Source organism: Vanellus vanellus (assembly GCF_965231255.1).
Source record: "Vanellus vanellus genome assembly, chromosome: 1".
Classification (NCBI taxonomy): domain Eukaryota; kingdom Metazoa; phylum Chordata; class Aves; order Charadriiformes; family Charadriidae; genus Vanellus; species Vanellus vanellus.
Window position 1 is genome coordinate 74908820 of NC_138905.1, and position 60697 is coordinate 74969516.

Here is a 60697-nt window from a genome sequence, read left to right on the forward strand (position 1 = left end):
TTGTGCTCTGTTAGTTCTAAGGGTAAGGAAGACATCCAAAGAGGAAGGAGGATGTCAGGCGAGCCAGGCTGCCTAACGTCACCTGGAGTCTTGTCACAGGCTCCCCATTGCACCAGAACTTGTCTTTTCATTTGTACGCCTTCATGGAGTGAGTTTTGGCAAACCCCCTACATTTTGTGCCTCGCTTTACCCATACATGAACTGCAAAATGACAAACGCTACCCAACCCCCTGATCCAGGGAAACCCATAGCTTTTAGCATCCCTGTTGATTTAGAAGACTTTAATTTGTTCCTTTGATACGTACGCAGATATTTAGGTAGGTGAGGTACTTTGCGATGTCAATGGCACTACAGTATTTCTGTATGCTGCCCACAATAGGCGTGCAGCAGACCAGGAATATTGTCAACTTAGATAAATGAGTATCTCCATTCCTTTCCACGGGACTTTAACTGAAAACGAGATCCCTCTTCCTGACCTGAGCAAGGTGGGGTGAATCGCAATGGGGATTTCTGCCAGGGACATCTTTGGCCCACAATTTCACTACCCGTGTTCTACTCAGAAGTTACGATCTATTTTCAAAGCCTGTAAAAATGAAAGGCCTTCAACCTTTTGGAACATTTCTACCAGTTCCATCCAGACCAGCTTCATTTTCTGATGCCCAAAATGGAGGTGCACTGTAGAAAAGCTGACAGATAGACAGAAAAGGAGCATAATGCACAACTTTAGCGTGGCTCTCACCACACAAGCACCTCCCCAGAAGCCCAAGGGCTGCAGCTTTGCTGACATAAACATACCTGATGGTCAGGTTCACCACAATAGCACTTTCTTATATTTTTCTTAATATATGACATTTTTTCCATCAGTTTTTTTTTCTTGGTGCCTTCATCTTTCATTTGTTTACTGACATTCCTTCCATTCACAACCCTATTTCAGACTCCACTTCCCAGCCCTTCAATTTATTATCTCTTCTTTCTTCTTCTCCTCCACTCCAGCCACAGGCAACTTGGAAAAGTCATTCTTGGAGAAATCATTCTCTTATTGCCAAGCCACCCATTAGGGCAAAGGTCTGCAGCAAGCCAGGCTCCACATTCTTGGCCCACTCAGCTGGGTAGCGGTGTGGGTGTCTTCCCTTCTGCAGCGGTCTCCAAGACCAAGAACTGTGCAAAGACAAATTGCTTAGCTAAAAGTTAAAAAAAAAAAAAAAAAAAAAAAAAAGCCCTTTAAAATATATATTTTTCCACTTAGAAAGTGACAAGAGGAGTTCACTTTAATATATGGAGCAAGGATCCTACCATTGCAATTAAAACAGTTACTGCTTATTATTCACAGAGTGGACATTAAATGGATCTAGAATGCAAACTTACCTTGCAGAAAACTCAGATCTATGGAGAGGAGCTGAAATGGTTTCCAAATCAGAGCAAAATTTTGTGACTTCAAAATCAGCAGTGGATTAAAAATTGCCTCCGAGTTGATTTAAAACAACCAACATATTTCCAATAATTCATTTGGATAATGTTTATCCATCTCATTTGAGCTTCTCTTATGTTAAATGTGATGTGTTAGCTGGTATATTTAATATGAAGCATGTTAAAGATATTTTAATATAGAAAGAAAATGAAATGAAAACATGATAAAGTCAAAACAATTTTATCTTATATCAAAACAAAATGTTTTGATATTATTAAAATAAATCATGAAAGTAAAAATGAAATGTTTTGACTTTTTCCCGTTAGAAATATTTGTCAGAATTGACACATTCTTGCAAAACATTTGGATTTTGACAAACAGAATTCTTTTTTACAGAAGAATTGTTTCACTGAGCTCTAATTAAAAACTGGCTAACTCACAGATCTCAAAAAATAGTTGTCAGCAGTGAATTACTACTGCGCATCAGAGACATGGTGAAAGGGATCAGTTCGCGGCCCACTGCTATTTAATATTACCATCTGAGATCCTGAAATGAATATAAAAACACTTTTGACAAATTTTCAGGTAAGGAGGAGTTTGGCAGAGTGGCCAGGGCCATAGTAAGTGTGATGGGAATCACCTTGGGAGACCGGTGACTCAAACGTCCAACGTTTCCAAAATCTAGACCTCGCCCCCGCAAACAAAGATGCCGACTCTGCTGCCTGACGGCAACTCTGCCTTGGCAGGAAGGGATCGATGAGTTTTAATTGATGAATAACTAAGCAGCAAATGAAAGCAGGGGAGAAACAAGCAGGATACTGAGTAGGGAGCAATAGTGGAATATGGTGTCCCACTCCGGTTTCAGCAGCATAAAACTGCGTCATGGTTTAGGCCAAATGGGCTACTGGGGACCTGGGGGACCCCAGATGGGACCAACAGATGCTCCCCTCTATCCCTCTTCAAAGAGAGAGGCAGAGGAGGAAAAAGAGACGTATAAGTTTAGAAGGAACTAAACTACTTTAACGAAATATGAATAATAAGATAAAAAGAAATAATGAAAAATATATACAAAACCGTATCAAGCTCCTGAGGTGACAATCACGACACCGGCTGGCACTGGGGCAGTCCCAGGCTGGACTCAGTGATGGACAGGAACTGGATTCCGGATCTGCATTCAGGATCGCGATTAAAGGCAGACAGAGTCCTCCTCAGACGTCGGCCATTGAAGAAAGAGAGAGAGCTGACCCTTTGATCCCTCAGCTTTTATACTGAGCATGAGGCCGATGGGACGGAATACCCCGTTGGTCAGTTTTGGGTCACCTGTCCTGTCCGCTCCTCCCCGCAGGTGGGACCCCACTATGCTTTTCCGCTTCCGACCCTCCAACGGGGCAAATCCCAAAGTTGGTTGGCCTGGGGTGGTATAGCCATAAGCATAAGCAAGAGCCTCTCTGCGTACCATGCCTGGGCACCAGCTATAAACATCGGTCTTATCACTCTGAGAGAGGGAACACTGTCTGCACAATACACAGTTAATTTCAATAGTTAGAAGAGGCCCAGCTAAGAAGGGAAGTTCCTGAACAAAATTGGTCCTGTTTTACCTCAAACCAGGACAAACTGTAAGCACAGAAAAGTGCAATGAGGAAAGTATTTGTAAGCTGAGCCAGTGTGCTTCATTCCATTCTGCCTGTCAGAAAGCAGATGGGGGGGGAAAAATGAAGTTAAAAGGTGACTTTTTTTTAAGCAGAGAGTTATAAAAAGGAATTTAAGGCAGATAAATTCAGAGGAAAACATGAAGCAACTGTTTTTACTGGTGAGTCTGCCTGATCATGGGAACGCGGTACCTGTCAAAGCAGTGAACTCGCCGCTTCAGGCTCTCTTTAAATAAAGATTGGGTGGTTTACTGAAGGCACAAGTTATTTAGTTCAGCCTAGAATTAGGAGGGGAAAAAAATCATATGACCTGAATTACAGAAAAGATGAGAGTAAGTATTCTATTAATACCCACTATATTTAAAACCCATGTGAATTTACACATTAATTATTTGCACATGGTAGATAATCTGAAGATAGCCAGGAAGTTGTCAGTGAATCTTAAATTCATGATTTTCAGCATAATTTATCCTCAACATTGTCAATAGTTGAAGGTGGATATTTGGATGTGAAATACTGTCCTAGACATCATTTCACAAAAGTAGTTTAAACTTTCAAAATTTTGGTACCATCTCTAATGAGACTGGGGTTTTAACCTTCATTTTAGGTGGAGGAAGAAGAGAGCCGATGTAGAATCACTGCCGTGGCGGCAGGGAGACTCACACGGATGCAAGAGGGATAGCTGCTTTCCTTCACAATTCAAAGCTTCACTGGCGCCTCGCACATTGCCCAAGATCTCAGGAAATTTTCAGCACACAGAACACAATTATAGAAACATTTCAGCCTCAGCAAGCAGTTTTCTCAAGAAAAAAAGAATGTATTTGAAAAGATTGATCAATTTAATATCTGTGTTTAATTCCTGTTCATGCTACAAAACTCATTGTGTGAAGCTAGGTTTGTAATTTATATTTCTATTAGGTTCTTCTCTACTTATAAAATGGGAATATGACCTGCTTCTACCTTTATTTCTATTGTAAGGTCTTTGGGCAGTAGACTGTCTCTTTCCTTGTGTGTGTATATTTACACACAAAGTAAAAAGGAAAACAGCTTTGGGTGTCTGAGCTCATTTGTAACAGAGATAATGTTTGTTCTTCTACTGCTCTATTTAAAAAAAATATAGTCAACAGTTAGAAAGTGCAACTCAGAGATATTATCTGCCATCCAAGACTTGAATATTATATATTTAAATAAAATATTGAATTATTCGAAGGAATGGAATTATTTTATGCCATGTGTTTCTTTGCAGAACAATATGACAGTAAGATAACATTTTGCAATTTCAGATCATTTCCCGTGGCAAGGAAATTATATTTGCCAGCCAGCTGGGTTTTTTTTCTCCATTTAATGTACACGTGATAGGTACTGGTCAGGACTGATGTTTTAGTAGAACATTGTTCACAACTAAGTCAAATAACTGATACGATCATAGAAAATGATGTATCAGCTTCTGGTATTTTCAGCTCTCAAAATCTAATCATGCTTTTCAGTTTTCAAAGTCTTTGTTTTGCTTCTAGAGTAGGATGGCTTTCAATGAATTTATTTAATTACACGTTATCATAATACACATTATACAATATATGGAATGTAATGCATAGTAGCAGTTTAGCATACAGAAGATGTATTCTATTATATATATACATAGGTTTAATGATATTTAATGTATTTATAGCTATATTAAGTTTATACTGGTTGTATTAATTCTGTTATACAGAATTATATATAAAGAAAGGGATTTGCTTGTTTTAATTGACAATAGTTTGTATCTCTGACACAGGGGACTCCTGTCATTGTTTGTCAGTATCTAGGACAAATCTAGGACTTTGACAATCTAAACATGCAAAATACAGCAGGAAAAGAGAAATAGAGAAAACAAGATGGACCCAAACCAGGTTAGTTAGCAGAGCAAGGCATTAAACTGAAGCAGTTGCTCAGGCAGATAACACATTCCTGCTAGTGAACCCCACTGTTAATATGTATATTTGTTCACAGCCCAAAGGAAGTTTTGAAGCAGCAGTAATACCCTATTTGGTCCAGAGTTACGAAACATAACATAGCAACAATAACATTACTCGGTGGTAGAGTTTAAAATATCACTTATTCTTGCCACTCAAAGTAATTCTCCACCTGCAAGATCCTAACACAAGCACGTGCTTCTCAAGTTAAGCAGTCACAAATCCGGATACTGAATGACACTGCTTACAAAACCTTGGCACAAAGAAGCCATCTCAGTAGCCTCTATCTCACCAAGTCATGGATGCAACCCATATATTATTTCTTACAAGCTGAATTTCTCAACCATCTGCCCCTCCCAGATTTCTCTGTCCTTCGTTGCTGAGGATCGGGTTATACTAAGTAAGAAGTAATATTTACAGCTCTCTCACCACGCACACGTGTCCCCCTGGAGTAGGTATTAACCAGCAATTTATTAAAATCTCAGTCTTTCTGATTGGCAACACGTAAAGCCATCTGCAGCAGGTTTTGATAATCTTAGCCATAGCAAACAGGCTAGGAGGAATTCTGCGATGCTACCCTGCACACCTCAAGCCAAAACCAGCTAAACATTGAGAAAAAAAACCCTTTTATTCCCAATATTCCTATTTTCTTTCAGGTGGCCGATGAGGTTACTTTTTGCCTTTCTATTTCCTTCTCAAACTTTTGCATAGTCAGCTGGGCTGGGTAAAGGTTGGGTACAGATCTTCAGATTCACGTTAGCACAACATAAATAGCAGCAGCTGAGTTTTATTCAGAGTAGTTCTGGGACTAAATGTGCGCTCATACGGGAGAATTATCTCCTGCATGCATTTCTATTTTTTTCCTCTCAATTTTTTGGCCTGTAGAATCCTAAGTGGTTGAAATGAACCCTACTTCTAATGAATAAATACACTTCCAAAACATGAAGCTCAGAACTTGCAAGTAGACCTGGTTTTGGGACACAGCAGCAAGCTGCCCTGAACACTGCTGGATCTCCAACTAGACATTCAAATTAAAATATCCAAAATCACTAGTGCTTTTGATAATACATGCCAGAGAAAAAAATGAATTAACTATGACACCTTCATAAGGAGATCTCCATTTCTTTCTCAGCTGCAAACTGATTATTTGCAACAAACTTCTGATTTGTTCTTGCCATTCTATTCAGTATCTTCTCCTCCTCATCTTAATTCCATGTCCCCATTTTTTAGCCCTCCGCTGTCCCCATATCGGTACACCTTTTCATTAATCACTCTTTTTCCCATTCTATTTTCCCATAGTCCTTTCCTCATCTTTCTCCTCCATGGTGCTAGCTCCTCCTCCTCTCATCGGAGGCAGACTCTTCTTTCTGCAAATGAAAATCTCTTCTTTTACTCCTCCCCGTATATACCACCGCCTTAGACAACTCCTCCTTTTTAACCACAAACATTAGTATTCGCATAGGTTAAAATGAGGGTAAAACATTTTCTTGGTCTAGTGCATAAGTTACAGAAAATACTTTTTAGTTGTTGCGCAGTATTATTAGACACAATTTGATTAGCTTCGTTTGTTTTAACCTGCTTCTGAAATCTTGGTACTAATCAGCATCTGCAGCGAGAGACTACACTGTTTGGGCCAGGGATAGCTGCGAGTAGTCACACAACAGAGAAAAGCTTTTGTTTCTCTCTACCAGTCTGACACCTGCACGACAACTTAATTCACCCACGTTTGCACATTACTCAGCTTCACTTTTATACAGAGGAAGTATGAAGGAGCCGCAAGACAGTCTGGTGCGGATAAAACATCACCACTGCCTAGCTACCGGAATTGCTAAATCTGGACAAGCGCACTGGGACAGTCAGGAACCCAACGCTCCTCCTCTAGCTTTTAGACACATGCAGTTGCCCAATCCAAAGGAATAAAGACTAACCGGTAAATCACTGGTCATCATTTTTCCAAGCCTGAAAAGAAGTTTTCCCTTAAAACCTTAACTGATTTTTGTAACAGGAGCCCAGAAGAAGCCCAGCGAGTCTGTCTTAAGAGGCCAGATCAACGCTGTAGCTCGGAGCAAGCTCAGGTTTGGTAGGCAACGTCCATTTCAGTCCCCACCAGCTCTCACAGTTATTACCACAGCCCAGAGAAAAGCGGGGCAGCAGCTGCTCGCAAGCCGAAGCTGCAGACCAACATTCAGAGAGCATCTTAAGTGTTTAAAAGGGTCAAAGAAATGAGGATTTTCAGTCTCACTCCCTCCATGGTCTTTTCTTGTTGTCATTTTACTGATAAAATCTGGGGAAAATATGCTGCTGTTTTTATAGTGTGACACGATTGGCAAACCCCCACTTTCGAGAAGTGTAGGTTGTAGCACGCATGACTAACGATTAATGATGCTCATTAAAAAATGAAGTTCTGATGAAATTCATTAATGCTTGGCTTGAGTCTTGCTAACAGTTACGCAACATTAAGAGCAAGGCAATTACAGATCTTGGCTGCAACTCATTGAGAGATAAAAGAATACCCTTTTTCCTGTTTAACTCAATGTATGACATGCTGTACCACGAAAATATGCTGCCTTAAAGAAGCTTCTTTAACAAGACTCAGTCTGCAGCTCCATTGCCACCTGCGGGTAAGCGCTGGTGTCTGTCATCCCGCTCTGTTTCCCAGGGCACAGAGAGAGAAAGGTATCAGCAGAAATTAACGGCAATAAAAAGCCGTGCTTCTGACTTGCCCCAGTCAGTCATAAAGTTCTTTTAAGTAGACATCACCTTTGGCCTCTCGGGTGACAATTCCATGTATTGCTCCTTCCACACTTCTAAAAATTTAAAAAACAGACAAGCAGCTTTATTCTAAACAGCACGGCAAGAGGCCTGGATGAGGATGAACTCCGAGTTAATTGTAGGGAATATTAACAGGGAACGGGAAGGAATCAAATCGTGGTCAGCAGCTGAAGTCTGGAGCCACAAGGAAGGCTTCCAGAAGAGTGTGCAACAAGAGGTTTGTGCTCCTGTCTCAAAGCCAGTTCCTGATGAAAAAAATTATTTTGCTACTACACGTCAGCAATAAAGCACACTGTAGGGCTTTAAAAAAAAAAAAAAAAAAAAAAAAGCCAAAAGCCTTCTCTACCTGTTCAGTAGCACGCGCCGATTCTGAAAGGGGACCGTTGGCAGTGCACACCCATGGATGCACCTAAGAGATTCAGGTGTCCTCTCACACTGCTTGGCTCTGCAGTGCCAGTGGGAGTCAAACCTTCCATTTAATGTCTCTATTAACCTATATATATAAAACATATCAGCTTACTATTGTTTTTAAGGGTAAATGCGCTATTTTGAATTCACTCAGAGAAACTTTCTAGGAATGCACATCTCATATAGTTGACATTTAAATACATTACATATTGGAGTCCACTACACAGGCCATTGTTTTCCCTCCTAATTTATATCTGCACTTGGCTCTTTATCTTGAGGAAAATAAATAACATATTCAGGACCGTATTTTCTGGGGTGGCCTCAAAAAAACTCTTTGTTACTTCCCACAGGCAACTTCCAGCTCAGTAAGAGCTTGCTCCGCATTTTCTGGCCGAGCTGGGAATGAAGGACTTTTACCTGGGGAAGAAGAGAGAGGTATCACATTAAGACAGATTAGTTCATCAACACAGGAGATCTCCTTCTGACTGCAATTACGACAGTGAACAAAGACTAGCCTCAACTTCACCCTGCGGAAAGTTTCGAGGATTTGGGCAGTGGACGCCAGAGAAACACCAGCTCTTGGCTCTAAGCAGCAATTCGGTAGGGATGAGTAACCCCAGATACCCAGACACAGCCTGAGTATTTTCCATTCAACCGAAAAACAATTCTTCGACTCATCCGTTCTGTAGCAGTAGTACTTCAGCAGCAAAAAGCCCAATGGAAACAGGCCACACATTTCGGTCAACGAGAGGCAGCGATGCTTGGAGTGTTTGAGAGTCTCGGGCTGCATAAGTTGTGCATATGGAGCGTTACTCTGATCATTACACCATTACACCTCCAGAAAACAATCAAGAGTTAACAGGTGGAGGCCTTGCAAATTAAGAAGGAATTATTATATACAAAAACCTACCCGAGCAGAGACATAAGGGGCTCCAGTCTCCTACAATGCTGGGTCAATGCTTTTTCATAGCCCAAAGGTTACTCTACTTTTGCACTCAACAGAACTTTTGTTTAAGGTTTTCCTTCATTTGCTTGTTCTGTCCCCTACTACATATACACAAACTCCGATAAAGCCTTAATCAAGCCCACTACAATCAAGACCAACATTTTGTATCCAGTGTATGCAGGAAATGCCCATTTTTCAGTGACAAGAACGGCAGGTACATAACGGAGCGCAGACTTTGGCCCAAGGAATGTTTTCCTCAATAAATTCACTGCGGGCAGCTGCACAGGGTAACTCAGGCCCAAGCAAAATCTGTACTTTGATGAAATCATTCTCTTTAGGGTGCGCAACCAAGATGGAGGAAGCAGAGTTTTGTTGATGTACACCAAAACATCCCAGTTAATCCCCAAGCAAGTCTCTAACATTGTCCCACTAGCACTGGGTGCAGAGCCTTTCTTCAGCATCACGGATCGGCCTATAAAATGGGTCCCACATAATTAACATAGCCCTTATCGTGCATAAATTAAACTTCAGAGCAGCCCAAACTTTGCATGTTTCCTCCAGTTCCTCAATGGCAGTAATTCCTACTGACAGCCATGCTCCATCGAATTCCTGCCTCCCAGATGTGACATTTTAGTGGTGAAACACCAAGCCTCATAAATATGTAGACCTGTTAAGAGAGTTAACTTTGTGCAAGCCAAATACTGGCTCAAAGTATTTCTTTTCAGGTGGGTGGTTAATCCCAGAAAAAGGTATACATTTGAATGCAAGTCAGAAGCCTTTAAGAGCTCCGAAAGTATTCCATATCAAACCCGGGGAAAGCAAAATCATCACAATATATGCTAACGGTGCAGTTAGAAACAAAACTTTATTGTTGCAGTTTGAAGTTATTTACACAATATAAATCTCTTGGAAAGGTACATTACTTCATTTAATCAGTGGTAGAAGGCCTTGTAATAGCTTTAGTAACATTTAGTTCAAAAGAAATACAAATCACTCCAATGGATAAATGATGCATCTAAACTTCACAACATACAAGAAGGGTCATGGGGACTTTTGGGGGAATGACAGTGCCGGAAGATGACAAAGGCTTATTTGTAAAATTGAGCTTATTTTATTCACGGGACAAATGGACTCGTGTTTAAAAGAACACTAGAAAATACGCAATTAAAAAAAAGGACACAAAAGGGAATATATCCCTAATATGCTACAGCCCTGTTTCTGCAAGTATTTAAAGGATTTGAGATCACCGGATTAAGAAGCTTGAGACAGAATCAATGAATTTAACTTTAAGTCATATTTAAGAAAGATTGGATACATTCTCGGTGCTGAGACTATTCAAAGCACTTGTGTACAAAGCAGCATTATTAACTACCACAGACTGCATCCAAGATACAAAGCGTTAAAAAGGAACACTTCTACGGAAAAAAAAAAAAAAAAAAAAAAAAAAATCTTTCACAGACTGAAGACTCGACACCTACCATTTTTTGATAACTTAGGAATTACTACCACCAAAAGCTTCGAAACATACACCTTTTCCTGGTTTACGCTGCATTTTATGGCATTGTATACAACATTTTTCATGTTTCTCTTTCATGATCCCTTTCAACTTGTGTTTTGCATGGATCTCTATGTGGAAAAAAAACCCACTTAACATCAGAAAAAAAATAGTTGCAATACCAAAAAATAGGCTGGTGCAGTACCTGAAGTTATTTCAGCATTTATTTTCAAAGTCCATTAGATTTCAAGTAACACGTTTGCTTTCTAAATGTTCACACAACTTTTAATTTCCATCAAGTTTTCTCTGTCATCTCAATATAAGCATCAAATCAAACATATTTGGGAACTCCGTAAATTAGAGTTCCACACCATAGGGAACCTGAGACAGCAGCCCACTGATTCGAGAAGGCTACAGAAATACCCCAACACAAAATCTTGAATACAAAGTTTGGTAATCTGGTGAAGTCTGGCCACCTGTTCCAAGATCATAATGGGCCCACTCCAGTCAGTTTTCTGACATTTCACAATAATAAAACCACCCCTTTATTAAAGAATCTGGTGCAGAACACCACCTATACTATTAAATGCACAGAAAAGCCCAACACACACTTAAGTGTTGCAAATTAATCAACTGCCTAGGTTTTTTTTAATTATCTTTTGGATTTCTTCCCCCAAGTTGACTGGTTTCCTAATCACAGGAGCTTAATCACTATAGATCAGACCAATTGGAAAAGCCACTTAAAAAAAAAAAAAAAAAAAAAAAAAAAAGAAAAAGTAAACAATGCTTTCTCCAGTCTCACCACATCACCCAGGTGGAGCACCGCCATACAACTGGCATGTGCACACATTTTGCACACTTTTCCTTTCCACCCTAGAGGTCTGTAAGCCACAAAGTCTGGTTTCTTCTGACATGTCCCATCTGGATTCATGTGGCTTGTCACTGCCGAGACCTCCTTTCTTAAAAGTTGTGTGGTTGGCCAACAGTACACCTACCTTGCACCAGACCAAAAGGTCATGGCTTTTCACATCTTTTCCAACTACTGGAAACAATCAGCATGCAGCCCACAGTAATAAAAAGGGGGGGAAAGAATCAGCTGCAAGACAGCTCAATGTCAGTCTTGCATTACCTGAAGGTTTGATCACATGCTTTCTGTTCTTCTACTATAATTACAGCTTGCCTGGTGTGGAAGAGATGATGGGAGACAGCAGCTAATTCCAGTAGTTTAGTAATCTAGCACACCACAGAAGGCATCCAAGAACACAGTAAACAATACAAAAATATTAAACCAAATCAAGAGTAGACAGTCATCTCAAACACAGACAGATGTGGTTGGTCAACCTCCTCTGCAAACTACAGGAAAAACTACCCCAAGAAAGAGATTATATTCCACTGGGTTTTGTTTAGTCAGAAAGTTACTCAAATTTGTTTTAAGATTTCTTTTGGTAGGAGTAACAAAACAGTATTTTCTAAGCTTTTGTTAGTTACTAAAGGCTTTAAAAGAAATCTGAACTTCATTGGGGGGGGGGGACCAAAAAACTTTCCCCTTTACATATTGCTCATCCTTAAACCATGCAAGTAAATAAGCATACCCAATACCTCGCTACATTCAAAAGCTGAAGCTTGACTTTCCAAGTGAATTGTTTCCTTTTACTTGTATTTACTGAGCCCATCCCTCCTCTTGACTAATACTTCTTTGATAAACTCACTTCCCAGGACCCTGATAACTTAAAGTGTCAACATTGATAAGCATGTGTACCTGTCATTCAGTGCAGGTAAAGCTGACGGGATGTACGAAGTGTATCAAGATCAATCTGTCAGATGGACAATGAGATTTGCACACCAGTATTTTCCAGCAGTGTTATTAAACACAGCAGTGACAAGAACAAACTAACGGTCTGAAGGACACTACGGAGTTCAAAACAGACAGTGAAAGGCAACAGTAACGAAATATAGTTGGGCATTTGGGGAAAACTGCGCTTCATTATGTCCATGCTTCCAAGATTAAAGGCCTCTTCAGAAAGGGGATTTCTACACAAAAAAAAAAAAATGATGATAAGTCAGGTACTGACAAAATAAACCCCAATTTTCAGCAGAAGAGAAATAGTGATGATTAAGTATGGAAGGGAAGATTTTTATGTTATTATTTCCCCTAATGAAGGAGTGCTGTGGGCACAGGGAGGAGGAGGAGGAGGGAATGGCACACAGGGAAAATACCTCAGGTAAGTTTCAAATAGTCTAAAGGGGCTACCAATAGCTCTAGTGCTGGGGAAAATGACTGGCAGAACTATTTTAGTGATTTGGGCGTTTACTAAAAGCATTTACAAGTTAGCAACTAATCCTATTATCAGGCTATATCCACTAAAAACACTTAAGCTGAGGGGACTTGTACCACAACTAACTCAAGTGCTGTCACCACATGAGCGCACACTTTAAGAGTACTAAACATAAGCATGTTGAACTGAAGAAGTCACCAGCATTCGAGAACTTAAAGGAACTTCTTGGACGTTTAAGTAACCAATTTTAACAGCCTTCCCTATACCACAGGTACTAAATGTACCTCTGACACATAGTTTGCCCTCCTATTGGAACAGACTTTCTCTTCACCTTAGTACTGTATAAATTCCTTTATTCCCAGAATCATTCCCAAGAACAAGATGTCAAAAAAGCTAACGGGAAAAAAAGATGCCGGATGCCCAAGGCTATAAATGGATACCTTAACATAAAACTGTTAGCTCTGTTACATGTCAAGTTAACAAAAGAAGTCCGCACACAGAGTTAGATTTCTTCTTTACATCAAAATTTCTACAAAATAGGAGAGAATACAATGCAATACACAAGTCCATAAATGCAAGATACAGTACAATTCACACTAATTTACAAATGGTTATTTACACTGTTGTATATACATATACAGTCAGACCTGGTTAAACGCAAATTTGGTAAGTCTTTTTAAAATGCAAATCAAGAAGTGTAAATGAAGGAATTTAAAAATCACGTGAGAAAAGACTAGTTATCATTCAGAAATCTTTAATGCTCAGGTAACCTAAGAAATTAGGTATGGATTAGCCAGATCTGACCGCAGAAATGAGAAGAAAAAAATTCACACTATTCTGCTTTACAAAAGCAACCAGGCCACTATGGTCTATTGACTTGATGCTATTTATGCAAGAATGCCGTTACTAATAATCCTCTTTATATTTACAATATAGGTTTAACTACAGTAAGAATTATTAATTTTGGCATTCACGCCCTTAGCTTAACATAAAGGCAACAGAATATCTTCTTGGCAAGTCACAGTCAAAACTACTACAGGATGTTTCTAGAGCTCAGTCATTTTTTTGTCCTCCTTCAAATATCTTAAACATCGCTCCCAAAGAGACTGAGATAAATTAACTGAAACAAGTACATGTTCTCCAGTTCGGTGCTCTAGTACCTAATTTACATTCAGAATGTCCTGTATTCACAGTTTCAAGCTACTTTATGATCTGCAATACTATTGCAAACTACCGCTTCAAACTTAGCACATCTGTGGATACTGCTTAACAAGTAAGAATATCCGAGTGCTACTGGCTCAAACGGATGTGGAACAAGGCTCAAGGTAACTGGCATTTCATTTCAGGAAGTGTTTCACAGTATTTCCTCAGAACTTATCAGGAATTGTTTTAATCTGCACTTGTCTTGAAAGAAAGCTGATGCAAAGCAGCATTTAAGTGTGTAAAATGGATTTTGACATGCAAAATGAAAGCCTCTACCAGTACTGAAAACTCAACCACTGTAACCTGTGATAATCCTTGTGCTTCTTCGAAGTGGCTCAGGAAAAGCTTGCAGTATTTACTATCTACTTCAAAGTGCTTTTATGGGATTCAGCGGAGCTTCACTCCACAAGAATGAGATTGAGCTGCACTCATGAAGAGCTTTGGTTCTGCAGAAGCAAGCTTCCACTCCTACAGTTATTGCTACTTGAGCTATACAGACAAAAATACTACTGAAAAAAAGTGACGCTAACTCCAAACTTAAATAGTACTGGTACCTGAATAGGGAATGTGTTTTGCGAGCTGTTGGGAAAGTCAGGATTTGTCAAGTGTTGGATTTCCTAAGACCAAGTGAACTTCATAGCCATTTTCAAATATTTCACAAATACAAAGCAACACTGCCAGAAATAAAGCCACCACTTGAAGAAAATACTAATAAGAGTTCAAAAATTTTTATCAATCTTACTTCCAAGCAGATCTTGCTGAACTTAAAGGGACTATCAAGACAGCAGGGTATTATTCAACATACGTCAACAAAATCAACAGGGAGAAAGTACGGAAAATTAAAGTCTTCAGTGCTTTCATGAGCTCTAGCAACATCCTTGACAACTGCTACAAAGGAAAATATAAATGTCTATTTTAGCTATTTGTTTCTATTTAACTACCAAGAAAGTTTGTCCAGTATAGTAGCCTCCAGCTAACAAATGCTAAATGAAAATGGTTACCTAATTTCAAGTTACAAAAAATCCCAGTTCTCCCATTTGTATTAGGAATTTTAAGGTATTGAAGGAAGGAAATTAAAAAAAAAAGAAACACTCAGAAATTAAACAAGAGGAAAAAAATCCCAAACCTTGCTTTTGTAAAATAACAGAATGCCATTCAAAATGGTCTCTTAAGGTGAAATTTTTTCATTCACATCAATTTTCTTTGTCCTGAATCAATCCACGCTTTTGTAAAGCACATATGTATATATGTGTGTGTGTCTACATATACACATACACACACAACAGTGTGCCATAAAGCAATTTTGAATAAATATCTTTGCTGGAGTCTGTACAACAGACTCCCCATAATATTTACTCTTCAGGTAAGTTTGTGTTTGCATGTGTATATGCACACACACAGACTTTGTACATGTGGGCACTTATGTGACCAAAGTGCAAAGTTTTTCAGAGTATAATCAGAGTTGAGTACATGCCTGCCCAACTCCACACTGCATTTTTGGATTTTATTTTTCTGTTATGGGTTTCTTCCCCTCCTGCCCCCCTCACCCCTTTTCAGATTTAAAGCCTCTTTTCCACTCAGACTTACACATTGTTGTGTTAAGTAAACATTTTCTTTTCAATTCACATTTTGTAATATAATAGCCTTAACGAACAAGAAAAATGTGTGTGATGATCAAAGCCCCACTCTTTAAGTCACAGACTTTTCCATATTATCCTTCAAACTGGAGACTTTGAAACGTAATTTGCTGCAGCAGGAAAAAAAAAAAAAAAAAAAACCAAAACAAACCACACCACAAAACACACACAGACATACCAGAATCTGCAACTACAGGACCAAGCATTTAAGACTAGAATCCAAGGTTAGAAGATGACAAAGCAGAAAGATGTCAACAATACATAAACTGTAAACCTAAGTGTCTTGCTCCCCAGTGCAACAGGATCTCTGTTTACTAATCTTCAGTTCAATAGTCCAGTCTCCTAGATACTGCTGAAGCACAAATACAGAGACCAGAATAGTGTTCAAATTTAGAATGAAGATTCAAAAAGGAATATAGACTTGGAATAGTGGTCTTTTGCTTTAAAAGTACACTTAATAAACAAGCAGCTTTCCCACAGAAGTTAGAGATGGTACATTGTCCATCCAACACTATGATGGTACATGTCCTCAAAGAATCTGGTGTCCACAAAATTTTCACGTTTCTACAGGTTAACGCATCAAGAAGGAAAAATTACAACGTTATTTATCATTTCAGCAAGCTGGTTGATTCTTATACAAAATAAAAGTACCATCATATAGAAAGCTACTTTTTTATCTTTTTTTTTTTTTTTAAAAAAAAAAAAAAAGGGGACGGGGGAATAAAGATAATCCTAACCTTTTTCCCTAGTTACAGCACACTGGTGATCTCACGAGCCTTATCACTCATATTTTGCTTGTATACATCTAAAATATTTTCTGACCATGTTTTCTTTAATATAAGTTAATGCAACTTCAATAAAATAAGTTGTTAAACAAATCCTTTGGAACAACTTCACTGTCTGCACCCAACTTTTACAAAAACTGATGAAAGCAGCAATGGAATCATGTTAAACTTATAATAAATAATTCACATACAACGTATGTTAAATTACAAAGAAGGATTAAATTGCCATTTCTACAACTTTTTATAGATTTAGCAAGTTTCTAATCCATTTTATATCAACAGCAGTACGTATGCTCTTCATATTAAATTTAACATTGAAGGACTGTTTAGAGGCATTATTTATAAAGCAAGAACCACCAAGTGAGCATCACAGAACTTCAACAAATGTTTAGCTTTTTTCCAGTATCTGTTCTCAGAAAAGATTCCAGGGTTGTCTATCCACTTGGTAAGTTTCTTTCTCATCATTACTCAGGAAGAGTTAATGTCATGACCTCCAACTTCATTTTGAAATACTGGTTAAACCGAACAATTGCATACCTATTCAAAGGGAAAGAGAGAGATTTGAAGTTAAGAGCAGGTAACTCCTTACGTAAAGACAGCTATGCAAGGTAGAACCAGTCAAAAGTCTACCTGCACCAGTACCCTGTTTCCAACACTGACCGTTAGCAGCTGCCAAAGGAAGAAACTGAGAACAGAGCAACCGTATCATGGTACTTCCTCACCACCACTACTCCCAGCTTGCTACAGTTTGCAAAACAGATGCTGTTCCAGCATTATCAAAGGTGGTGTTCTCATGTTCAATAGCTCTTAACAGACTGTCCAACAACTGACAACTACAATTCCAAAGAAATCCGATCTTGACCATTGCAAAAAAGAAATTTTATTCAAAACTGACACATTTTTGGGTTTTACCACCTGTGCTGTACGTGGGCTTTTTGTGCCATCTAGCGGTTACTAACAAGTACTTCTAGTTGAGAAGAGTCAGATGAAGAAATTCACATTTGCCTCATTTACAAAATGACACAGTTAAACCTAGTAAACTGGCTTAGTCAGTGCAAAAAAATCTAAAGTAGGATCTTCTACCGAGCAAAATGATTCATTTTATCACTTCACCCAGTCTCCAATGAAGAGATTAATTCCTCTGCTTGTTGCCATGAAAGACCATTTAAAAATATGCCTAAGACACCTATCTGCCTGAAACACAACACTATTGACCAGCGTCTCAGGAAATACATTTTAACATTTCTTGGCATTAAGACGACTCTTTAAAAAAAGATTAGGAATTTCAAAGATCAACGCTCCATGGAATAAAAAGTAAACAAGCTCTTTTTACAAGAGCCCTGTTTCTTGACTCTTGCACAGCTGGAAATGTAGGTCTTGCGTCTGACAGGCAGTACACCACACTGACCAACTTGGCTTTTATGCCTTTGTCTCTCCAACAAAAAAAATCCAACTCAGTGGCCCAAAACATTTACTCCTCTAGTTATGTTCCTTGCCTTGTTATACCATGTGTTTTAGCCCTGGGGCACGTAAGAATTTAGAGAACTTTCAGCAACAAAAAGCAGACAGACGGATAGCTTTTTACTGTCTTTTTATCCCTTAAAAATTAAGAGTTTAGTATGATCACATAGTTCAGGTCTGTTACTCAGACCTCATAGCTCCTGATAGCTGGGATGTTGGACCAGATGGCCCACAGGTCCCTTCCAGCCTCAAGTATTCTACGAGTATATGTAGCAAACAAACTTACCCTAGAAAATCAAAGTCAATGGTGGAATATTTGGCTTGAATTAGAGCCCACAATCCCCAAAAGAAGTGGGAAGCCTGAAAGAAAAAAAAATATTAGCAAAAGATTATATAATAAAATCCAACATGTAAACATATTCTCACAGGTGAGACAAAGTTATCTACAAGAGAACTCTCAAAATCCAACCTTTTTGTAAAGTTATTTGATGTCTCTTTAGCAAAGAGACTGGTAAACAAGTATTATAGAATTAATTAATGGCTGAGGAGTAAATCCATTGGCCTCCTGGCTCTCCATGTGCTGTTTTCAAGAAAAATAACATTGCATTTATGAAACAAGACATGTATTAAGTAGACTGTTATACAACTATATACACCATGTTAAAAAATGCACAGAAATAGGACTATCTCATTTCCACTGTTACTAATTAAATCTACTACTCTAGATGCATTCAACTCTAGTGTAAATATGAAATTCCTTTTTAATCTCTGATTACAATCCTTAGGCCATTATAACTACAACTCACTTTCACTACTGACTTGGACAAAGAAGTATGATCTGTATGTAGCTATGTAAGGGAACCTCTGACACATGAGCATTTACACAAATTTCTCATCTGTTCCAAACTTACTTCCATTACAAGTCCAGATAAGTAGTCTGGAGACCTATGTTCAAGTTTCAGATTGAAACTATGGATGACATTATGATACAATTGTTAGTATATTTCAAATGAACAAATACATGAGGTTGATAGGATCCTTGTGGAAGACATTTCTGGACCACCCAGGTTACAAGCCATATACTTCAGACTTCTGTTTGGTAAATAACTGCTTTCAGTAATTACCTAAATGGCTTCCTGAAGCTTGCATGTAACGCTTTACCAGAAGCATAGAAGTCACATGCGTGCACACACTCCTGAAAAGAGCTTAAAATGAAAACTACTGTATGTACACGTGAATCTTTCTTGTACCTCTACTTTAGGCAACTTTGCCTGATAGCAAGCAGTTTGATGTTTTACACCAGCATCCATTAACTTTAGTCTGTATTTGCTCTTAACAAAGCTCCCCACATTAACCAACACAAGGGTGTTTGGCGGTATTTGTGCATCATGTGTGGTCTATAGGCAGGTCTTGAGCTGTTCTCTAAACAGAACTCTATCCTCTTAAACATTAGTATGACCATAGTTTAAAACTGACAAAACAATGCTATGTATTTAAATAACAGACCACCAGCCTATTTAATTGCAGATCTAACTTTCCTAAATGAATGGGACAGCTGAACTTAATGGTAACAGTTGATAATACAGACTTAAAAGAATAACAGCAAACAAGCTGGTATTTTCTAAAGGCTTGTTTAATAATCACCTTCCTAGAACATGAACTGCTTTTCCTCACTGCAACCATTAGTTTTTTGGCAGAAAACTGAAGGTATTACTGTAACAGAGGTGTGCTTGGATTATTCAGAAAGAGGACTGAAATAAGGCCAAACCAGCTTCTTAGCCTCAGTCCTCCTATGACTAGTTTGGCATGTTATTCTTCAGGAAAAAGCAAAATAAACTTATCTAGCTGTTGGGTAAGAGGCACTTTGACTGTAACATTTCCTGTTACATCCTCTAGGCAAAACAAGACCAGGGTTAGGTTCACATTATTTTTGTTACATTCTGTCACTGTCAAGTATCTTCTGAAATCACACAGAGATAAATCTGGAAGGCGGAGGAAGACATTAATCTTTAAACTGCTTCTCACAGTATACATAATTGGGGCATTCAAGGACTCAATGCCACATCTATTTGACTTCTTATTCTACCTCCATGAATTATGCTTGATGTGTTTTTTTTTCTCTGAAGGACAAGGCACCAAAGCCAGGTGGAATTTTCTGAAGGCAGATCAAAATTGAACAGGCTCCACCGTTTCAAAGGGGAAGAACAAGGGTGTGAAACTTTTAGATAAGCTCTAGCAAACTCAGGAACTTGAAGACCAATAAACAGCCAACAGAAATATTTGCTAAAAGCTCATCTCATTTTCTGAATGTTCACTGCCTCTTTCACTAGAAATATTCTACAGAGAATTTTTACCACACAACGTAAGAGAAAGTTTCCATAGAACAGGCTAAAGAAGTTTTTCTTCACATACCACAGCACTCAGAGCAAGACACTAGCAATTACATTTGTCCAGGGTAGCAGGCTTCTCTACAGCATTTAGTGTATTGCAATCAACAGTTTGTTATTTACCAGTGCAAACTGATTGACTTGAACATATAGAACTTCAACTTCTTTTTCACTGACTTCTGTGCCAAATCCTTTATATTCTTTGTAGGCCTCAAGGTAAGATCTCAGCCATTGTTCCTGTAATTTTCTGTTAGGATAAAGGCTGTAGTCTACCTCATTTACTCCTAGAAAAGAAAAAAAAAAAAATACCTATTAGAACCTTTAAGTGTCTAAAAAGAAACATTAGAATCACATCACTGGACTACTTCCCCCCTCCTTACCCCCTACACACAGACACAAATTGATGTGGACAAACATCAGTGTCTTACTTTGACCTGATTTTATCAGTCACATATTGGCAAGAATTTCTCACACACGAACCAGAGCATACAGGATAAATCTTTCTGCTCTGTTTAATACGTTTTCAGCCACATATATATTCTACTTGCATTCTGAAATTCAACAAGTTTGGCTTAGAGAGAAGCCTCAATAGAAAGCATTTCCATTATGAAACAAAAGCCCTCCCACATATATCAAATATTACACATTTTGTAGAAAAAGGGACTTGTATGCAACAATAGCCAAAGCTGAATCCAGAGATACATACATTTTCACCAACTAAGCTCATATTTCTGAGATCAGAAATTTATTAGAAGTCTGCCGATCTCCTCTATGGGGTATTGGTAGAATTAGAAGTTTTATCTCCATAACCACTCTTTTTTGTCCTGTTTTTCTTCCTATCCTGGAAGTGCTTAGTCACAGGCCATAGCGAGTCTGCCAGGAGTCCCAAACCTGGATCACAGTTCACTCCCACTAGCTATCATTCACAGAGGATTTGGGAATTCTCCTTAAATGTTATTTTATGCAAGATTATTTATGATAAGTCTTATTAGTTGCAATACCCTAGCAACTAAACTCTTTCCAGTGTCACATCCACTCAAATTTAGCTTTTTTTTTAAAAAAAAAAAAGGAAAAAAATTAGATTTTTATTGGATGGATAGAGAATAGCAGAGGTGAAGCACAACTGTTCTCCATAGGCCAAAACAAAAAAACAAACCAAACTTATTTGTGTGATTAGTCATCTTATTGTACTTAGCTCCTTAAAGATATAGTCAGACTCTCAGAAGTCCAAGATGAAAAATCAAAAACTCTCAAATATATTTTGTAAAGAATTTAACTTGCTGTCCCAGTTTCGCCTGGGATAAAGCTAACTTTCTTACTAGCAGCTGGTGCAGTGCTATGTTTTGGATTAAGGATGAAAATAATGTTGATAACACGCTAATATTTTTAGTTGCTGATAAGCAGTCACGGCCTTTTTCTGCTCCTCATACTGGCCTGACAGTGAGTAGACTGCAAGTGCAGAAGTTGGGAAGGGATACAGTTGGGACAGCTGACCCTAACTGACCAAAGAGATATTCCATACCATATGATGTCATGCTCAGCATATAAATCTGGGGGAAGGAAGAAGAGGGATAACTTTCGGAGATAGGGCAGTTTGCCTTCCCAGTAACCACAGTAACCATTATGCATGATGGGGCCCTACTTTCCTGGAGATGGCTGAACACCTGCATGTAGATGGGAGGTAGTGAATGAATTACTTGTTTTGCTTTGCTTGTGTGCATGGCTTTTTGGTTTACTTAAACTCTTTTTATCCCAATCTACAAGTCCTCCTTATTTTTTCCCAACTCCTCTCCCCATCTCCCTAGCGGGGGGGGGGGCAGGGGAAGCGAGCAAGCAGAGCTGCATGGTCCCAGTTGCCGGTTGGGGTTAAACCACAACACTCATTTTCCAAATACTTAAATTACCAAGTATATACTCCAAGTTTTTATAAGTTATCTAAATGTTAGTATTATTATTATCATCATCGTCTAAACAATCAGTTTATGAAACTATTAGTAGATTAAGGCTCCTAATTTCACCAAACTGCATTTTCCATCAATACAGCACACACTCAAGGTCATTTCTCTCTTATAGAGTAAATGGAATGGGCATTCACTGAAAAAAAATTGAACTATTAAATTTATCTACCAACACCTTTTTCCTACAATCCCACCTTTTTCCTACTACACAGTCTTAGTCTTTACTTCTCATTTTAGGACATGACTAAAGAGCAAGCACTTAGCACACACACAAAAAGCCATCAAAAATCCACATATACCTGCCATTTGGTACTGTGGAACCACAGAGCATATTTTCAATATATACCTATGCTTTAAAAGATACATTCACAGTATTTCATTACAGTGAGTCAAGTCTCTGCTGCGTCATTTCACAGAAGAATACTGTGAAAGATGCGAGTTCTGTATTTATCTAACTCTGCCAAAACTTAGGACACGATGCTCCCGTTTCTGGGTTAGCAGAGCTGCAAAGGAAGGGCATAACTGGCCTACTACACAAGACATTAACACATTTTTATACCATCAGATGAACAGCTATACACATTTACGTAAATATACAGACAGAGAAAAAGAGAATAGGCAAGAATGAGTTTTTATAAAACCACTTCACCTTTACCTCACAAATCCAATTTTTACCTGCAAATTCATTGAAGTGATTTCCAATGTCATAAGCCAGGTAGTTGTATCCAGAGTACTCATAGTCTATGAACTGCACATCACCTGTGTAAGACAAAACAGCAGCAACATCAGAGTCCATATCAAACAAAGTCATGGCCCTAATCCTTTGGTCTCCTTTGACGTTTGGGGTGAAAAAAACAAAACATAACCACACACCCATCTTACTTGTGCCCCGTTGCGTGCACTCAGACATTCCAGAGTAAGGCTGTGATTTTTATGATATGAGACTGCCTTGAATATACATTCAAGAAAGCTCTTAAACAATTACTTATAACTTACAGTTCTCCATTTTTAAACTCAACATAGCAGAATTTCAATTTTAACTTCTACCACACGAGGGCATCCCTTACCTTCAAAATAAGAAACGTAGTAGAGGATCCTTTATTTAAACTTTATGTAGAAATAGCAGATCAAGTTTTCCTCAACTTAAGAACAAACAGCCCCGTTTATTGTCACACAAATGTGCAACCACAGTGGGCTAACACATTGCAACACGCTGATATTCCCTGCTTCCTCCAACTGCACTTACAAAGCAAGACTCTTAATTGTTGCTTTTTATAGGTGGCTTAAACTAGTCTCAAGAAACCATCAGACAATCCCCAAGTCCTCAAAACTATGAAACTATGTAGTGTTATGTAAACAATGATTGATAAAGCAGCAAACAGCCTCAAATGCTTCCAAATTACATTTACCTATTACTGAAGCTGGGGCAAACGCTTCACTCAAGGTAATACAGCATTGAACCTGCTCAAGAATGTCTACGCTAGATCAAACAGTCAAGACATTAACAAGATGGATTAGGCAAAACTAGATTTCTTGTTAAGGGAAACCCACAAAAATACTAAAAATATCAGAAAATGAAACAATGGGTTAACTTAAGAGCTGTTTGCACTAGACATTAAAATCTAAACCCATACATTTCCTACTACTATGCTGAAACAGGTAATTTTCACAGTTGGATCCTTCTCTCTCTCTACACCCATTCTTTTGACAACTAGCTGCACATTTACTCAATAAACACATATTCCTTCTATTACAATGAACAAACTTCTTGGCATCGCTTACATCATCTTACAGATTCTAAAGCTAACTATCAGAACTCCAGGTCAAAAAAAAAAAAAAAGGAAAAAAAAACACCAAAACACAACAGTAAATCAAGAATGAAGTTATGTTTATGTATTTCCTCGACTAAGGATTTTAAGTGTCTAATGTACTGCATCAAGATTTATGGATAGATATTGCACATATCAAATACAACAGCTTTGCCAGATACATGTCCTGACCAAGTTATCACATAACAACTTTATTAGAAGCGTTCCTTGTACCTATGCAGTATTTCAAATGTGGTAAAGATGAACTAAAACATTAATGTTTTCCAGATGGATAAATCTTCTTGACTAAGCACTTAAAGGAAGTTAAACCCCACAACACAAACAAAATCACTTTGTCACAATCCTCCAAGTCAGAGTGTACTTTTACTTCCACAGAAAGAGAGGACTGCTTACCAAGGTTATGAGGTTAAACCTTTTAGGCTCTGACAAACCAACATGAAAATGGCCTGCAGAGTGGCAAGCTCCTCCCAGGAAAATCTTGTTGGCAACGGAAAATTGAGGTTCTCTAGAACTCTGAAGGGACAAGAAATTTTACAGCAGCTGCAACCAAGATCTTATAATATTGTCACAGATTCGCTTCTGCCACTGCTTGACTGGCACATTCATATACTTGTATATGCTTGCATTTCTCACTGGTTCTTTAGCACTACTTTTAAAAAGAAACACCTCTAAGTTACAAGCCAGTCAAAATGCACAGGCTGACCTGGTTAATATTCTGTTATGCAACTGATTTCCTGAACTTGCCCCCTACACACTCCCCACCTCCCCAAACATTTGATATTGCTTGTTTTCAGAGGGTTTTCCTTCCTCCCCCAGGTAATATACAAACATGGCAGGGAAAAGTCTACTTGCAAAATATCAACGTAAGAAATACTTTCAATTTCTTTCATGCGCAAATTTCATCTTGAATATACCTATATGCTATTAAGCATTTTAAAGTACAGCTAATATTTAAAAATTATTTCCAGATGAAAGTAATGTTATGTATAGTAAGAAACTGAATCTAACAAGATACAAATCAGGCTGTTACCCGGCACTCTCCTATGGTGAAATGCCTGTGAACAAGTGACGTGATAAACCTCCAGTCAGTGCACAAGTAGCACAGTGCATGCCACCACAAGGCAGCAACAATGGCATACCTTATCTGTAGCAGATGAAGAAAATTTGGCAAACTCACATTCAATAAGACAAAAAGTTTAAAGTGAAAAGGTCCTGCATTTTTACTGATGTCTTTCAGACATATGCCACTGTGGCACTCAACCTTAAGTCCAATTTTAGCAGGAAAGGCTCAAAATAAAGACGCACCATTCTTTCTGTGAAACTGAAAGAAAGCAAAAACCTTAAGTTTGCCAATTCATAAATGCATGTCTCGGCTACCTTGCTTTAGAAGCAGAAGAAACTTTTCATTGTTTGAATTTCCACAGCATCAGAAGTAACTTTTAAGATTTACTGCAGTTCATACAGGAAAGCCACTTCTAAAAGATACATCTAACACTAGTAATTAAGCAGCTAGGTTTTATTTTGAGGTTTTTAATAAGTACAGAGAATTTGTACATCCCACTGATTTCACTGGGAGCAGACACACCAACAGGAGACACTAGTGCATTTGTATCTTATTGAAGTGAGACATGATTTAAGACTGGGCTCTATCATCTCTCTGGAGAAGCTACTGTTATCAACAGGAGTAGAGACATAAAGGGCATTGAACTTTTCAAGTTGAAACACACGCCTTTCATCACAGGGTCTACTAGTGTAGACAACGTGCGATGTAATCTATGAAAACTACCCAAAGATACAAGAAGGAATACATGTTGTGTTCTGTAAACCAGAAATCCAATTTTTAAATAGATAAGTAGTAGTCAAGAGGACATCTATTAGATCTCCTCAGGGAACTGAAAAGCAGGAGGGTGGTGACACTTCTTTCTAGCTGCTCTTCACTTTTAATGGTTTAATAACGTAAGCACTCCCAACGTGCAAGCCCTAGCTGTAGTTACCACAGCAGAACGATGTATCCCGAGTTCCGTCCCATCCTGCTCATCAGGTGAGCCACTGAGGCCCTAGAAAACAGCTTCAGTAAAGACAATGATCTACGCTATGAACATACTTGAAAATTCACAAATGGGTCATATACCCAAAGAATAATTATAGCTATAAATATGCAATATACCTTTGCCAAAAAAAAAAAAAAAAAAAGGTTTTTACATCAAAACCAGAAGCCTTAAACATACCTCAGTCTTCAGAAGCACTGAGCACCCACAGACTCCTACCAAAGATCATAGAAAACATTGGGTAGGCAGAGGGAATAAACAGAACAAAACTAGCCATTTACCCACAAACTTAACTTCCTGGCAGGTGATTTTAATACATTCAAAAAGAGCACATACAGATATAGACAAAAGAATACTGATACTTGATCTTATTGAATAGCAAGTATTTGAATACTCTTAAAACATAAGGTATTTTTGGAAACTCCCAGGTCACATTGAAAAAAAAGAGACAACATCAAACAGAGTATCAGAACACAAAGTCTATAAATAAGCAGTACCAAGCATCAAGCATATTTTGACTATCTTGATGCCCAATTTGTAATTAAGAGCAACATGAAGCTCTGAGTTATATCCTTCAAAGAGCAGTTCACACTGATAATTATGTTATGTAAAGTAACACTTGCAAATTTTCATATCCTGAGTGACTACAAACGGACATTAACAAAACAGCAAGAGGCAGAGTTCTCTCAGCCACAGCATGAGCAAATTCAAATAAAGTGAGGGACACTCCATTAAATGAAGCTAACAGTCAACATGCTATTCCAGTCTTGTAAATAAAGTTGAAGGACATGAGTGAGATTGATTCTTCTTAAAAGCACTTATGTGGCACAACTATGATTTTTCTTTCAATTCTGAATATTTTACATTAATTTAATGCAGAGGACAAGTCTAAAGCAAAGCACTGGGAGAAGCCACAGCCATTCTAACTGCACTGGACAGGAGTCCCAGTATCTGTTTAAAGTCTGAAACTTAAAAATCACTTAGACACACCCATTCCGTGCCTAGTAAGTGTGCAAATTAAGTAGTCACAAACAAAACAAATACAGTGTTGCTAAAACCAGTAAGTGACCTATTTTGGTTGCGTCAGCTTCTGAAAAGCCAGATAAACACTACAAGCTTTGCTCAAACTTTACTGGGGAGAGAAAAAGAATCTTAGTTAATGTAGAAGACTGATTCTCTCTCTTTAGTCCCAGCTAGAGTGACCACGGTCTTTTTGATACATGGGAGCCTTTCTAGATGAAAGAGTAAATTTAGTAAGAGTACAGCATCAAAGCTGTTAACTACCCTCACACAGTTTGATGTCATTCCTAATGAAGTACATTTTTAAAGATTCTATTTTGTACTCTTGCAAAATTATTTGTATACCAATAAAAACTTTTGCTCTGCTAAACAGAATTACAGCAATACTTGTTTATTTAGTTAAAAGCTGAGCTTCCACTTCTAAAATCACATTCCTCATCTTAAGGATGTACTAATGGACAGATTGATTTTTCTTGCTTTGTAAAACTGCACTGTATGAAACACCTTTCAAAAATACAGATATTCTACAGATGGCATTGAGGTTTGGTTACCATGAAAATGGTAACTGTTGTACCCAGATTGCAAAAGTTTTACAACACAGTACACGTGAAACATTCAAATACAAGTTTAATAAATATATTTCATATTTCCAAGTCTTTCCCCGCCCCAGATATTTACAGCTAGCTTGAAAACAAACTGCTTTATGTACCTCCCTCCTCCCCACCCTGTTCCCAAACACTAAGCACTCACACACTCGTTATTGTAGGATTGCTCATAAGTGATGCACTGGTGGCATTGTTTTTTCCTCCATTCTGTTTACAAAAAGAAAAGCATATAGCATTTGTTTTAAAAGTAGGAACTTCAAGCGTATTGACCGTGAGTGAGCCTTTTAAAGGAATTCCTCTTTTTTTTTTTGCAGTATGGTTCTACTATGAAAAGTGACCATAAATTACTTTTACCTCAATGGGTTTGTTATGGAATGCTGAAACTCAAGGTAGTTTCAGCACTGAAAAAATCCACACAATAACAATAGATTCCTTTTTGGTACTACAGTATCACAACTCCAATGTGTGTAAGACTACAAGGTGACTTTTTTTGCGTACCTTCCATGCTCCCCCCCCCCCCCCAGTGTTTAAGCAGAACTATATAACCTACCATTGAAACTAAGTAAAACCACTGAAGTTTCAAACTGAATTCTTAGAATATAAAACTGCTGTTAATAGCATTATACAGGTATGTATACATACATATATATGTATGTATACCTACAGAACTAGAAGTACTAGCAATTCCCTTCAAAATGGTATTACTCAGAGGGAAACTTGTATACATACCGCCAACAAAATACTTTATTTTCTAAATTCAAATGCTTTCAGTGCCTATCTGATACAGAATTTGGTTAAACATAGACAGCCTGTTTTCATACTAGAACCAACTCCAGCATGTTTTTGTTAGTTTTTATTTAGAAATTAAGGCACATAAGCTTAAACGGTCAAAGACCAATGACAACTGACAGAGAATACTTCAGTTCCATTCACAGTCATTTACTTCACACACTTGTGGCTTACATACCAACAGTCTTGCAATCGAACTGTCACAAACAAATATGAAACTAGTAGAAGGAGCATGTCATCCTCACTTCAAAAGAAAATTTTGATCTGATAGATTTGTTGCACTTAGCTGAGCTTGGGTATTTCAAATGGGAGGAAAGTTGTGCACTTCTACTGCACCACAGCCATTTTAGTGTCGTAAGTTTGCCTTTTTTGTTTGTTTTAATATCCTCTTTAATTGATTGATTTAGTAACCGAACCTCAAACCACTAAAAATTCAGAAATAAAAGAAACTGTGGATTTATACAGAAGCTTTATAGATTTTAGTTAAGACACTCTTCAATAACATGAATTGAGTGAAATTTATTATAATAAAAACAAAAATGTAATTCACCTCTGTGAGGATGTGCACTGCCTACAAATATTTAAAGTATATATTTACAAAAGAAATCTTTAAGATGCCTATGTACCTCACACAGAAAATAAGCTGTCACAGAATGTAGTATTAAGTACCACTAAGATAGTTCGTTACAAAGGTGTCTTTCCCACAGTCACAAACCAGCCAATGCAGATGTTATAGGCGATAATGTCTTCAGGTTATTTTCTATGCTTATATGATTTTTCTAACTCCGAAAAGCTTTATATGACTAGAATAGAATGAACATAAACAATTACATACTTTGAAGCCTAGTCATACAGGCAAGGCTAGGGATTAACAAATTCATGAAAGTAAAGCAAGGAACACCAACATTCTTCCTCTGTACAGTAACATACAGATAAGAATTAGCTAATTAAGCAACTTAGTATTTGCACAGATATCACTACATTGGGTCTTAAAAGCTCAAATGGAGTTCACTCGTTAAAGTCAGTAAAATGACGTTACTGGCATAGCAAATGCAATTACAGGATAAACAAACTAAGCCACTACTTACTGTTCAGTTCAATACCTACCTCGTTTCTTGTTGTAAATAATATTCTTACACAACAGATCATTGTGACAGAGTACCACTGGTGATCCTAAATTTGACAGTCTTTCCTTCATCCAGGCCATCTCTTCCTGAAGAACTTGAGGACTTGGAATGTCACTTAAAAACCTTTTCAGGCATAAGAAGTTTGAGTGTTAATATTTAGTACTGTATGTTCCATACCAAGCATTTGTGATTAAATAACTTAAGGCATGGACAAGGGGGAATGGCTTTAAACTGGAAGAGGGCAGGTTTAGATTAAACATTAGGGAGAAATTTTTCACTCTGAGGGTGGTGAGGCACTGGAACAGGTTGCCCAGAGAAGTTGTTGAGGCCCCATCCCTGGAGGTGTTCAAGGCCAGGCTGGATGTGGCCTTGGGCAACCTGGTCTAGTGGGAGGTGTCCCTGCCTATGGCAGGGGGGCTGGAACTTGATGATCTTCAAGGTCCCTTCCAACCTAAACCATTCTATGATTTCCCTCTACATTCTAATTTCAAATAATTCAATTGATCTCCTCCCGAAATGGAGCACTTTTTCCCCTGGCACCACCACAGCAGTCAAATTAAGAGAATTATTTCCCTCTGTCCTCCCCAAAGAGAATTCTCTAAAGATTGCCTGCGCTGTAAAAATGACAGTAGTCCAAAAAAAATCAGGAGTAGAACTTGAAGACAACGTTGCATATTTTTAAAGGAATAGAGATTAAAAGTGTTATAGCATGAATTTCATTCAATTTTTGCTCACATTACTTCCTTCTATTCAGGTAGAATACTCAGTAAGTATTAAATGTACCTATACAGAGGAAATTAGGATTCATTTTTAGTTCTAGTCACACTAAAAATGCTTGAGTAGGCATTTTCTCTTTTAGAGAAATTAATTACTTAAATTTTCACAGTTTTCTTAAGAATGTTATGTTGCAGAAGAAAAAAAAAATTCAAACTACTTTGCTAGATCATTCCTTAATTACAAATGCAGCAAGAAGGGCAGTTGGCATCAGTGATTTCAAAGAAATTCCACGAAGAGTGTTTTTAAGATGGAATTTGCTTTTGATTATATTGTACAAACACTTCCAAATTACAGTTTTAGCTCAGAATTTTGATCCCCAATCCCTGAGACACGCTGTCTTCAACTCAAGCTTTACATTACAGCACAGAAATTTTATTTAGGTTAACATCAATGTAAAACATTGCTCCTAGTTTTGCCATTCCTCTCATCCCAATCTTCCACTGACTGACACTAGAATACCTCAGAAATATTTTCTTATTTTGTTAAGCTCCTAAGAAAAGACAGTTTCATTTACAAGTCCAAAGCTACACTGGGATGCTAAAAACAAAACGTAATTAAACCCTTAAACTCAGGTGAAACTCCATGATACTGCAAGTCTAGAATGACTGCAGATACCCTTTCCTCCTCTGGAAAAGACTTTGGGAGCTCATCCCACTGCCCAAAACAGGCTTTGATTAACTTCACTTTTATACCACCCAATTTTGGACAAATTTATAAACTGGACAAATACAGGACAGCTAAGAGGTGCAGGTTAGTACGAACAACAAGCAGTACTCCTGCAACCCCAGGAAATATGCTTTCAGCATTCACCCCAGAACACAGGTCTCAGTTTGGAGGACTAATGGATCTCTTAAAAGCTGTTTAGACACAACTACCTGAAGTAGTAATTCACTTGACCTTGGTTCTTTAAGAAGTAAAGAAAACTACCGTCATTTATTAAGTGACCAAACCAACCAAGAACTGTATATACATACAGACAATATACCAAATGAATTAAAAGTCTTTCCTTATCATATTTGACATTTATTCAGTATACAAGAGTATGACAAAACTCAAAATTTTACGAGATTCAATATTACGTGGTACCCAAACCTATCTTTTTAAACATTCTTCTACCCCTCAATCAGGAAGAAATCTGGGAAGCACATAATGAAATACCTACCTTTTATTTACTTCCTCATCCGTAAATTCTGTGGGTATGAGAGAGAAGTATTTCCCCATCTTCAGCCACAGGTTAGATTTAGGGATCCATCCATTGTGTGCATGAATAGTATGGATTTTAGCAAGCTGTCTGGCAATGAGTCTAAAAAACACAAAGTTTAAATTAATGTTATATTTGTAATAGATCTGACAGTCTTTTTCATATTTTTCCTAGCAACAAGAGAAGACGACAACAACAATATGTTTAACAGAAAAAGTGTAAAAAGATGCAGCAAGGAAATCCAAAGAGGGTTTAAACAAGAGCAACACACCTACAGGGTAGCATCTTTAAAGACTCAACTCAAAAGGTCATTGGCAGCACTACTTAGGGGCAGCTAGGCAGGACAGATTGAAGTTCAGTTACAGCATGGATATTTCACCTGTATTTACAGTCGACTCTTCAACTTGCTTATAAGAGTTGACTCAAATTAGCTGCCCTTGTTAAGCAAATACATTGCAGTACATACATGAAAAGCTAAAATCTTAAGACTTTAGCACCTTCTGATTGCTGTTAATAGTTTAAAAAAAAAAAGTCTCAATGGAAGACTGTCTTGAATCTATTCACAAGGAACCTATTGGAAACAAAGCTAGGAGTACTTGCTTTAATCAAGTCCAGTTCCCTTTAGCTCCACCATGTTAAATGATCTCCCTAATGGGAATGTTAAAGTGTTAAATACTCACAATAAGCAGACCTGTAACAAGTATATAGTCTTCCGGGGAGGCAACAAGGATCATTTGTTCAGCACTGAAATACCATGATAACTAATATAGAGGACAGTGAGCTGTCAAGAGTGTGAACATCAACTTAGTGCAGGCTTATAGAAATATTTCTTTTCTGCCTGCTCATAAACGAAGCTTGAGATCCTTTGGGCCTGACAGAACACCATAAACGCATCATAGAACTGGAATAATGAAATAGTAATAACAAAAAAAAAAAAAAGCTTACCTGAAAATATCTGGATTGCATACGTGCTCTGGATCCAGTGCTTCTCCCTGCATGAACTCGTAGCACAGGCCATTATTGAAAGTACAGTATAGTTGAGGTGCGCAGCCATGAGCCTGCAACACGCGGAAACTCTTCACTTCCTCATCTCGATCTACTAAGAGCTCGGTCTTATTTCCATAGATCCTAACTAGAACCACATCGTCTGTTATGTCACCCACATAGCAGCCAATTAGTTTATTGGTGATACCATCGGTGAATAGCTGAAAAGTAAAAATAATACATAAGGAACTCAGATCTGCAGCTGCCTTGTCAACGTGCAGGAAAAGAATGCAGGGTTATTTAGTTCACAAAACACAAATGTTTACCCGATTGAGCACTAACAAAAGAAATCTTCTAAGAGATAGGAAAATCGTGGAGAAAATTGCAAGTATTTTTCCCACTAACACATGAAAAGAGGAAAATGTGAAAACACGCTACAGTGAACTACAGAAATACTACACATAAAAGGAAGTAACTGAAAGCTTAATATAGTAAAATGAGTTTCCACATAACCACTCAAACTGATGGATTAAAATGGCTGAAAATCAAAGCCCCAACAAGGCAGCAATCCTAAATCAGTAAGAAAATAGTCATGAGTACAGGTAGCATGAAAACAAAAACAATTTTGATGCACTTCAGAATTTCAGTATTTGCTGTGCACAGCTAGTAAAAGATACTCCTGGAGTTCTAAGCTACCTTTAAAAAGCAAAATTCAGGTCAGAAACACTTCAAGTTTGGTGGCTATCATCTTCCCACTAGCCTTGTGGGCTAGTTGAGAACAATTCCTAAAGTCACTTTGGCTCCTCTACAAATTCAAGACAGTACTTAAAAGTCAAGACCCCAGTCTTCAGCCTCAAGTGCCATTCCAAACTTAAAAGCTTTTGACAAGACCCACTATCCTCCCATTTTACTTCATAATTCACACATGCCATTTAAAAGATTAAAAAAGCATTTCAAGTCCTTATTATTAAGATGTATATAAACACAATTTGCTAGACTTTGACCAGTCTAGTCACCAATGCCACTGAAGATGAAGCACTTAACTTTCCGCAAAAATAAGTAAGAGCATTTTGTTTACATCTAATGACAAACTACTCCCTGCCTTTCAGATAACAATCAAGGTATGGATACTACAGGGTCCTAGCTATGGAAAGGTTGAGGACAAAACAAACAAACAAACAAAAAAACGCTCCTCAACTGCTGCTTCTCCTTTCACATTTGATAGTCATTATACAGGCTGAACTCTTACAGATGCTACCTGACAAGCAGACTAGATCCTGAGTTACTGGGCTGTATGTACCCAGTTGCATGTAGTCAAGCATTTGAAATCCCACTCAATGCCTGCAAGAGCAACACAGCAGCTCTTGATCTCTTCCTACCATCTGGGACAGTTTTACAGCTCAGAAAACAGATGTTTGGTGCTTTCAGACTCTTTGCACTTTGACAACTCAGACTGAATACCTAAGAACTTGCTAGATGAGCACTACCCATATTAACTCTAGCTGTTAGGTTAGTGACTGAACATTCTCGGGTGACAAGCAGCATCACAATCAAGAATGCCAATGTTTTTCATAACTACTGAACAGCCTCCTGCAGTCTTAAGCATGAAGTACTAAACAATTGAAAGTCAAGGTTCTCACAGCAACTGTAATTTATATTCAAGTATAATTTTTTTTTTAGTGGTTACAGTTATTCCTCTTCTCCCACTTTGTTGCCCCCAAAACCCTAATTAAAACTCAATTACAAAATAAACTCTCATACAAAGCACAAAACCTCTTTCAGGACCTTGCACTAAAACAAGCGAGCAGCAGGAAGTAGCTTCAAGTTGGATAACATACACAATGCTTTATCATTAATTCTCATATAGTTAACTCTTCTGGTATATGCACAAGACACAGTGGACTGTTTGGGCAACCTGTTACAGTGTTTTACCACCCTCATAGTAAAGAAAGTGTTTTCTTGCATTCAGATGGAATTTCACATGTGTTTTATTTTGTGCCCATTGCCTCGCCTGTCACTGGGCACTGAGAAGATTCTGGCTCCCTCTTCTTCAATCCCCCCCCATCAGGTATTTACCATATTGATAAGAACCCTGCCAGCCCTCTTTTTTCCAAGCCAAACAGTCCCAAACCTTGCAGCCTCCCCTCATATGAAAAATGCTCCAGTCCCTCAGTCATCTTCATGGCCCTTTGCTGGACTTGCTCCAGTGAGCCTGTATCTTTCTCATATTGGGGAGCCAAGAATGGGACACTGCACTTTAATATGGCAAAACAATGTAGAAGTACTGATTCTCATACATCTTCGCATAAAAAACAGAATTAACTCATTAAAAAGTTTAAAGAGCACTTTGCAGAAGTAATTTGTGCTGAGCTGCCGCTCAAGTTAAAAAGTATCTTGCCTGCTATATGTAAATGAAAACTTCTGAAATGTAAAATTAGAACAAGCTCTTATCCTGTCATTGCAGGACTGAAAGAAAAGTGAAAGCTCCGTTTAACTACAGAGGATCAAAACCAGTATAAAATTCACTATGGCCTCTGAAGAAAGAGGGGTCTATTGTCTTTATCGAATGGCAAAGGTAGCAAACAAAATAGGCAGTACTTCAATACAAAAGCACCACTTCAAATCACCGGAACTTGTGCTACCATTTTCTACTTCTTAGAAAATAACCCTCTAATGAAGCTTGTCTTTCCGTTCAAAATTGTACTATAAAAAAGACAAGGCTCTAAGGTCATCAGAAATACCTGAGACTACCAAAAACACAGACATTAAGTAGTACTGATGCAAAGAAACAGTAAGAATTTGATTTGCTTATTCTGTGGAAACAGAAACTTCTGGCCACTGTACAGCTTTTGTCATATTGCACAGGTCTACCACCCCTTAAAACAAGTCTCATTAGTGTTAATAAAAAGAAATCTGCAACAAGGAAATTGGACTCCCTCAACTGATAATTTAGGAACTCTACTTCTTATTAGCATCTATTTGTAACATGCTGCTATAAGTAATTATTTACACCCAGGAGCCTTTTAGTTATTGCTTCTTAAAAAGGGAAAAGGATTTGCTTACTTTTCCGATTACATTATCCAGACTAGACAGTTTCCATATTCTCTCATAAGAAAATATCTAATGTTTTCTACCAGTAAAAGAACGTAATATGTTATTCTTTTATTCAGAATGCCTTTACTGTAACACTTAAAGAATCAGCTTAGAATGCCTTGCCCAAAACATAACAGGAGATGCAACATAGCAAAACAGGAATTCTATAACAAAAGCCATTCTATAACTCAAGGCCACACAGAAGATGATGGAAAAATCTACAGAATGTAGAAAATTCAGGAAACAAATCAAGATATACAGAGAGGCAACAGAAGTCAAGAACACAAATGCAACGCTTAAAAAAAAAAAAAAAAAAAAAACACAGCAGCAAGATTCTGTTACTCTTGTAATGTAAATAATTTAAATGTTACAATTAAATTAAAATTATTGCGATATGCACTTATCACACTGCAGTAAGTACTTCCACTTGAGGTGACACAAAGCTAAAGCTAAAACTAAATTCTGAAAACATTTCTGGAACCAGTATTTATACTGGCCTACAATCCAGTCAGAGATCTAGCTTTAAGTCAAAGCTTTGTAGCTCTTAGCAACAAAGATAAATTGTTTACTGAATGAAATGCAGAGTGAAGGTGAGAAAGCTACAAATAAGCATGAGTTACCCAAATGCAGTCTCAGAAAGGAGCACAAGGTAGAAACATGATAGGCCAAGCGAGTCCAGGAAGAGCAGAGAATACTCAACCAAGACATGAAGTATCTTTGAGACAGAGTTTACCCTAAAAGCACTCTTATCTGCAATGATCAGGTTACTAGATTCCCAAAAAGGACATGTGATGGATACGTTCCCATCTTATAAGTAGGTGGTTCAAGAAAAGCTTGTATCTAATCCTATTGTCCCAGGTATTCAAAAGAATGAGAACAAAATTACAGTTACACATAACAGGCACGAACAGGCAGAAATAAAGTGTCATAGGGGCAAAGTAGAAAGCACTTATCACTCACACAAGAGATGAAAAACCAAGCAGATTTTTTCCTTCTAGACTGTTATTAAAGCCACAGGAGGAGAAACAGAGAAAGCAGTATCGTACTGCTGTAGAAGCAGAACAGTGACATGAAGTTTCAGCATAAACAAGTGGGGATTCCCCCAATTCTGCTGCTGAACCCCATATTCCACATTAAGATCTCCAGAAAGGGACAGTCTTTTAATACATGCTGCTTTAATGCTCACAAAACTTCCAAGCTTGTATTGCAAGATGTAACTTTGTTTCTTCTGGAAAAGTATATACAGGCACATCCACAAGTATACATTTCTCAAGAATTTCATTTCTTGAAACAAGGCTAGTTATTTCTCCATCTCTCTGTCGCTATTCCTAAAAGAAGGACAAAGTACAACTAATGGCAATTGCAAGTCTTGGGTAAATTCTCATATATTCAACAGGGCTTACAAGAAACACGATATGGCTCCAGAGCCCTCTGAATTCTCCACATCATTACACTCAGTAGGTGAAAACCATTGTCTATGTGATTTTGGTGGCCAGATGATCATGAACAAGACCATTTGGTGTTACAGGTACCAAGGATAGCAGGGAGCCAGTAAGTTAATGGCACCATTATATGGTAACTTGGGTCACAGGCTGAACTAGCAGTTTTCCACTGAACTCCTGGGGTGCTCATCCATGACAGCAGCATGGAGAAGGCACCACCATCACCTATGCTTCGTAGTATCCCTTAAACTATTTGTTGTTTGTTTGGGTTTTTTTTGCTACTGAGCCATCAACACTGCAGCTTCAAGGAAGAACTCGGGAGTGGCAGGGGGGGTGTTGTTTTGGGTTTGTTTTTTTTTTTTTTTTTAAACGTTTTTACTTAAGTTTCACATCTTCCATATTCTTAATATAAAGACCATATAAAAATACTTTCAGTAGTCTATTATAGAATGCTATAAATATAGATATGTCACCCCTTGCAAGGGCTGCTTCTGATCTAAACGCATGACAAGATGAGAAAGCTTTTTTCTTTTATGTCAGAAGAAAACCCCAAAGAGAAGTTACATATATTTTACCTTGTTTTTGAAGAATATTCTCCTCCCTGAAAACAGTCAGCATCAGGTAACTAGTTAAGACTTCTAATGTGGCAAATTGTTTTAGATCTTTCTACAGTTTTTTATGACACTGATGAAAACAATTACAGATAAATCCAAAAAATTACGCTAACAGAAAAGGGGGCTAAGATTTCATTCTAACTCAAAGCATTAATTTCCTGCTCCTCCCGCTGGAAGACTTTGACATCAAATGGCCATGTAACAGTAGGGGGAAAAAATAGGAACTAAAACATCTACCTTCCTTTCCAATGTTACCAGCCTACAGCATAAATGATATGCCATTACATAGCCAGATCCAAGCTGTGCCTAAGCAAACACCAATTCTAATTATAACCAGCCATCAATACAAACACACCTACAGCATGCACAACTGGATTACATCACGCACTATGATGTGGCACATCCATTACATAAAACATCACCACATGCAGATTGCTGCCCCACCCACTGATACCACAAAAAAAAAAAAAAGAAAACCTTTACACGACAAGGGATTGAGATTACCAAACTTCATCAGAATCTTAGTGAGAATGGAGACCCAAACTAGCCTCAAGCGACATCTAATACTGCCTGCATTTCCCACTTACTGTGACATTGTGTTCAAGGCACACCTCAAATTACAATTTTTCCACAACACATCAGCAATGCAGCCCATTCCACAACTCTAGCTTTTCTTATTCTTTCTTTCACTCATCACTCTTCTATTTAGAGATATTAGCACTTCAGGATGTTAATCTGTGAACTCAGTCCTTCCTCTAAGTGGTAACTACTTTCACAACTGCTGAAGAGCACGATGGCCTAAAAACAGCTAAGCAATAAAAATGCTCTTAAAAAATGTAATGATACAAAAATAAGTTAGTTTGCTTTGTTTCCCATAGACTAACATTTTGTTTCCATTCAATTATTTCAATGCTTTAAGTCCCACATGCAGTCTCTTTAAATAAACTGTGAAATATTTTAACTACTTCAGAAATCTGAACATAATCATAGTTTGTTAAAAAGAAAACACCAAGATCAACACAAGCAAAGAAATTAGAGCAGCAGCCAAAAAATACTGCCAGAAGAAAAGCTATTGAGCACAAATCAGGAAGAAGCAGCAAGAGTCATAGTGAAAAGCTAACCTCTTATGGAAAAAAAAAAAAAAAAAAAAAAGGGTATGTGTGAGCGTTGTTTTCGTTGTGAAAGTACAAATCTTTGTAAGCATGGCTTTATCTTGTGTGTTCATATTTTGATAGCTACAGGATCAAATTTTTGCACAGAATTATGAAATGCTGTAGTAGTAAAGTCATGCAAAGTGTTGATAAATGCAAAGAAATGTACATCACGGTAACAAAGACGCAGCAAGGACAAATTATTTCAGAGAATAAAACAAAAAAAATAAAAAAAAAAACCTTAATGACACTTATTTGGAGATGATCTGGAACTAAGTTCCAGACACGAGCTTGAAGGATTGGGGGGGTGGGAGTAAAAAAGTCAAAAGTCTTATTGAAGAATTTGATCCCCTCAGCAAAACTGATCCCCCCAACCCTGGTTTGGGATAATATCATTTTTATAATTCTAGATTCCTGAATGATTTTGCAGCTGATGGGGTTTTTTCCACCCCTAAGATGTTGTGCTGGTCTATCCAAATAACAGAGGTGTAAATTAGCACTATCACTAATAAGCCTCTTCACCAGTAAAAAAAAGCAGCCTTTATTATCAATGTTGAAGATTACTTCAGAATGGAAAGAAAAATTCAGAATGGAAAGAAATAAAATTGTTTTTCCTGTACCATAACATTACACTGCATTACATTAATCTATTGAATCCTTCGATATCACCAGACCTACAAGATGTAGAATAGGTCATGGGATAAAAGAATCCTGAATCTGCGCTTACTTAAGTGGTACATAACTGTCCTATGTTGTAACCAAATCCTCCTTCAAATACTAACACAGAGGAAAAATAAAAAAATTCTTAATACGGGCAACAGATTCTGAACTGTGATTGTATTTTTACATTACGAAGGGTGATACAACTTCCTTAAGACAGTAAAGAGTTAAAACAATTATGTTTTTATCTTTCATTTATAAAGAATTGCTTAAGATATAAAAATTGGAATGTCTACTGTCACAATTTAAGCTGTTCACTATTTTAAAACAGGGTTTGAGTTTTGAAGAGCACTTTTGATTATGAAATCCCCCCCAAAAATGTGACTTGTGTTCACTGCAATCAATTTCTCTGTTTAGCAAGCAGTGAGCTTTTCAGCAGGAGGTTGGGAGAGAGGCCTCCAGAGATCCCTTCCAACCCAAACTACTCTACGATTATATTACTAAAATCAGCTGTTACAGAATCAAAAATAACTACTGCAAAAAGCACAGATTTGTTTCAATGACATTGCTTTGTATTACTGTAAAGCAGAGAAAGCAAGCATCAAGAATTTAAATTAGAAAATATAACACCCAGTTCCACACAGCTCCCAGTACATCCTCAGATGACAATTCACAAAGAATCTACACTAAGATCAGTGTTTAGACAGGAAAATTTTCTTTCTCCTTACCAATGTAAAAGAACTTGAGTATCCGTACTGTTTTGTAGTTATAATAGTCACATATACCTCGAGACAGAGGAGATAGATAACAGTAGAACTGCTTGTGATTCAGCAGATAATTGGCAATCCTTACGGATTCTATAGACTTCTGCTAAATAAAGCGGTAAAAGAATTTAAGCACTGAAGGTTTAAATTATTTTCATCCTCTGTCCTACACTTATGTTTTATGCTATGAGGAAAAAAATTAAAAATGCTAAAATATATTCAAAGATATTAAATACTTACAAAATCTTGCAGAAAGCAAGGATTAAGCATTAAAATTTTTAAGCTACACCATTTAAAAATTGTTTAGCTGACTAAACAATTTGACACACAACAGTAAACTTTTGCAAGAGAAGTTAATTAACTTTTTTAAGTCAAACTATGAACTCTTCAACTTCTTACTAATTGTTTTGACCCAAGAAGCACTAGGAGCAAAGGTAGCTAACAACAGAGTTTAACAGGGGAAGTAGTAGTTCGTTCCACCCATCAGTGTTCTTTGTCTCCTTGGCTATGATGGTGCTGTTTCAGATTAGTCAAGCATATATTCCATGCAATACATGACTCTCATTTGTATGTCCCTCCTAAATATATGCCCCTCTAATGAAGGGACTCCAAGGCAGACCCTCTGTTCACTCCATCCTCTTAACAAAACCAGTCATCTTTCATTTCAACATGTCTAACATGCATGTGTAACAGACTGCAGCAGCAACGGTGGTAACACAACCAGTTTCAAGCCACATGTGTTCTCGTTAATGTACATACAGCAGTTCAAATACAGCCTAAAGCACGAAAAATAAAAGGCCACTGAAAAGTTTCAAGAATAGGATGTTCTTCTGCTCTTCAAAAGGAGCCAAAGGGAAAAAAAAAAAGTGAGTTGAAAAGTTTTGGTTTTAAAGTAACTTGGTTGAAACAAAATTCAAGACAATTTTTAGACAGAAACCTCTAACGACAGAGAGTAGTCTATTACTTTACTATTACATGTCCAGTCAAATGAGTCCCTGTTCTGCACCAATGGTACCGGTGGTTTTTATTCTGTTAATTGCATGTTCTGAAGAGGGTGACTGAGGAAGGAAGCACCTTTTTTTTTTTTTTTCTTCCTTAAACCCACTAGAACTTTCCCAAAAGGTTAAGAGTCATCCCTCCTTAATAGGTAAATGCTTTGGTTTCATGTATTAGCATTTCTGCACGAAAGAAAGAAAAGCATTCTGGTGAGAAGTACCCTCATCAGAGAACTAAAAGAATCAAAGCACGTTTAACTTTAGATGGAGCCTTACAAGGGGCAGGGAGTTGGACTCCATGATCCTTATGGGTCCCTTCCAACTCGAGATATTCTGTGAACACTAACAACTCCGTTTAATATGACATGTTATAAAGCTATTTTCATTGCACCTCAAGATGCTGGGGCTGTGCTTAACTTATGGCTACAGCCCTCAAAGGAATTACTTAGAAAAACCTCATTAGCTTTATTTTCATACTAACTGGACGGGCATATGTCAGGTTTCTTTTCCTATCAAGACACTTCTGAAAATATCAGTCAATTTATGTGCTACTTCCTCAATGTGCTCAGGTTTTCTGTACAAATTAGTTCCAGCAGCTCTCTTCAGAGGAACTTCACTAGAATAAGACACTTCCACACGTTAATAACTGCCGAATAACGCGGCTTCAGAGCATATAATAAAACGTTCAGCTACACATAGGCTGCAACTGAACTGCTACTGTAGGCAGGTAAATTGACTGAAGACTTGTACGGGGCCAGGTTAAGTATATTCTAGAAGCACAAAGGCAGCCAATCCTCAAGCAGATGACTCGTCATAAATACGAACGATTGCTCACCTAGAGGATACCGGCGACTAAGCGGCGGTACTTCTGCCTACGGTCGAGACGAACAGATGCAACCAAGGGACGTTAACGGGGCTGATACTTACCGAGGCATCCGCCAGCCTAAACCCAAACCGCGTAGCGAACCCACGCCATGTTATTTTCATTTATTTATTTATTTATTTATTACACGCGGCGGGGGGTGGGGGGGGGAATGGCGCGGCCGTTACCTCAGCGGCCGCCCCCCTCCGCGCAAGGGCAGCGCGGCCGCCGGCCGCCCTCCCCCTCCTCAGCGCCGGGGAGGAAGCGAGTCCCCCCACCGCTTTACGAACACGGCCTGCTCGGCACGGACCCGGCGAGGGTGAACCTCACGGGGCCCTCCCCTTCCTTCCCCTCCCGCGCCGGCATCGCGGTCCCCGGAGCCGGCAGCGGGCGCCGTGCGTGCGGCGGGGACGCCAGCCCGGAGCGGGTGGACGAACTCGCCGCTCCGCTAAAGGGCGGGGGGACGGGAGGGGAAGCCAAGTTTCAGCGGGGAGGTCACGAAAAGAAGAAGAGGAAAGCGGGCGATAGGGAAGGAGGAAGGCCGGGAGGGGGGCAGGGGATGCTGCCGCGCCGACACGCCCCGCCGCCAGCCTGCCTGGCAAATGGGGCTCAGCGCAGGGGGCTGCGCTGGGAGCGCCGGGAGGGAGGGGGAGGGGAAGGGGAAGGAAGCGAGGCGGCAGCTCCCCCGCACAATGGCCGCCCGCCCTCCCCCCCTTCCTCCCTTCTTCCCTCCCTCCCTCTCTCTTTCCTCCTTCCCCGGGCTCGGGCTGCCGCATATCCCCACCGGGCACCCGGGCGCAGGGCCCCGCGACGCCCCCGGTCTCCTCCGTACCTGCAGCGTCACCTCCTCGGGTCTCCAGTGGGGCCGCAAGCGGCGCAGGAGCTGCAGGGCGCCTTGGCGGCAGCCGGGCCCCTCCCGCTCGCTGACAGTGATGTCCAGCTTGGGAACCTCTGGGGAGCCGGGCGGGACGTGGATGTAGTTGGACATGGCGGGCGGGCGGATGGGACGCAGCACTATGAGGCGACAAGGGCGGGCGGCTCTCGCTGGTGTCTCCTCCGCGGCGGAGCCGGCAACTGAGGGGGAAATTTCCACTTCGGCTCTCGATAAAGCGGCTCCACCTCTCCTCCCCCCCTCTCCCACCCCCTTCCCCGGCCGCGGCGCGGAGCAGCCTGGGAGAGCGGGCGGGGCTTTGGCGGCCACCGGCCCGCCGCCGCCTTTTCCCCTGCGCCCCTCACCTACCTGCCCGCTCTTCCCTCAGCAGCCTCCCGCCGCCGGGGCCTGCGGCGGTCCCTCAGGCAGCGGGGGAGGTGGTTGATAAAAGCTCCTGGCGGCTGTGGAGGGTTGGCGGCGGCGGCGGCGGCGGCGGCGGGGGGGGGGGGTAACCGTGAAGGCGGGAGGCCGTCCCCGTCCCCGTCCCCCCCCCCCTCCCCAGCCGCCGCCCGCTCCCCGGGCGAGCGGGGCGTGAAGGAATGCGTCCGGCAGCTGCCGCGGCGCCGCCCAGGCCATGGCCGGGCAAAAGGACTGGTTTTAATCAGGCTCATGAGTTATCTGCTGCCGTTAATTTTTGTCTCTTTAGTTTCTGTGCCAGCCGCCGCAGCGCCTCCGCCTCTTTTGTTCCCCCCACCGCGGGCTGTATACCTGCTCACCAGCCTGCTGCGCTCTCCCGCATCGGCCGGTCATGGTTTGGTACCAGTCCCAGTCCCTGAGGGCACGGGGAAGTGGTTTGGTACCAGTCCCAGTCCCTGAGGGCACGGGGAAAGGATCCTTCGCACCCGCTCTGATCTAAACATCTCATGAAGATCATCCTTTCCAGGAGCAGTACAGAACAGTTATGTTCTTCCCCCCCTTGCCCGTTTTATGCTGAAAACCTTACCTTGAAGTTGAGTTATTTTCGGCAAAAAACAAAAAAAAAAAAAAAAAAAAAACAACCCAAACCAGCTTAGGCGTTTTACCAATCAGGAAAACAAAAAAGGAACAAATGATCTTGTCTTTTTTAGAAATACTTTGATGCTACCCCTAATACTCCTACAAGTACCTGCCTCATTCTCTGATCTTCCCATGGAGGAAACATTGAAGACTCAAGAAGTTCCTCTGTTACAAAGCAAGTTTATTAGGTTAGCCAAAGACACAAGAACTATGCAAACAGAATAATGACCAATCTTCCCTGAAGAGCTGTTACTCTAAAAAGACCCAGGTGAGGGAAAAGGGGCATAACTTACACTCAAAATGAACAATGTCATGAGGGAAACAGCTAGTGCTATGGGTTAGGTCTCATTAATTTCATATGTATTCCTCTCCAAAAGTGCAGTGCATTAATAATCCTTCCACTGTGTCATCTGCCACCATCTACTTGTGAATGTGTCTTGTCTTTCACCAAGAATTGCTGTCATCTTGTCACTGAAGGGTTTTGCATGACCTTGCTATGTAAGTGCATCATCACTTCTAGTATTTCTGTTGAACCTTATCCCAATATTTATTCTTCATTCACAAACCTATATGCCTTTCCCCTCAGACAGGATTAAACATTTGGAATAGTCTGTCAACAATTTTCCGAGTAATTTCCTTCCTAAATCTTTCTTCTTTCATTCCTTATGATCATTAATCTTGGTATTCTCTTCCATCTAAACTTTGCTTCAGACCAAGCATTTAAAATCTTTAGAGCCAGGAATCTTTGTAAGAATTCAGTAAACAAAATTTCCTTCTGTTGTATTTTAAATGAAAATGTAATGTTTATGGGTTGATGTTACTAGTGCAAATGTTATTCTATATTAATAGCCTTTTTCTATCAAGGGTTAAAAGGGTAAGAATACGGGGGTCTGAACCAAATTTCAAATGTCATAAAGTTTCCAGATCTAAATGTTATAGCTTGAGTACATTTCTAGTGGTAATATGCTTTTGGCTTGCCTTTGTTTAAATCTGTTCATGAGAAGAAACTCTTTCAAGTTTTATAACCCTCTTTCCTATGATTCTACGTCTGTCTTTATATGCACCTGCTCACCACTTTCTTAAAATCTTACTTCATCTCACCTTATTGGACCTACCCGTTTCTTCCATTAGCCCATTCCACTTTTTCTTCTTCAAATGTAAGGACATATTGAAAGTTAAACCCTTTTTTTTATTTGAAAAAAGATTTTTTTAAACACACTCACCTTTATACATTGTTCAGTCCTATAAGTTAGTATTACCACAGTAGCATGATATCACTCTATCTGATCAAGCATGTGATAGGTGGTGCCCTCTGCTTCTGCTCCAGCAGTTTGGTAGATGATAAACTAAGACTTATTTATGGATTAAGGGCAAAGTGACATTTTTGTTGAAATAAAATGTCAAAGGTTGAATGCTCCAGCTCCCGTATGTTAAATTCAACAAGAACTGGTCTATTCAATCTTACTAATGCTGAACATAATACTCCTACTAGAAGCTTTCAGTTGTTAACTCTGAGAAGCCTTGCTAACTTGCACAAGTCTTACTAAATTTCCAGAAGTTGGATGTGAGTATATTTTAAAGTGGGGGAAGTTGAAGCAGTCATCGTGCTTAGATTGTTTGGGAATTAAGGAAACTGAATTTCTGCCTACTAAATATTTATCCAATAGATGAAAGAACCAAGAACACTTAGGCAGTAGCACCTTCATCTTTCTGGTCATGGCATAAAGACACATCCTTTTTACTTGTCCTCACGGTCCATTTGGAATTCTTAATTCCTCTTTTAAAATAGTTCACCAAAACTTATAGCTAGCTACTCACCCTGTTTCCTTTACTTTTTACCTTTTGTTTCCTGCAAATATTTGCTGTGTTCAAGTCAAACCCCAGAAAGCATCTTCTGAAGATTGGGACTTTGTCTCAAGTTGCCAAGAATAATGTTTTTTTCCTTTTTGAAAAATTCATTTTCCTTTTTCTTTCTGCCCTACTGACACCTGTACTCTACAAACTGCAAAATTCATTAATAAGAACTCTAGATCACGGGCTACAAAGTGTTTGGGTCAGCTGTAGACTTGTTTTTAGAAAGACCTGGTACTACATGACGTAATAGAATGCATTCTCTCTTAATGCCCGGTATTTTTGTAGGTACACCATACAAAATTAAATCATCCTAAGGCTGACCATACATGTCCCCAATACCGAACTGAAGAAAATAGGGTGCTTTAGTTCTCGCCCAGGCCTGTGTTCTACCAGGTGGTCTGGGTACTGCCTAGATACAGCCTGTCTGACCTGCTTATCCTCACCGTTCTGCCATTCTCTTTTCCTTCTGCTAATCAGAAACCAGGTTGTGCCTTTTCATTTGTTCGTACATTTTTCACCTTGCCTTTAGGTTAGTGCTGGATGCTTTACAAGCTCTTAAAAAAAAAAAAAAAAAAGAGCGCAAAGAGCAACATCAGGTTCAGAACCAGTTTTAACTTCCCAAGTGCAGTTCTCCTGGCTGCTTTCCAAACCTAGTAATTTAGTAATTGCTTCAGAAGAACTCAGTGCATAAATATGACTATAAATGGGAAATGTACCCCTTCTAGCCACAATTAATTTTAATAACATTTTGCATAGCAGAGAGTCTCAAAATACTTTTTCTTGTCCTAATCTCACAAATTCAAAAATTGAATCATCAGAAGGTTAAACCTGCCATTAGACCAATCAGTCAGCAGGCCTGGAAATAATTCTTGACTTCCAGTCCTTTGATCGCAGGCTTTCTTCAGTGCTTTGAAGAATCTCATCTCTGTTGATTGTCCAGCATGTATTATTTGTGTCAACATGAATCACATCCCTGTACACAGTGTTAAACTGTAATTCAACTCTCATATTTACTTATTTACTATATCGATTTTTAAAGTGCATGGTGCCCTAGCATCCATATAGATTTACCAGCAACAACTCTTGACGCGCAATGTTGATAATTCTGTCATATGTTTATTGTTCTCTACAAACAGATTTCATTTTAATCTTGGTGAAGGCTGGCTTGAAATAGATTATTTTATAAAAATCTTGACAGTTTACAAATTTCCTTAAGATGGATACTGCTTGGTATGTTGTTGGAATGGTAAAAACCCTCCTCTTGTGCAAGTTGCTTGATAAAATAATAGGTTATAGCTTTTTCAAGTATATTTTGAAAGCTACATATGACAGCAGAGTAAAAGCCTCAATGCTCACTGGAGTTTTATGGATTAATTTTCTAGTAAGCTACCAGTTAGTGACACTCATTTGACATATTCCATGTGGTAACTGAGATCCTGACTATCTAACCCCTATTTTTTCCAACATGGGAGTGGTGCAGTGCATAATGTAATGTGATAACATGTGAAATACCTTAATGTTTTCCAGCTCTTTCAGCTTTTCTGGGCTTCACCCGGAAACCTCAGAAGTTTCTAGTGGAAGTCTGGACGTCTCTGACAATGGGCTTGGTTACCTCCAAGGCCCCTTCGGATGAACGCACAGGTGTCTTCCCTATGTGCTGTCCTTGGCTCCGAGTCCATGGACTGTAGGCTGAATTGCCCTGAGTAGTTACCCGGTCACACCTCCTGCAGGAGATCTAAGCAAACTAAGTAAAACACTTAAACATGCATGTTAGTTGATCTGTTGGGTGAAGAGACAAAACCTGACAAAACCTGCTTAAGTCAGGCTTATGCTTAAGCAGGTGCTAAATCAAAATGTGCAGCTTAGCAAGGAATTCTGCGATGTCTCCCTACTGGTGGAGCTGAACTGTACATTTGTTTAGGGCTATTTATAAAACATTATAGCTGCTGGCTAAAAAGAAAGAAGAGAAAAATCTTTGTACTAATTAAACTACTCAAAAATACAGGTTGAATAAAGCAGTACAAAATCATAATTAAGGCCAGTGTCTGCATGTGTTTTAATAGACACATCTGTGTCTTAAAATATGAAGAGTAATTATAAGTTGACTGATCCTCGACTAAACTCGAACTGTACACGTGTCCAATGATTTACCATATCCTGGTGTTTTTCTCAAGGGCAACAAATACACATACTGTATAAGGAACCGAAAAAAGTCTACTTAAGCAGATTTAGGATGCCTTGCATGCAAGAATAAATTCACCTGCAGCAATATGGGGAGGATTTTAATAGCTTTTATATCTTCTAGAAATTTCAGCCTTTCTAGCATTTTATTGACTAATCAAACATCCTCCTATGAAGAAAAGTTCTAAACCTCAGCAATGTGAAATGTTCTCTGTCAACAAAGACAGTATCAAATGTGCATTTAAATGTTATGTAAGCTTGTAAAAGAAGCCTAGAATACTTTTTCCTATTTTGAAGGTACTATCAGAATGTCATTCTGTATTCTTCCATGAAATCTCTAATCAATTTTACAGCATAAAAAGCATGGGGGGAGTTAACTGAACTAAATTAAAACAATTAAAGAATGTGTACAGAATTATCTTGAGAGACTGAGAGTACGGTTATCACATATAAATGACTGCCAATTCACATTCAACCTGAATCAATAATAAAGGAGAAGGAAAGGCAAAGAAGGGTGGCAAAGAGGGGAGATGAGAGGGAGAAGGGGAAGGAAAGAACAGGAAATCGTTGTTGTTCTGTGTCAATGAGAGAGGAAATCACCAAACTGGTGTAAGTATCTTCCTCACAAAAACACCATTCCCAGCAACTTTCTTGGCAGTTTCAAGAAGTCAAGGACTGAAAAATCCATAGAAATGATGCAAAAATTATGCTGCTTTCTCATGCTTATATCGAATTCCTTTACATCAAGTTGACAGATAATCAGGACGACCCCTGGTCCTTGCGTCCTTTCCCTACGTATTGGAGCTTGCGTACCGAGGCCTGTGCACCCAGTAGGCTCCAAGCTGGATGTTTTCTTTTAGTGCCCTGGTGTGCATCTTTTCTCTAAGCCTTACTTCCATCCTTGTTAATAGTATATTTCCTACAGAACTAAGGTTAATGTGACCGGACTTTATGTCTGTCCTTCCCTTAAAAACTTGAGGAGGAGCGAGCGACTTCAGAATTTCACTGTGACTTTTAATCCTGAAGATGGTTTTAAATCCTGTAGCTGGGAATTGCTGGACAAATGGAAAGCATCGCTATCATTTCTCACTGAAAGAAAGGATAGTCGAGCGAAGCTTTTATCCATTTTCTTGCTGCCCATGAAGTAACTTGTTTGGTTTATGTCTCTATACTTGCCACTTCTCAGCTGGGTAGAAGGGAGAGGTCCCTTCGCTTTTGAAAGGTGCGTAATCACAGTTTCTCTGGATTAAAATTGAGTAGCATAACCTAGTTTAGTATTCCCTGCTCAGACTTTGCCTCTTTTTTTATTTCGATCCCCCTGCCTTGTTTCTCATGCAGCACTCGTGTTTTGCTCCTTTCCTGCTGGTAGAGTAGAGGTAAGTAGCTCCTTAATGAATGACTTCCGCTGCATCCAAAGAACAAGCAGCGGCACCCCGAATTAGTCCGTGGCTCTGCAGTCATTTTCCTTTTCCCGAGCTCTTCTTTTTGTTCTATAATAGACACGCTTCTTTTTGCTTGTTTTTTTGTTTGTTTTTTTTTTTTTCTTCACTATCTTTTGGGATTTTTTCTTTTTAGCTGATTCCTGTTTCCTTGTGGTCATCTTCTTTTGTTGTATATCAGCCTGGTTAAAATCAGTTACGCCAGAGGAGCAGACCTTTGAGCAGCCCGTTCACCTTTCATTGCCGTCACCAGGAAAACCACCGTTTACTTCATTAGGAGCCAAATGAAGTGAAACAGGCTACGTACATCTGTACGGTCACATGAGCTTGGATGAAAGTTCAGAGCGGAACGCGGCTCCCTTGCTGCCGTCATCCCACACGCACTCAGCGAGGGTGGCAGGTTCCACCCACCCCTCGGGGTGCAGCCTGGCCAGAGGTGCCCTGGGGGCCAGGGGCTATAGGGGCTCCCCCCAGGATGGCAGGGCAGGGCCCACCCCACCACCCCAGCCAAGGAGCAGGGCAGGCTGGGCTGCAATGGGGTCCTGGGGAGGCTGAGCCAGGGCCATTAAAGCCCGTGAGTGCCCCAGGGCCCGGCAGCAACCCCCCTGGTTCCACCCTGGAGTAAAATAACCTGCCCTCAAGGGACTCGGAGAAAAGCAAATCTGACTTTCAGAGGGGCAGACTCATCTTTCCATTCTGAACCTACGAGCTATAGGTCACCATCCCAGGCTGCTTTCGAGAGTCCTGCAGATTTTATCGTGTTCAATATCGTTTATTTCATTATTTATCCTACAGGTTTTATTTACTCCCGAGGCACTGAATCCTAGGGGGCTTGCCAAAAAAGTACAGTGGGCATAAGAAGAACAGCTCAGAACAGCCTGATATTTAATCATAGGCTGTAAATATCTTTTACAGACTCCTCTGTTTGCAACTGTTGCTAAGCATGGGAAATTACTGAATTAGTCAGCTTCATTTGTATTTTTGTTAAGGGAGAGCTTGGAACATTAATTAGATTACATTTCAAGTTTAGGAATAATAAAGCTATGTATTCCCATTGGAAAAGTAAAATGATAATACGATAAGAAATAAATACATTATAATAAACCAATTGCAACTATACCAAGGCTAAAGGGCCAAAACTTTGCCAAAGTCTTTGCCTTCCCTTCCATAGAGCTGTAGAGCTCAACGACCAGAGAAACGGAGAGGACTGCAGGGGAGGAGAATTGCTTTCCCGGCTCCTGCCAGCTGGGACAACAAGCAGGAGGGTAATCAAGGAGAAAGATTGCAAAAGTTGCTACTACAAGAACATCGCGTCTTACTAGGAGCTCCCAGCGCAAGTGGAATTCAGAGTTTAAGTTTTATCAGAACACCTTGAAAGAGAACTGGAAGCCTCACTGCAGTCAAAGCGAACGCATGTTCTTAATCATTAACGTCTTTCCTAAATGCTATTTCTTTCTCATCTTCCCTTAAAATATTTTGGTCTGTGCAGCAGATTCAACTCTGCAGTCTTTACACTTGAAGACATGACAACGTTTCTGGTTTGTTTGAATCCGCAAAGCTTTTAACTTGCTAAAGGGAAAGAATATTCATTCCGGCTTCACCCCTTCTCACCAAAGCACCAGAGGTGCGGAGTGATGCCTCCGGCTCTTTCTCACACACTGGAATTTTGCATTTCCATGTCAGCTGGGCCTCCCTGCCCGCAATCCCCAAAGGCTGAGCTTCATCCCGACTACAGCCAAAAAATCTTTTGCGAGCAGGTCACAGATGCAGCATTTTGTTTCGCTGTGATCCGCGGATCTTCTGCCTCAGTGTTACTCTGAGATTTACATTTTTATCTTGACTTTAAGTTTCTAAGTGAACAGCTTTTTTTTTTTTTTTTTTTCCAGAAGATACTGTTTTCTCTGGTATTCATTACAATTGGCTGTGCTTCGAGTATGTCAGGAGCTTAGTCAGCTGTTAGTGCAACCCAGACTTGTTTTTCTTCTTTTTATCCCTTTCATCCAGTGGAAAAAGTTTCCTGCTGCCCTCCCTACTGATATTTGATATCCTGTCTCCAACTGATGTACATATTTAACTTTTAAAGAACAGCATGTCAGCTACCTCTGTTAATTATCACTCATTTTAGCTTTGGTGGTTTGTGGTGGGGTTTTTTGGGGTTGGTTTGCTTTTTTTTTTTTTTTTTTTTTGCATTGCAAGATTATTTTGGAGTTGTTACTTCTCAGGGGAATGACTTTTTCTAGTCCAACTCCCTTTTCCATAATAATAATAAAATCACATTCTGATGCTTTGCAACAATGTATTCATTTAATCTACAGAATTAAAGGAATGCTTAGAGCAAGCAAAGCAGCCAGTCAGCAGCTTTTTTGAATGTCGGTTAAGAGTAATATTGTAATGCAGAAAAGCAGGGAACTTGAGAAATATTTTGAGTTTCTCTTGAAGTGGTTTACATTCTAATAGGTTTTCCTGATAACCATCTCTTCTCCTCTTTTTTACCAGAAATAATCTTTCTGGCACCAACAGCAACTACCTACATTGGAAAGAAACGGTGGGAAGCCATTACTATGCAGTTATTGATCACGTAATCAAATGTAGCACTAAGAGCCACCCTAAAAACTGTCCACTGGTCTTTTTACAATGAGTAAATGACAGAAACATTTCCAAAACCTTATTCATTAAACACGGAATTCCCTGCTTACCTTTACAAGTATTCCTTTCCAGCTGTCTTTGGGAACAGGAAGCTTTAAGTGGTAGAAAAAACACAAGTATAGAAAAGCAGAAATACTGAAGGAATGTTTGAAAGGTACATCAACCGATCCTACAATCACATGGATTAATTGCCCAGAATTATGTATTTATAAAAACACCTGTGATACCATTCATAGATCCTTAGCGGTGGACGAGTGGAACTCATGAGATAGCTCTTCTGTGACGGTCACTTCTAGTTCAATAAATCATTGTCTTATTTTGCTTTGCTAAGTGGCATAAAGTCATTGGCTCAAGGTCAACTTCTCTGTGATCCCTAAAGCGTCCCCAAACCAGCTCTGCCACAGCCTCAATCAGATCCTGTCTTACAAGCAAATACCACGCGTGGATCTGTGATGAAGAAAGTAGAATAAACCTAGATGTTTGAACCTTCAAAACCTGTAAAAAAAAAAAAAATCACGTTTAGAACCCCTTTGATGAATTTAAGGTCACACCTTATTTGTAGTTCACCTTCTGCCAGTCAGGGATTTACTTTTCCTCCACCAAGGAAGAAACCTTTTCCACCAAGAAAAATTCTCCTTTATCATGTGTGTACATGAACATTGATGCCAGAAACCAAACCTCTGGCAGAAAATATTTTTTCCTACAATAACATCTCTCTTGCTTACTCTTCTATAAAGCAAACTCTTTAATTGCTTCCAGAATTATTTTGGGTTTCTGTTCTTCCCTGCTGTAGTTCAACTTTCCCTTTTTTGTCTTTTTGTTTTTCAGCATTCTTTCCTCAGCTAGCAGTTCAAATCTGATCATCATAATTCACTAGATATTTCCATAAAAACAGCGAGGCTTCTCTTAGAAAGAAAAGCTCACAAATAAGAGGTTTTACCTGGCCAAAAGACTCCAGCAAAATCTGAATGTCACATGGGAAGGATCACAGAGCAGAACACAAATACAAGAAGAACAAAGCACACTTTTGATACAGTTGCTGAAAGCTTAAACAAGATCGGAAAATGCTTAGAAAATGAAATGTAATTAATACCGGGTTTGGTTTTTTATATACTGTATCAGGAAATACAATGTCGATTTTAGGGGGAAAAAAAGAAAGAAATAATAGAAAAACTGCATGATAGATAAGCTTAGGCTCAAAGCAGGTTCAAGAAGCAGCTGAAACAGGCCCAGAAGTAGCTGTGGAGATGCACTTCTTATGTCTTTGACCCAATTTTAAAAAAACCCTGAAATTAATTCCAGGTTTACGTGAGCAAAAGAAGTTTCTGTGTGGACACAAGGTGAGTGAAAGCAGTACAGGCATTTCAAAAATAAGATAAGCCGTTTCCATAGACATAGCCCATAGAAATCTTTTTCAAAAACTAATCGCTACTTTTATGTCCCTTATCAGCAAAACATGGAATTCACTCCAATAAAACTTATGTTCAATGAATTTAGAATAAATTAAAGAAAAGCATTTTTAACTGAGATAAGCGCATGGAAAATAGTGCTTTGGGCAGTTTAGGTAAATTTTGTGGCTGAATAATTTTATGGCTGATAATAATACCTGAAGTTACTGCACGTACCAAGTTAAGGCTAATTAAGATAAGGGTAATTAAATCTTATACTTTTAGGGTATAAACTAAATTGGCAAAAGTCAGGAGGGACTTTTTTTTCTTCCAAACTTCATTTATTATTGCACTGTGTGTCTTTTTAGGGAATATTAGAATATGCTCACCTATTTTTGGAAGCCTCTAGTTCTTGGATACTGCTGATAATAGAAGAGTGGAGCATGAAGGTTCTGTAACAGCCTTCAAACATGAGTTAACAGGGACAAGAAATGTCTTTTAATTAAAAAAAAAAAAAAAACAAACAGCCCAACAAGCATAGTTAAATCACAAGAGACTTGATAACTCTGTCCTCTTTGATACTGAATAAAAAATAATGGGCTTCTTAATGTAGGGTAGTATATCATCTGTAAGAAATAGCAGACATTCCTGTGTGTTTATGCTCATCAGAGAGGGAAGTGGAGAACAAGTGCTAGTTAGCTGTACTTTAAATTCAGCCTCTTAGGGTTTTCAGTTGTGGTCATTTGGAATGAGAAGGGTTATGCCCAGAAGCATAACCCCATCTACATCCAGCCCACCCCTAGTTAAGGGTTTTGATACTTCTCTGTATCTGACCATGTGGTTATCTGTTGTAGCTAAAACAGAATTATTCTTTTTCCAGATTACTTTTCAGCTGCATTAACTTCAACTGCCTGATTTCATTCATCCCAATTTAGGTAGCACCAGTTAACAAAGCTGTGAGCGAGGACTGGATTTTACCACACACCAAAGCACTTTTCAATGACTGCGTGAAAAACTGCATACAGCTACCAGGAACAGCAAATGAAACCATGAGGCATATCTGGTTGATGAGCTGAAGGTTCCCTTTCCTCTGGGAGCCATTCAATATCACAGATGGATTTGAAATATAACTTCTGTAACAGCATGCTCTGATAACGAAGCCACAGTTTGAGACTGGAAAAAAAATCACAGCTGCAAAGGTTACATCTGAAAGACCGAGACGTTACTTCTTTGCTGCACGCAGATAACAAAAAGTGCCTATGGGCACAATTTTGTATGCTTATCTAACAATCACCGATGAGCAAAAAAACCTTGCAAGATGTGAATTACACAGGACAGGCCAATGTCTAAAATTACAGGGGGAATCATTATCCTTTCCACACTTTTCTATTAGTTCCCCTAGCTTGGTAGCATCACTCCCAAAGAGGTTTTGCCTCAGCCTTTTAACTCTCACCCACGCTCTGGTCTGTCTAAGGCACCAAGCTAAGAATTCCCGGCTCAGAGGAATATCAAGAGTACATGACGATCAAACAGATAATACGTGCACATCTCAAACGCTTAATAACACACGCGTTAGAATTACTGCCCGTGGAGAACAAGCAGTACGCTTCTAACAGCGCTTCCCCCTAGGCCACCAACTCTGCTTTTAGACTATGAATAGTCCGACCACACCAACTACCAACCCCATATCAGCGGCTATAGGTTAGTTCGAATAGATGACCTGCAGTATAGCTCATCTACTCTGATAGTTTGTGCCTCATCTTGTCTCAGTGACACCCAAAAACCCAAAACCAAGCGCTATGTTTGGATAATGCAAGATCCTACACGGTGGATACCACAGGAGAAATGTTTCAAATGTTATCTGAGACGGTTTATGCTTTTTTAAACTTGAAGATCAACGCTATCAAGCTCTTTCTCCGCACATGCAAACAATAACAAGGTTAAAATAATATTAGGTCTGTCTTTATTTCAAAACAATCCTCCAAAATGAAGTGAAGGCTGATGAAGTGATTAATCTATTGACTTAAAGCACTAAAACTTACATAGTGCATTGAGATAATCTCCGGCATAAGTGGAAAATCACTGGAAAGGAAGGCCACGGATAAAATACGGTACTACAGGTGATCGCAGTTAACTCTTTGGGTTCAGAAGCTGCGTGAGAATTAGGCCTTCAAAAATACAAGGCCTTGGCTTCACACAGATCACAGCCATGCTTTGCAGCAAATTCTTGAATTAGTTGACCTTTGCAAAAATTGCATGGAAGCTTGTCTTTGCCAACCGATTATATCAGTTTTTGTACTATTGAAAGTAATTTGTGAGACATCGCAAGACCAGTCATGAAATTAAGACACAAAATTAGCGATTATATCTCAAAATGAGGATGGAGGTACTGGAATATTCTTGTTTCTCCTTGCCTCTTTCAGACCATTAAAATCAAGCTTCTTAGTCCTTACATTTAGCAATAGCAAGATAGCAGAGATCTTTCTCACTCCAAGAGCCTAAACTGTAGGATACAGCTCTTATGGGATGGCAATCACATACTTCTGTACACAAAAACTCTTCTCAGCTACTGTAGAGAGGAATTTCTTGTTATTCCTTAAAAATACAGTAGTGCGTCTCCTTATTTTATATTAAACATGAATTTACATTTAATTTTAGCAGAATTTTCCCAGCTGCCAGATGTTTTGGTGCTAGCTAGCAACCTACTTAACATCCAACTTTTAACAGTGTACCCTTCTCAGGTCACTGAATACACCAACACAATTAAATCAGCTCCAATTGCTCTCACCAGCCCACATTCACCTCCCTCCGTAATTCTCCTCTGCCATCCCTTCCACCTCTCTCCTCGGTTTTTAGCTGTCAGCAGCCAAGACGAGCACTAATATGCCACAGCTGTATCGCTTTTGTGAAAACACGTAAGTGGTGAGAAAATTCTCACCCGTGGCTTCTGCAGCTTTTACCCCCTAGTCCTGGGCAAGGAGCTGGGCGATAGGCTCCGGTCTGTGCCCTTGCTCCTTCCTTAGTCCTTGCCCAAGAGCTCTGGTGGGTTGGCTGCATCTGGCCTTGGAGACCACAGCCTTGCCTTCCTGCCTCTGCCTTGACTTTCAACCTGCCTCGTTACTATTGACCCGATTGCTAATTACTGGGCTGTTAACTGGACTCCTAATGTAACTGATCGGTGTTACCATCACTGGACCCGCTGAGCTCTTCTTGTTTGGGTGCTGTGGGACAGCATCGTGGTAAGCAATGTCATTGCCCCTACCTGATGTGATGTCACCTTTAGCTCCTGGCTTGCCTAATTAAGGTCTGTATTTAACTTTCATGCACTGGAAGATGCTCAGTCATTTTACAGAATTATTATGTACAATTAAGCAATGTATTTAGCATATTTTTCTCAAGTTGTGCTGTTCATAATAATCTTTGCTAATAAAATCAAAGCAGTACGTCCCTCAGCTGCTATCAAGACAGTCCAAGGTGATGATCGTAATTCTCCTGTACATAAAAGCACAGAAAGGCAGAAGCAGCCTGATGAATGAGAATTTTTGTACTTTGAAGGCAATTTGAAGACAATGTCCTCGTATTTCAAAAGCCCTATAAATTGCCGTTAACAGGGTCAAATGCAGCATTGAACACAACCCTGTCAAGAATGAATTAAGATAGTACTCAAAGAACAAGCATAGATGATAGGATTCTACTTTATTTAGCCAGGTTGTACTCTACAAGAGTTTTTAGTTAAGAAGTAAGGTGGTAAGTAGTGAAGAGTTTGTTTCAATGGTTCGTAATCAAGAGAGTGAACTGGATTAATTCCAGTTTGATAATAAAGAATTGGTCAGTACCAAGACCATCCATTTTTTTTCCACTGTACATAATTCAGTTATATGAATTCACAGCTATATATAAATCAGGATTTTTTTTTTTTTAAAGTGTGCTTTGTGGGGCTTCAGTTATACTGCAGGTCTTGAACTTTCGTGCTTTCTCTGTGAATGAATACCTCCTTCTGGCCTCAGATGAGACTCAGGAATGTGTTCAAGAATCACGATAGGACTAAAAAAATTTGCTTTGTTAGACGTATTCATCTTGATTGCTCCAATAACCCATCAGCCGTGGATAAGACGACTCTTTTCTAATTTAGACTTCTGTATAGCTTCTTATACAGCATAAGATTTTATCACTAAAACTCCCTAGTGCAGAGCCTCAAATCCTGTAGCGGCACCATTCTCTTGCCACACCACACAATGCACATTCTCAGTAGAAAATGCAAAATGAACTTGGGACTTCTAGTCGGGGCTCCCTGCCCACCCCCTTTCCCTGAGAGCTCTGGATAAGAGGAGGACAGTTTCTTCTATCTATTCACCTTTTCCCCACCACTGTGCACCGGGAGGGAGTGTTTCTCTAACCTAGCTTGTGAAGTGCTCCATCTCATAGCAATCACGGTTCCCCCTACTTTATTCACATGATGGGCCACAATCACTTTTCCAAGCTGAGCTGGACTGACATTTTCTGCAGTAGCAGCACATGCTTTTCACAACAAACTGAATGGTGATGGAAATTGAATTACCGGGACATTGCTTTTGCTTTACAGTTTAAGTTTCTAACTTTAACAGCCCCAGTTAGGAGCATGGTTTTTCTGCTTCCTATATACTCAGGGAGGAGACAGAATTCAGATCATGAGCCTCTTCTGTCTCCTTTGGCTTGCCACGAGAGTTAAACTCTTGAAATAAACAATGTGAACCCCTCTGTATCAGCTGTTTTGACAGCAAACGAGTATTGCTATGTAGATACAAGCCTGCATTCCACTTTTGTAAGAAGCTGAACATAAGGCATTACATGCTGCTGAAAAACAAAACTCAGTGGTTTGGTTCATTAATGTGTTTTTATTGTCTATACATCAAAAGCTTTAACATTTAATAACTGGCATCATCATGTCTATTGCAAATGGAACACAAGAAGCAAAAGCATCACATGGTTATTAAGAACCGCATTCACTCCATGTTTTAGAATACAAAGATTTATTGTTTTGATTGTAATCCAATTTAATCTCTTTAATGCACCAGGAAATAACTTGCATATCTTGTGAAGGATCTTGAAGACTACTCTATAGATAGTTTATGCAGTTACTATACTTAAAATAGTCTCCTTCGAGACACAGACTGACTTGCTGAGCAGTATGTATGTACTGCCTCTGCCATAGCTGTTGATGAGACAAACTACGAGGACCATAGCTTTAATTAGCATTAACCTACTTCAAAATTTCAGGATCATTATCTTTGATCCTGACAGCAATTTCAATATATAAATATACACATTCATTAATATTTCCATGTTTTGGGATGAGACCTGAATAAATTATTTATTTATTACATTTATACAGGAAAAAGGAAGAGAAAATATCAACAATGTTAAGCAGAATAAAAAACTAAATACACTGCTATTAAAATTGCTATAAGTCTAATACATATTACAATCACAGTTAAATATTTAATTTCTTTGTCACAACCCTTAAAAGGAGAAAGGGCAGAAATGTTGAAAGTGTCACTAGAGAACTAATCTGCTAATGACATAAATACTTCTGCTGACAATTACATTTAATTATTTTATTAACTAGGTGTTGACTAATTAGGTAGGGCTTTGTAAGCATGAAGCACTCGGAATAGCTATTATTATTGTACTGCTTGTAACTAAATATCTTTGCTAGAGCATGTGTACACAGGATTCTGCTGCAATCTCTGTGAACTGATATCCCAATTATGCCATTGCCACTCATTGCTCGTAAAACGCACAAAGTCATATGCAATGTTATTTACCTCACAGAACTGTAAGAAAGATAAGTGATATCTAATTACCTGCTGAGAACATGACATCAGATCTAGTTGTTTGATTCTCCCAGTAGGTAATTGCATACGTTCCTGTGCTAGCAAACATTTATTTTCTCCAATTTCTTTTAAGTCTATATGGAAATTGAGACCTTCATACACCAATAATAGCATGAAATGGAATATTTTGATGGCGCTCTGTTCTTATGAACTGCTTGATATGGACCAAATCCCAAACTGCTGAAGTCAACAGAAGATTGACTTGAGTAGACTGTTGGAAAGATGTCACGTTTAAAAGAATACAAAGTGTTGAGATCTCATTTCCAAAGGAAATACTCTCATTTGATATCCAGGAAACAAGTGTACATAAACAATCCAGAAATATAATTTTAGGACTAAAACATATTTGGCCTTATTTTTACCCTCTCAGTGTAAGCCTTGAGAATAATTCTTGGCTTCTGTTTTTCCTCAAAGGACAACCAGGTTTTATTCAATTGACTAGATCTGCATGGGAATAATATTTTTAAATATCATTGGAATTAGAGAGTTTTCATTGGATATGCTTTTTTTTTTCAAACGTATTTGCACATTTATCGGGATCTGACTATCCATTGTATCACCAGTACAGTATTTGAATTCCCTGACTATGTTTAACTTCAAAAATGAATTCCAAGATGCTGTCTCCAAGTAAGTTCTGTATTCAGTTCCTATATAACATAAAAGAATAGACAACATTATCATCTATCACCAATGTCAGCTCAACTTAGTTCCATTAGCCTGGGAACGACTGAACAGATTCAGGACAAAAGTAAACCACGCAGATATTCCATTACTTATATCACATACTTCAATTCCATCAGGGAAATCACTTATTACGATAATCTGATTTTTACCTAGTAGTTACAGCATCAAGATTAAAAAGCGTTCTTGAGAGATGCAGCTTTAGGCAAAGTAGGATAAAGTCATTCAAACCAAGCCCATAAGATCCTCCCCAAGTAACTGAGAGTCAAAATGAACCTTTACTGACTGCCTTCACAGCCTCTTTCTCCAGCTGCCTCCAGGCTCGCTCTCCACCCGTTCTGCATGTATGACCAGGGATGGAGGCAGGGAGCTGCCCTAGCAGGAGGTGACAATCATGGAGGACTGCAGCC

At 39.1% G+C, this 60697-nt stretch overlaps 1 protein-coding gene across 1 annotated transcript; it reads right to left on the reverse strand.

Moving 5' to 3' along the window:
* Positions 1-16995: 16995 nt before the first annotated feature.
* On the reverse strand, positions 16996-43406 carry ETNK1 (ethanolamine kinase 1; the record flags this gene model as incomplete). Its single annotated transcript, XM_082489080.1, is given in 10 exon segments — positions 16996-17068; positions 18279-18352; positions 20503-20663; positions 23013-23096; positions 27989-28037; positions 28039-28046; positions 29736-29878; positions 31695-31835; positions 32679-32938; positions 43131-43406. Coding segments are annotated over 10 exon segments (1149 nt in total). The 5' UTR covers positions 43287-43406.
* Between the last annotated feature and the right edge of the window lie 17291 nt (positions 43407-60697).